The sequence below is a fragment of the Lepus europaeus genome, chromosome 11 (assembly GCF_033115175.1).
Source record: "Lepus europaeus isolate LE1 chromosome 11, mLepTim1.pri, whole genome shotgun sequence".
Taxonomy (NCBI): Eukaryota; Metazoa; Chordata; class Mammalia; order Lagomorpha; family Leporidae; genus Lepus; species Lepus europaeus.
This window is the reverse complement of record NC_084837.1, coordinates 74,756,700-74,828,788: the sequence shown is the minus strand read 5'-3', so window position 1 is coordinate 74,828,788 and position 72,089 is coordinate 74,756,700.

Sequence of the window (72,089 nt, the reverse complement as noted above, 5' to 3'; positions counted from 1 at the left end):
ATACATATATGTGTATGTATCTCTATATATACGTGTGTATGTGTGTGTGTGTAGCCATAAGCCATTTCTTTGTCTTCAGCTCTAACTACACGGTTTAGTACTACATTGAGAATAAAGAATATGCAGATTTACTTTCATTTTTATATAATTTATTTAATGATGGAAAGTTCCCACAATAGCCAGGGCTGAGCCAGGCCAAGGCCAGGAACCAAGAATTTAACCCCAATTTTCTATGTGGGTGACAGAGCCTCAAGTACTTGGCCCAATATGTGCTGTCTCCCAGAATGCACATTAGTAGGAATCTAGAAACGGAAGTAGAGACAAGATTTCAACCCAGGCACTCTGATACATCATTTGACAAACACCTTCTCTCCTGATGTTCTTATTGTGCCTTTATTCTCATGAATGTTTTTCAGATGCCCCATCTCAACTAAAACTACCCATATTCCTTTCTGCAAGTTCCACAACATTTAGCCAACTCTTTAGGTATTTTTCCATAGTCTTACTTATGATAACCATTTGTCTAGGTTCCTTTTGTGGTGACTGAGAGCCCAACGAGGGAAGCAAGCCTTTTCTTTGTCATCCTTGAGTCTTCAGGATTTAGTATTATATTTAAAATGAGGAATATGCAATAAATATTAGATGAATAATAAGAACCAAATCCTGTCATTTCCAGCAAAATGGGTAGAACTGGAAAGACATCATGTTGAGTGAAATGAGTCATACACAAAGACAAATAGTACCTGTCCTCCCTTGTACATGGGGGCTAACATTTTTAAAGAACTGTTGTGAAGAAACAACCAGGCTGAGTCATCGGTCAGAGGTACTCTATGCAATTTCTTAGTGAAAGAGAGATGACAAAAACACAGGAATTTACCTTGCCCATTTGTCCTTCTGTTCCAATCTACCATTTTATGAAAATACAGTTAAGGGTTGGGAGGAAACAGACTGGCAAACAACAGCTCCTGGCCCCCATCTCACTAGCTGCTTCTCTTCTGCCTGAAAGGAGCTTTTGGTCAAACTGGGCAATTCCTACTGTATCTTAGGCAAGTTACCTAACCACATAACAGCTCTCTTTTCTCATAATGGTACCTATTATATACCTCACTTTTGGGTACACCATATGTCTCTAACTGATTTTTTTTTACCCCCTCTGGCAGCTGCATATAAAAAGGCCGACTCCATAATTGGTACAGAAAAAGTACAACTCATCTGTATAACACTTTCTGGGTAACATAAAGACCCATTGAAGTCGCAGTTTATTGAGGCACAAACATGCTGTAGGCACTCAGAGCCACAAGGGGAACTGTTTGAGGAACTTATGGGAGAAGAAGCCTAATTTGTGGCTCCATTCCTAACTGTCTTATGCTTTGACAGTCAGTGCAGCATAGTAGAAAGTGGGTATATATTTTTTTAAGTCAGATGTCCTATCACTCAGCTCTTGACTCTACTGTTGGATGTGAACAAATTTACACTCTTGGCCAGTGCTGTGGCTCAATAGGCTAATCCTCTGCCTGCGGTGCCAGAACCCCGGGTTCTAGTCCCGGTCGGGGCACCAGATTCTGTCCCACTCGCTCCTCTTCCAGTCCAGCTCTCTGCTGTGGCCCAGGAAGGCAGTGAAAGATGGCCCAAGTCCTTGGGTCCTGCACCCACATGGGAGACCAGGAGAAGCACCTGGCTCCTGGCTTCAGATCAGCGCAGTGCACCTGCTGCAGCGTGCCGGCCGCAGCGGCCATTGGGGGGTGAACCAACGGAAAAAAGGAAGACCCTTCTCTCTGTCTCTCTCTCTCACTGTCCACTCTGCCTGTCAAAAAAAAAAAACAAAACAAAAACAAAAACAGATTTACACTCTTGAGCCTAATATTCAAATTACCTTTAAAGATTCCTTGAAACATAAATAATAGATTCAAGTCTTTCACATATAGATATTCCAAAACTTTAAGCTCTGTTTTTCCCTCAATTTTCTATAACTCCTTACTCTTTTATAAAATGAACCGGGACTCAAAAGAAAGGAGTAACACTACTCTGGCTTGCATAGTAAAATAGTTTTTATAAAGAATCTCAGCTATTTAAACAGCATTCAATAACATCAAAGTTATTCTAACATTCCAACAATTGGCCTTTGCTGATTAATTAAATGCAAATATTTATTTTATGATTTAATCTTTAATAAGAAATTAACAGGGACAATAATCTGAAGTTATGTTATCTGGGGATTATATAAATACAGAAGCAAAGCCCATAGTGTCCTGTGCTACTTGGAAGGTTGAAAACTACCAGCTAAGGCTTTGAGGAATGGGAAACAAGAACCAAAATCCCAGAGAGAAGGAGTTCTTATGTCTACCCAGAGTTGTCAACAACTCTTGTTTCCAGACAAGAGAGCTTGGGGAAGAAAGACAGAAGACCTAAGGCCTGTGAGGGGGAGTTTACAGCCTTTGGTGGGGCAACCTCATTATTGTCTTGCTGAGAAGTTCTGCCCACCTTACTTCCTTTCAAATCATGGCTGCTAGGCTCCTCTGTCTTCAGGACCTTGGACAAGTTCCCCCACCGAAGCACCAGCTCAACTGTTAGTCACTCATGGGGTTAGAAAATCTTTGTGCTTCGTGAGACCCAAGAAAAGGCTATTTAATAAGATATGAGAAACAGAGCTTGGCACTCAACACATCGTGCTTTGTTCTGACATCACTTTTCCTGTAGCAGCTCTTTCCAAAAAGCTATGTTCCTCCTCTGTAATTTGCTATCATTCTATTTTCATTAGGTGGCATTCTTGGAGGGAACTCATTTTTTAAACATCCTTGGCAAGGTGGTCTGTAAGTTCTCTTGGGTGCTCAAAATTTTATCACATAGGTCTTATTAAACCCATGTTACAGATGGAAAAACTGAGGCTCAAATAGAGTAAGTACTCAGATGGGTAGTGAGGCACAAGTAGTAACTGACCGCACTCCATACTCTACACTACACCAGGTAGTATACCCCACTCAGAATTATCATACCTTGTTCTCCCTGAAGGACCACCAAGATCTGAGGGGACAGACAGGCCTGTTGAGCAATGACAAAGCAGCTCTGATAGCAGACTGCCCTAATCCTAGGAATTTTTTTTTTTTGGCATCCTCTTTTCAGCCCCTCTTCTGATATTTTGTTACTCTTGCCTTTTAAAAGTTTCATTATTATGCATAATGTATCCATTGAAGGGCAGTATTTCCTGTAATTTATGTCTCTTCATTTTACTACTCAGCAATTTCTCAGTATTTAGCCTCATAAATTTCCAGTTATCGTCCTATATTTACACATTGCCTCTGCCGGTGAGGTCTGCAATTTAATACTGTGTGGAATCCAAAGGGACACTAGCAAGTCTGCTGCTTGTGCCTCTCCTAGCAAAGTCAGATTGGTCATGATCAAAAGCAAATAATCTTACCTTCCCCCACCTCCTGGTATTTATCTGATGAAATAACAGTAGGGCTCGATTCCCTTGACTATCCAAAATCATCCCCAGCCCGTTCCCGGAGCCTGAGCGGCTGGCCTCAAAGTCCCTTTGTGACAGCGATGCATTTTGTATGCTGCACCTCTCCTTCAGCCTGCCCGGCTGCCTGTTCCTCCCCCGCTGAAAAGCCAAACAGTACTAAAACCTCGCCTCATCTGGTTCTCAGCTCCCTTTGTCTCCTTTCTACCCTGCTATTGCCCTAAGGCCAAAAGATCATCCGGGCAGTGGCCCTGTTTGGTGTTTGGCACAATTTCATTTACTGAACATCTCTATGTACATTTATGATGCCATATAACTAATAATAAAAACAGGACAGCCTAGGGCATCATTTTTTATTGTCAGTGCTGTGGCAACTGTGGGGGATGGGGAAGCAAAGGATTGAGCTCGCAGGGATTGGTCCCGGACTCACTGTCAGAGGCCAGCTCTGGCCAAGGCCCTTCCACCTAACCATGTCCTTTTCCAGTTGACCCAGACTCTCTCACAGAACCATTCCCAGCTTTCTGAGCATTTTGCAATAGTGGGAGAGACCAGATTGGGGAGGGTTCTTTTGTATGGTTTGGGGGATCTGCCTGGGCTGCATACCCCACTGACATGAAAGTGACAGGATAGCCCACCCTCTAGAATAGTGAAAAATGGATGAGGACTGAGCTTCTGCTGTTCATCACTGCCTGTTGCTAGATGAATGTGTCTCTTTGGATGCCATCAGCTGCACCCTAATCCATGCTGATGCTGGGCTTCTGAGCATCTGTCTGTATGCTCAGCCCGCCTCTGTGGCTGTCTGTTCTTTGCAGACGTGGCTCCATCTTTTGAGAACTCAGTGTCAGAAAGGCTACTGGGGATTTTTAGAGGCAAGACATTGGCTTTGGGATGGCGATTTTGGAAGGCAGCATAGAATAAAGAAAGGAGCACTGACTCTGAAAATAAGAGCCCTGACTGTCAGGTCTGCCCTTTACTTAGCTGTGTGATTCTTGGATAAGTCTGACAACCTCTCTGAGGCTTTGTCTCTCAAATAGAGAAGGGAATTACCCTATCTCACAGGGAGTTTTTTTTTCCCCTCCACTATCTCATACCGATTGAAGTCCTGGCTGCTCCACTTTCGATGCAGCTCCTTGCTAATGTACCTGGGAAGGCAGCAGACGATGCACCAAAATCTGCCACCCACATGGGAGACTCAGCTGGAATTCCTGGCTCCTGGCTTCAGTTTGGCCCAGCCCTACTGTTGGTGGCCATTTGGAGGGTGAACCTATGAATGGAAGATAACACGTACTCTTGGTCTCTCACTCTCTAATAGATCTTAGAAAGAGTTGCATGTAATCTCTTAGCAGGTTAAGGTATATCTAGTTGATTTGCTGCAAATGCTACTTAGGAGATCATGAAATAATCTCTGTGCTCCAGAGTTGACTATAGAAGCATTGCAAGGCAATGGCAGATGTTGCAACTACACTCAAGAGTGAAGGCAGAATGAACTGCCCATTTCCATTCTTGATGATCCCTGTTATTTCGGATGCTGTAGCTAGCTGATTCAGAGCACTCGGCACAGTTCTGTCACAAGCACAATTACTGGCATCATCCACTCCAGAGAGAGCACGTGAACCTTCTCTAAGCGTAAGACAGAAATCAATACTGATCTTTACATGTATTCAGAGTGTGTGGCATGTAAACAGTTAAGGAGCCTGTTCTATGGGGATCCGCAGATTAAAGGCCAGAGAGCATGTGGGTGGGATGTACTGGAAAAACGGATTTTGTCCACCTGACTGCCATCGACCGTGAAAACACACGGCGACCTGGAAGCAAGCCTTGAAACTTGCCAGAGCCAGAAAGACTGACTCTAGTTTACAAAATGTGTGTCAGTACAAAACAGGTTCATTTGGAGTGGGGTACTTAGTTAAAGCGCCACAAAGGAATGTGAATTGACTGCTTGGGATGAGAACTGGCATGCATCCTCTCCTGCAACGCCTTTAATAATCTCAGCTATTTCCCCTCCACATGCTGCTTGTGAAGGGACCAATTTCTATCTTTTAGAACGGTCTCTTCCGAGCTGTATGTAAACCCTTGTCCGTATAGGGTGCCTAGTATTGGGGGGCTTATTACCTGTGAGTTAATGGTTATCTCTGAGCTACACATGCTAAATGTTGCTCTGCTTGCTGTGGAACAAGAGACCAATTCTCCCCATATGTTAGGGGGACCCAAAGGCATTCTGGAGGGCAAAAGTTTAATAAAAATGAAGCAGGTTTGGTTTGAGAAATGTTTGCTTTTTCGATGAGAACATGCCCTGTAGTACATTATTGTACTTCCCAGTATCCTAATTTTAGTAGCAGAGTTGAATAAGGGTTTTAGCTGTCTACCTTTCATAGCTAAGAGGTCTTGTTCTGTAACAGTGGTAAGGCTATAAGGAAGAGTGAACTTGAGACAAAAGCAAACATGATACTGCTTTGGATTTGCTTTTGCCTCTTCTTTGTTGATTTTGACCTTCAGTTGTTGTGTATTTGAAGGTGTCTACCCTTAGACCCCCAGATTCTGTCTTTCAGATTTCTTCAGTCCTTAGCAAGAAGGAAGGAAGGAAGGGGAATCAGGGCTGACACTCAAAACTATTTATCTTCAAGGGCTGCAGTCTTTGTAAAGGAAATAGGCCAATGGATAGGGCAATGAGGGAGGTGGACAAGTAGTTGGGAGGGATATGTCATAAGGTGAGGGGTGAGGTCTACCCAGGGCCAGAACCCTGGCACACTGGGGCACAGCTCATCAGCATCCCCAGGAGGAAAACTAGAGGCTGGTGGGGGTGTGGGTGTGGGTGGTGGTGTTAGCTCTTTGAGAAACACAACAGGTAGTTATGGCAACAATTTTTTTTTCCCTGGCATCTGTAGAATAAACGCATATATCGGTTTAGCTTCCAGAGTTGTTCATCTCTGATCAGTCATACACTTACCATCCAGTAGGGGGAAAATCCTGGACCAGCAGGGTCAGGTGGCCTGGAGTTTAAATCCAGGCTTCAACCAATCACCTTGGTCAAATTGTACAGTAACTAGGTGTCTCTGAACTTTAGTTTCCTCATCCATACACTGGAAAGATACTAGTGTGTGCCTTTCAGGGAATGATGACACAATTTATGGTAAAGTATGTTAAGGAATATGGATAGCAAAGGGCACAAAATGTCAGTTCTTGTTAGTACTTGAAGACAACTGTGAGGCTAAAAGTTTGGGGAGAGGAGTGAGGCAGCTCCTTGCAATCTCAGAAAGCCCTTTGCGGCTGTCCTGTCACATCAGCAAACATGTAATTTCTTTGAGGTAGGACAGTTTCCTTACTTGGAATCTTCCCTAGTCATGCAAGCATAAAGGGAGGGTGATTATGAGTTAGATGAAAAGAACATGGTAGTAAGTGGACATACTACACATCACCATTACAAATCTCTAATGTTTTAATCAGAATTTTGAAATTATTTGAAAGGTCCCATCCATTGGTTCACTCCTCAAATGACAACAATGGCCAAAGCTACACTAAGCCAAATCCAGGAGCCAGGAATTCAATCCAGGCACCTCATGTGAGTGACAGGAAACCAGTTATTTTGAGTCATCACCTACTTCCTCCCAGGGTCTACATTTGCAGGGAGCTGGAGTCAGGAGCTATAATCAGATATTGAACCCAGGTTCTCTCACGAGGGATGCTGAGAATGTCAACTGTTAGGCTAATCACAGAACTTTTTTAAAGATTGATTTTTATTTATTTGAAAGGCAGAGTTAGAGAGGTAGAAGGACAGAGGTCTTCCATTCACTCGTTCACTCTCCAAATGGCTGCAACAGCCAGTGTTGGACAGATCTGAAGCCAGGAGCTTCTTCCAGGTCTTCCACATGGGTACAGGGGCCCAAGGACCTGGGCCATCTTCTACTGCTTTCCTAAGTCATAGCAGAGAGCTGGATTGGAAGTGGAGCAGCTGGGAGGCAAACCAGCACCCATATGGGAAAACAGCACTGCGAGTGGTGGCTTTACCTGCTACGCCATGGCGCTGGCCTCTAATCAGAGAATTTTTGATTGGAACAGAATCCTAGGGCACATACAGCCTTGTTAATTCATTTTGTGGAAGTCCTTGAAAAGAGTTAAGTGACTTTCCCAGGATCATATCTTGGGTTACTGGTTTGAGCCATATTTTTCATTCTACCTAGGTGATTTTTCAGAACTCTTTCTGCATTTTAACCTTTGGCCATGATGTAACCCCACGATTCCCTAGGTTTTTCCACAATGATCCTGTCATTCCACTCAATGAAAATACTGTAGAGTTCAAGCTGGGGTGTCAGACTCTGCCACATATCCCAGGCTGCCTGTGTACAACAGTCCTAAGGCTTAGTTAGCCCTACAAAGTGTGGTTGAGACTAAGGATTATATTTTACTACCCTTGTGCAGCAAAGCATTCATGAGCCACTGAAAGGAAAGACTCCACAGCAGCCACCTCCAGAGAAAACATGCTCACCCTATTCCTGGTATTGATAAAATTGCAAGCTGACCCCTTGCACCTCCATACTTACTGCCTCTGACAGGGTATGGGTTCTTTTGGTGGTCTTAGCCCAAGATTCTTCCGATAACCCAGTCATAAGAGGAAGAATTATGCTTGTTTCTTTTATTTGTAAACACATCCTGTATCTATTTTCAGCATAATGACTTTTTATCTTTCACAGTTTAATAAGCACATGCTTCAAAATGTATGGTACCACTTCCAAAGTGGTAGGGAGGCCTAACAGTGTACTATAAAAATGGACTATGAGTTTGGAGGAAAGGAAGGCAAGGGCTCGAGTCAGTTCTGCCATTTAGCAGGACTGTATCCCTGGCAAATGAATTAATATCGCCAAGATTTAGCTCCTTCACCTGTAAATCATACTTCCTTTATAGAATTGGGCAAGTGTTAGAGAGAGACCTGAGGATACTAAGCCTGAATTTGGATGCTGACTAAATACTGATGATAATTCAAGTCAGGGGTTTCTATTCTGAAAAAATTTTTAAAATATGTTTCTGGGCTGGCGCCGTGGCTCACTAGGCTAATCCTCCACCTGCAGCGCCGGCACCCCAGGTTCTAGTCCCGGTCGGGGTGCCAGATTCTGTCCCGGTTGCTCCTCTTCCAGTCCAGCTCTCTGCTGTGGCCTGGGAGTGCAGTGGAGGATGGCCCAGGTCCTTGGGCCCTGTACCTGCATGGGAGACCAGGAGAAGCACCTGGCTCCTGGCTTTGGATCAGCGCACTGCGCTGGCAGCAGCGCGCCGGCCGCAGCGGTCATTGGCGGGGTGAACCAATGGAAAGGAAGACCTTTCTCTCTGTTTTTCTCTCTCTCACTGTCCACTCTGCTTGTCAAATCATAATAATAATAATAAAATAAAATAAAATATGTTTCTGAGGCAAAGATAGAGAAGGGGGAGAGAGAGAGAGAGAGCTTCCATCTGCTGGTTGACTCCCCAAAAGGCCACAAAAGCCAGGGCTGGGCCAGGCCGAAGCCAGGAGCTATTTCTGGGTCTCCCATATAGGTGCAGGGGCCCAAACACTTGGGTCATTTTTCTCTGCTTTTTCAGGCGTGTTAGCAGGGAGCTGCATCAGAAGTGGAGCATCCAGGACTTGAATAGGCATCCGTATGGTGATGTAGGCACTGCAAACAGAGGATTAACCTTTTATGCCATAGTGCTGGCCCCTACTGCAATAACATTTTAATAAAAAATCAATCCTTGACATTTTTAAATATGACACCTGTCAGCATGGAAATACTGTCAATGAGCCGTTGTATACTTAGGCTAGGAGGTACAGACTCCAAATATCTCGTTGATGTATTGACTGTTGTTAAAGAAGAAATGTTACCAACTAATATTGTTAACCCTCAGTAAGGAAGATTCTATTCAGGACATGGTGATAGGTATAGGGACCACTGTAATGACATTAGAGGTTGGGCTCATTTCTGAAAGCAGCAGGGCAAGTTGGAAGTTACAGCAAAGGAGATGGTTAGAACCAGGGGTGTAAAATTCCTAAGGGGAAACTTCAGAAGTAGGTGGATTTTGTTAGACCTCTGATCACCATAATTCTTGCTGAAGACAGGCCAGAGTGATCAGATATGACCCAAGGGATGGAAGACAGTGAGGAATCCCATCAGAGGTTGAGGGTAACACGATACCTAGAATGGGAGGTTCCTGTTAAACTGACTTACCATGGTTAATGATAAATCTAGGTTTTATAAGGAAGTACACAGAGGGGCCTGAGAAGTTTTAGGCATCTGACTGAAGTTTGGTTAAGCAAAGAATCTTTGTCACTGGCTAAGGATACAAAAAGGGGATCTTGCTAAAAGCCAGATTTTCCAACATAAAACACCAGATTTTGCCATCTTCCTTGGATTCAAACAACCTGTCAGATTTTTTTTAATGAGTATTACTTGGGGATAAACCATTGTCTGTGATTGTTGCGGACTTGAGTTTGCACATTGAGCTTCTCCCTATGATTTCATATATATCTGGATCGCAATCATAGCATCATGGACACAAACATGAGTAGCTTCCAACCTCAGAAAAGTGGCACCCATTCCTGCGAAGCTGCTTTCCTCCCCCACCAGCACCAGGACCACAGATCCTGACTGCTGAAGAGATGCTGAATTGACTCCACACGCTGGGTCTTGGCTGCAGGATCCTTTTGCAGATGAAGATGTCAAAAGGCAATCTTCAGTGAGAATGACAGTGTGATTAACCAGAATGAGGCCTAAGTCAGAAGTAGCACGGACCACTGGGAAATTAAGGCACCAATTTTCACCGTCAAGATCAGCTGTGATAGGGCAGTATATCCTAGCAACAGCAGAAGTCTTAACCTTGCCATCACAGCAAAAACTAATTTTGTGGTGTTATCTGTTCTAATATCTTTTAATCCAAAAAGTCTTTAAACAGAAAGTAAATACTCACACATTGCTTTTCCTACATCAGTCTTTTGCCTCTAATTGAGAAATACTTAATTGAGCGAATTAAAAGGTTATTGAGACTTCACACAAATTTCATTTGCTCTGTTTTTTGATGCAACAATGGGAAACTTCACTGGAGAGAGAGGGATTGTAATAGTTAACAGGGTTCATGGCAGAACTCTTGCGTACCTGAAACCAAACACCATATTTTATCATGCAGCTGCACAGGGCTATTGCCTGCCCTTGTTATTGTGTTGATTCAGATTTACATTAGGGCAATGGGGCAATGTCCAATCTTAAAACTTCATGTAAAGGCCGGCGCCACGGCTCACTAGGCTAATCCTCCGCCTTGCGGCGCCGGCACACCGGGTTCTAGTCCCGGTTGGGGCACCGATCCTGTCCCGGTTGCCCCTCTTCCAGGCCAGCTCTCTGCTGTGGCCAGGGAGTGCAGTGGAGGATGGCCCAAGTGCTTGGGCCCTGCACCCCATGGGAGACCAGGAGAAGCACCTGGCTCCTGCCATCGGATCGGTGCGGTGCGCCGGCCGCAGCGCGCCTACCGCGGCAGCCATTGGAGGGTGAACCAACGGCAAAAGGAAGACCTTTCTCTCTGTCTCTCTCTCTCACTGTCCACTCTGCCTGTCAATAAATAAATAAATAAATAAATAACTTCATGTAAAGAGGTTGCCAATGGGGATGGAGAGTTCCTCTGTCCCTTGACAACTGTTTGCCAAAATGGCTTGCCTATGATATACTGACATTTAGAAAAATAAGCGACATAGAACTTCAGCTGTCAGATCTGTTCTTAAGACAATATAAATCAGTGATTTCATACACAGTATTAGTATATCAAAATGTCAGAAGATGCAATATCTCTTTGAGAAATAAGCAAAAAAATTGTTCTTCATTGAGCCTGATTGTCAAACACAGTTAAAACTTACCAGAGGTCCAAATTAGTATTCATGCCCCTATATTTCCAGCTAGGAGGCCCTTCCTGAATTGTCTGAGATGGCTTGGATTCCCAGAAACATTCCTGAAGCAGCCCACTTTGCTTAGCTCTTAATGGTGGGTGCCAGTACTCAACTGAGAACTGGGTCTTATGCATGGGACCTGGTCATGGCAAAGGGACAAAGTAGATAGTGCAGCCACGAACAGACAAAGGAAGAGAAAAGAATGCACCAAAGGAATCAAGAAAACCAAGGGAGATGACAGTTTTAAGAGCTGACAGGGAACCATCTTGAATATAGACCAGATATCACAAAGCAAAGCATAGAGACCAAGAGGAGTTAGGTTCACAGGTGACTTCAGAGGGTCTTTGTGGCCAGATAGGAGCAAAGGACAGGAAGTAAGGAATGAGAATGAGAAAGACTGTGGTGAGTGAAAGGAAGGGCACCATATAGAATAGGGTACCTCTGTGTATGATTGTAGGATGTCAGAATGCTGACCATAGGCCTACCCCATGGGCCATCAATGTTGATGAGTAAGGATCCCTCCCTTATCCTGAGATTTGTTCTTGGCATAGGATATTAGTCAACAACCCCAATCCCATGCCACTTTCCTATTGGGTGATTAGGCGGTGAGGCAGATGGGGACATCCCAGAATAGGCAGCCAGATGAGACATCCATTTGTAGGCTTCTCAACTTCAGAAAAAGCAGGATTGAATATAGAAGGAGGCTGGTCTCCCATGTGGTGCTTGGGAGTAGACCTTTCACCAACAGGAGTCGTTTAATATTTTCCCCACCAATGGCTTTTTAAGCTCCCTGGCCTCTGCAAAACCCATCTGCCTTAGTGAGTGAAGGGCCTGGCTTGGAGATCTCCAGAGGTCTGAGGACTTTATGTGGGAATGCTAGTGCAAAACTGCTGGCCTCTCCAGCTATGCAATGCTGCCATGTCACTGCTGTTGTTCCATGTGTGAGAAACTGCACCTTGAAAATCTGAACCTGGCCCAGAAGTCCTCCTGCTTACAGACACTTGGGATCTTAGTCTGTGACTCCACCAGCAGCTTGCATGTCTTGTCTCCAAGGACCAAAATCTGCATTTCTCAAGCTGTGTGCACTGCTGAGCTGCTCTTGCTAAAGATAAGGCTAAACCTTTTCACTGCGGTGCTTGCCAAATTGGGCTGGCAGCTGCACCAGCCTCCCTTTCCCGGTAGCTTTTTGCCAACTCTGAGATGTATATCACAGTGCTTGCTGCATGGGACACATTTTCTCCCCTATCCCCACAGACTCTGGCCTGTCAATCACTCACTTTGCTTTCCCTTGCTCTCTTTCTGCCTCTTAAATGCAGCATGGTGAATGCTACTTGCAAGCATTTTGGCACAGACTTCCTGGATTGAATCCTAGCTCCAACACCTACAAGCTCCATAGCCTTAAACAAGTGAATTCAGCTCTCTAGGGCTTTTCTAGGACGTCAAATCAACAGTATCATATAAGAGATGCACTGGTTCATTTTATGGGTCAATTTGACTAGAGTAAAAGATGCTCAAATATGTGGTGACACATCATTTCTGGGATATCTGAAAATGTAGGGAGAGCATTTGAGTCAGGAGACTGAAGAAAGAAGCTCTGTCCCCTTAAGTGTGAGCAGGCATCATCTGAAGCACTGAGGGTCTAGATGGAACACAAAGGCCCAGGAAGGGCAAATTTGCTCTCTGAGCTGGGACTTCTCCTGCCACTAGACAGGCTTTTAGAGCTTGAGACTTTGAGCAGCATTGCCCCAGCCCCAGTTTTCAAACATCAAGTCTGGGTCTCCGACTTGGACTGAATAAAACCAACAGCTCTCCTGTTCTATAGCTTGCAAATAGCATATTGTGGAATTTCTTGGCCACCACAGTCCTATGAGTCAATGACAAATACACACATATACATATAACAAACCTATTGGTTTGGTTTCTCTGGAGGACCCTGATAAATGCAGTACCTTGTTGAAACTGGCTTCTTTAACTTTAGGAAGATTTATGGTTCATCTATGCTGTATAAGGTCTAACTCACTTTTACTACTGAATACCACCATTTGCTCACTTACTGAAAGACAATTTGGGTGTTTTCAGTTTGGAGAAGTTATGGGTAAATTTGAAAATAATTATATAGGATTGTATGTGGATACAAGCTTCAAGTTAGTTAGCAAACATAGGAACACATTGTTGGGTCATAGCATATTGTTGGGTCATAGAGTAAGTCTATGTTGAACCTCTTAAGAGGCTGCATAACTTTATTCCAAAGTGGCTTTGAGCCATTTTTCATAACGACCAATAACTAGAGTTCCTAGGGTTCTAGATACTCAGTTGTTTTTGTCATTTTTGTCTTTGCACACCCCTAGGTGTACAGCAGTATGTGTTACTGTTGTAATTCCCATTTACCCAATGACAAATGATGTTTAGCATACTTTATTTTGCTTATTTGCCATCTATGTGTTTTCCTTGATGAGAGATGATTATTCACATCTTTGTCCCTGTTTGTTTCATTGAGTTTTAAGAATTCTTTATAGTTTTCCTGAATGTGTTCATTATAAGATAAGTAATTTGTAGAATTCTGTTGTGGTATGTGGTTTTTTTCTCCCTGAAAATACTTTTGAAGGAGCAAAAGTTCTTACTTCTCATGAAATGTTGTTTATTAATTTGTTCTCTTATGGATTGTATATTTGGTGTCCTATCTAAGGAATTTTTGCCTAATCCAAGGTCACAAAAATTTTTCTTCTGTTTTAGTGTTTAGGTTTTACACTTAGTGGTACAATCCATTTAAATCACTTTTTATATGTGGTATGAAACATTTATTAAAGTGTGTGTTTGTTTTTTGCATGAGTATCCAATTGCTCCAGCACCATGGTTAAAAAGTATCCTTCACCAAAATGCCTTTGTATCTTTGTCAATTATCACTTGCCAGTGTGCTCATAGGTCTATTTCTGGATTCTGGGGGAAAATACACTGATGCTTGCAACTTAAGGTGTAGTGCATCAAAAAATAAAGATGAATGGATGAATGGAAAGACAGGGTGGATATGATCAACTAAATGTAGTAAAATGTTAATACAAAGATCTAGGTGGTGAGTATATAGAGTTTAGTGCCAAACTCTACTATCTTTGTTCCGATATTTTTCATCAAAGTGTTTTGGAAAAAAAAAAAAACAAAAACTCTTAAGAATTTTGGTGGCATACCACCCTGCCATCTACCTGTGGTTCATTATTTAAAAACAAGCTCCACAACTACTTCAATGAAACTTTTCGTGCATGAATTGTACAAAATGAGATGCTAAGAAGTATCCTCTATTGAATAGTTTTTCTTCAAGAAACTTCGATCTTTTTTGGCTTTCCTAGCCATAATGGCTATCACCACTGGTTTTTTTGTTTGTTTTATTTTGTTTAGCGTGTTTCTGATGAGTTTCTTCAGTTTATTGTAGAGTTTTATTATCGTTACTATAAATTGGCAGTATATACAAATACCTTGCATTGACATAGATGTTTGTAGTTCAGCAAGGGTGTTTTCAGAGTGTTTCAGTAGACACCTGTGCCACCATATCAAAGGGCCAGTAGAGTCCCAGCTACTTCTCTTCCAATCCGGCTTCCAAGAGAGTTGGTCACTTAACCCTGTCCCATATTGGGCTTCACATCTCAGGTTGGAAGGCAATAAATGATAGTCCAAATGCTTAGGCTCCTGCCACCCACATGAGAGACCAGATGGAGTTCTGCTCTCCTAGCTTCAGCCTGATCCAGCCCTGGCTGGCGAAGCTATTTAGGGAGTGGCCTCTGCCCTTCCCTCTCTGTCACTGTGCCTTTCAAATTAATTAATGTCTTTAAAAAAAATCACAATAGGTATTACTGGCACTTTTACAATGGTATGCAGTTCAGAGGGAATCCCCTTTTGCCCACAATAAATGCCTAGGAAGTGGCAGGTAGCATTCCACCTTATAAAATGTACCATCACAATAAACAATGTGAATGTCACTCCCACTTGTAGCTTGAAGTGTATGTGTCCCTTACTAATTCTTTGAATGGTTTCCCATATTTGGTTGGATTGTGATTCATGTCTTGGAAAGGCTCCAACAAGGATGGCAAATGTCAGTCTGTGTCACAGAATGAAGGGTTTGATGCAAAGTGATGTGTGAGCGCCAAAAGGAGACTGTTAATTGATTCATCAGTGCTCCTATGTGTGAACAGGTGTGACGAAGTGTAAAGAAGCATGTGACACGGATGTGGCAGAGTTATCACATGGGACTATCACAGATGACTCCTCAACTATCCTGTGTATCTGTCACAATACCTGTCCCAAACCACCCCTCCTGGCAACCTCAAGAACAAGTGCTAAAGAGGCTGGTGCCATTTTGAATAGGATGGATATATATGGACTACACTGGAATTTGGAAGTGAGATTTTCATAGATGAAAGGGATCACTTCTGGCTTATATTTAAGGACAACAATCATTCCTAGACAAGAAGATTTTTTTTAACTGAGAAATTACATCCTCACCAAAAAAAAAAAAAAAAACCCTTATTTTAAAATTAAAAATCCTGCACCTAGAGAACCCTTCAGTGACTTAGAAAATAGCCTCACCAAAATACTGCCACAGTGAAGAACCCAAGTAAGAGTAGGAAAAAAAAAAAAAAAGAACGTAAATAAGCAGCTGAGGCCAGAGGGTGACAAGAATATGTCTGCAAAGGGAAGCGGAGATATTTATATAAAGGTTTTTGCAAGCGGTGTGTTGCCTGTCACTCCTTGCATTCTTCTAGGTGTCTCTGGTAACTTGCAATCTGTTTTCTCCTTTCTCATAACTAGTGAGAGGTTAGTCAGGCAGGCCTTGTGTATCAGTGACTTTTAAAGCTGAATCATTTTGGGGAGTGAAAATGCCAGATCCTGCACTAATTCTTTCCCATATGCTATGCCTCTTTCTGCCTAGCACTGGGGCTCTTCTGTATTCCTCTGGGGCATTAAAGACTTATGGTAAGTTTGTGGGGAGCAGGGGTAGGTGAGGCCCTGGAAGGGAAAGGTTAGAAAAGGATGTGCAAGGTACTTTGACCCAGGTTCAGTACCAATAAAAGGAGGGGAAAAAAAAAAAAAACAAAAACAAAAAAAAACACAGGACTAGGGCCTGACTGTCTTGCTTGCTCCTATCTCTGGTCTACCTGTCATGTTTAAGAAAAAAGCATGGCCTAAGCTTGAATTTAAATCCTAATTGAAAGCTCATGACTGTGCGCAAGTCAAATTGTAAAGCCTCAGTTTTCTATTTGGTGAGGTTTTTGTAAAAACTGCAAATGTTTAATCACCCCAATCTTTGTGTATAGATACATATGTATAAGCTTATATAATCCACATAAATAGGTACTTGAAAGTATGAGCCAACATTATTTTGAGGGAAAATCTCTCACCCTAGAAAATGACAGGGTGAACTCCCTCAGGCAACCCCCACTCCAGGAAGCTTCCTGCTACCTGAGACCTGCCCTGTAACACCCCTGTTAAAGGCGCCTCTTACCTTAACCTATTCATGGGACCGGCTCCATGTCTCTGCAACTTGGTGAAAGCGAGAACGTTGCTTTCACACCAAGAACGTTGAAATACACAGTGGCAGACAAAAGGCAGTGGCTTTTATTTGGGGGCTGCTTGCCCTAGTGAAAATCTGAATAAAAGAAGGAATCGAAGGCCTCAACAGCCTGTGTTCAGCAAGGCCCCTGCAGTTCCAACTGTGGGCGAGGAAAGGCTAATGCTGACGGAGCTTGAAAAAGTGCAGTGGAAGGCAAACAAATAAATGATTTAAGGTTTTGGAAGAAAGACTTGTGAAGAAAGCTTGACCTTAACCTCTGGAGCTTAGAGCAAAGCTCTACTGAGAGAAGGTGGGTTGCAATAGTAAATTGGTCTGGACAAAACACATAGAGAGTCATTATGAGAGGAGGAAACCCTCTTCACCTTGTTGGGGCAATGACTGCTGATAAGACACATCTGTAAAGGGTAGCCTGCTGGGAGGAACTGGGCTAAATTCAAGGACAATAGCAATCCTCATTAGGGCAAAAGCTGGGGACTATGATACAGGGGTCAGCTTACCAGGCTATTTTATGAGCTGCTTGCCTATGGCTGGTTGGTTCAATTGACAGAATTGGGAGTTAATGAGGCCGAGGGCAGGAGGCTGAATTTCGGAGGTGGCTATCTGGCTTTATACATCTCCACTGCCATGCCTTCCAGTGCTATGCCTGACCATGCTGCCTACACACACACATGCTTACTTGTTAGCCTGTGTCTCCTTATGCTTAGGTGTCAGGATTTCAAAGACCGCCTAGCAAATGTGCAGACCTGGTATTCTACTGGAGACTCAACCACTACTCTAGCCTAGAAGTAAGACACTTACTCAATCAGAACTTTAATGTTCCCTCTGTTAGCCAACAAGCATTTGAGTACCTCTTTCATTAAGGAACTGCGTTAGGTGCCATGGATATAGTGATAAACAAGAAGTAAAAACAAGTGGTAAAAATGAAGACACAAAACCAAAGAAACAATTCACCACGGGAAAGGAGCAAAGCAAAGAGCCAGGTTGAATGATAATAGTTCAAAAGTAACAACTAACAGTTACCCGTTGATTTGGGGAGGAGGGATAACTGATAAGAGGACACACGTCTGGAGAAGGTGTTTTCAAGAAAGAAAAATACATTTGGGGATGACCAATGAGTTTGAAGGCTGAGAAGGAAGATTTTTAGTTCTGTTGTAGTGGTTTTTTTTTTTTTTAAGATTTTATTTATTTATTTGAGAGGTAGAGTTACAGACAGCGAGAGAGAGAGAAAGGTCTTCCGACTGTTGGTCACTCCCCAATTGGCTGCAACGGCCGGAGCTGCACCAATCCAAAGCCAGGAGCCAAGTGCTTCTTCCTGGTCTCCCACATGGGTGCAGGGGCCCATGCAGTTGGGTCATCCTCTACTGCTTTCCCAGGCCATAGCAGAGAGCTGGATCAGAAGAGGAGCAGCTGGGACTAGAACCGGCGCCTATGTGGGATGCCAGCACTACAGGCATAGGACTAACCTATTGAGCCACAGCGCTGGCCCTCTGTTGTAGTTTAAGGTAAGTGGTCATACAGAAAAAGGAAAAGAGATAAAACAATAAATTGTATAATTATACAATCATATATAATTATAAAATGAGCTTGTGGTATAAATAACAGGGTTGACAGAGGTTGCAAAAGGGAAGTTGAAATTGGTAGTTTAGCATAAAGAGACAACTGGTGGCTCTTTTTCATTATAAACCTACTAGTGCTTTTATTATTTTCTTTACCTTTTATTACCTACAAAATATTAATTCTTTTCAATGCTATGGGTATGAAAACAAAAGTATACAAGAATTTAAAATCTCTACAGATGTCTATAGATGTTTATTGCTGCACCTCACACAATAGCTAACATAGGGAATAAACCGAGGTGCCCATAAATAGATGAATGGGTAAAGAAAGTGTGGTTTATATACACCATGGAATACCACTCAGCCATCAAAAATTGAAATCTTGACAGTGCAGCAAAACAAATGGAACTGGAAGTCTATTGTAGCTTTTAAAGCACTTTGACTACACAAAAACAAGCCTGGAGCTAGGGCCGGAAGGATAAACGAAAGGATAAAATTCATGAAAGACTTGGTACAAGAAACCAAGGACCACTGATTAGAAGAAAATCTTCATTTCTAACTTGTTTGCCCAACTGTGATGTAAATTGCCTGTTTTCTAAACATTGAGTAAAGTCCATTACATATAAATAAAACCTGTGGCTCCATGGACCGAGCAGATAAACAGAACAGCTAACTTCCACAAACGAGAGGGAAAAAACATGATATAATCACGGTCCATCGAAACAATCCGTGGAACTGCAAATCGGTTTACATCACCTGAACCCTTAAAGAGGGGGGCAGCTCATTCTTAAACTGGGTTGGATGATGACAAAACCGTTAAGATTCCTGGAATATGCAGAGCACAGGAATCACCCTTTGAAGGTGTGAAACAGAGCAGAGAAGGCTGGGAAAATGCATGGAAGGGGCACAAGAAAAACCAGCACTTGGGAGCACTCTTAACTCGAGAGAGGTAGAGAAATGCCATTCGCTCATAACTCCCCAAAGGAGAAACTGCAGTGTTTGTTGACTCGCAAAGGTGACAACCACAACACTGAGAGGTTTTGTCTAAGATGGTTTAAAAAGCAGTGCAGAAACATAGGCTCTTGGGTGGTTTAGGAGACTGCTACTATAAAATCCCCCTTAGCCGAGTCCACTACACTTTGGAGTATACTCCTTATCTCTCAAAGGTGCCCGCTGAGATAGGATTCTCAACCTCTCCTGGCCCTGTGCCCCATTTGCTATTTGGATTTGCCCAGAGACTTTTCCAGAACAAAAATAAAGAGCATGAGGAGAAGGTTTCAGATGAGTACACTTCTGTACTCTTGCTGCCCCAGGGAGAGGGTAGGAGTGGAGGAGAGCCGGGTTGCAATTCGTCCCCATTTCAGAGATGAGCTCCAGCCCATGGTCAGGGCCTTCAAATGGGGCCATATTGCTGCAGACAGGGATCTGCAGGGCTGGGTCTCTGTTGGAAATTTGCCCAGGGTATTCGCCACCCCAGTATTCTGGGCTCCCACTTGCTTGGCACAAGTGAATCCTAGATCTGCTGGTAGTATTCATATGACTTTGGGTGATTTTCTTTTTCCTGTGACTCAATTCAGGGTAAACTGAAATGCGGATGACAATAGTAACTACTTCACAGGGTGATGCATAGTCCTCTCTCAGAGGTGTTATCCACTACTACTACGGTTACTATCCTACTGCACAAAGAGTTCCAGCCCTACTCCAGATTTCTAAATGGAATTATTCCAATTTCTCAAAGTATCCATCCTCAGGAAAAGTATAGAGACACAAAGTTCCCTGTCTTTGCCTTATAGAAGACAGATCCTGCCAGGACACATCAGCTGTTCCATAGCAGAAGTTCTATGACATAGGCGAGGAGCCCAGGCCTTTGATCCATGTTCTGTGAGTGTGTGAGCCCTGGTAAGCTAATGAACCTCTCCAACTCTCATTACCTCCTCTACAGACCAGGGACAATGTATGCCAAGAGCAGTTGTGAGGGTGACAGACAACATCTAAACAACCTTGTAGGATGTATGTCACGGTAGGCTCTCAAATATTATAGCTAGTGTTTTGATTCTAATGCTTCCATCTGATCAATGGCTAATCCTGTGACTCCTGAGAGGTACACGCGTGCACACATAACACACATTTACATGTTCCTCTTCTATTTCTGGGGTGGCCATGGCTGTGGATGTATCCTGCTTCTCATAGGAATCAATTCAGCTGTTTATTCTGAGAGCAATGAGGGGCACATGAGGGAACTACATGGAAAGATAAAATAGAAGAAAAACCATAACGTCCAGTGATCTTATTCACATTACAGTCTACAAACAGCTCTGAGGTTTACAAGACATTTCCACTAAGTGTGCCCCACGGCTTGTTTAAATGATGAAATAAATTTAAACAAGACTGTTCCTGAGCCAGAATCCCTCACTGTAGACTACAAGCAGTTTCTAGGATGTTCTTGCCTTGCTCCTTGACAATTTTTTTTTTGCATCCCTAGATTGTTGGGCAAGTATTATAGTTCACGTCATTAGATTTCCATTGCAAGTGTCAGTAGTTCCTAAACTAAACCAGTCTCAAAGATCCCTAAGTTAGTAGAGAGCAACAACTTTGTCCACCATGAATCAGTGTTGTACCTTTTTTTTAAAATCTTGTTGTAAAGCTAATTTCAGATGCCAAATTCATGAGACACTAAACAGTAAAACCAGTAAAAATTGATTCCTAATCATTATACTTTTTCCTGGACTATTGCCTTCCTCTTGAAGTGAATTCAGATTAAGACTAATTTATATCGATTTTTTAAATCTAAATTGCACATTTCTCTAACTACATTCAAAACAGACCCAAGTTTTATATTGTTGAAGCCACTTGGAAAGCTTAAGTGAACAGCATTTATGGGTGACCCCAGTCTAAGCTAAGAAAGATGTTATTGCTTTTAGTGTTTTACCTCATTTTATGTGCCCTAAGCACTAGACAACCCACTTTTCACGTGTATTTTTTAAGAACCTTACCTTTCCTCATCACCCACACTACACCAAAACAAGAGGGGGGGGGGGTTGAAGGAGACAAATGTGCATTTAGGTAAGATAAAGGGTGAAGAAGTATTCATAGGCAAGTTCTGATTATTGTCTTGATGCCAAAATAGGATGTGGCCCACAATAAATACTAATGAATACCGTTCATGCAATCCACTAATGGGAGAAGTTGATGAGTATTTGGTGTTGCCACAATAAATGTTTCTCCCCTCAATTTGAAGTCAGATTTTCTAGCTTTCATCCTTCAGGTGACCTGAGGAAAGATTACCCATCACCCCCACTCCCAACACATATTTCTGGAGGTGGTTTCTTACTAATCTATGTTAGAAGTTGGCAAACTCTCTTAAAGGACAAGACAGTCCTACAAGGAAGGAAGAATTGCAGAAGAACAGAAGCAAAACTTTAGTGGTACATGCTGCATTACTGCTGCTATTTATGTAAACAAATTGCATATTGTTTAAACTAGTTTATCTCAACTCAACTGTTACTTGAATTCTAATACTAAGTATAAATCAAGAATGAATAATAAATATTAATACTGAAAATGTTCTAGCTAACAAACTTCTACTTATGAAGTAACTGTACTTCCTAAACCTTGAGTGTCTCCCACTGATTGTTGAAAGGATCTAGGAGTGGCCCCCTGTGCTGAAAGCACATGGGAACGTACTTGTCTGCACCAGCCTGGAAGTCCTCATGTGTAGTGATCCTGCTGCTACTGGATGCAGCTGTCAGCCAGTGACTTCTATGATGATGCCATCCAACTCAAATGCCAGCCCCAGTATTCTACCTACCCTAACTTCCTCTTCATCTTGCAGCACAGTCAAGCTGTGTTCTGAACAGAAATGCGGGAATTGTTCCTTTGCCTGTCTTAGAGTAAGCTAAGCTTCTGCAACAAAGAGAAGCCAACATTCAGAGGCTTAAAAGAATAGAGAAGCTTAGTTTTCACACACATTGGAGTCCAATGTGAGTGTTAAGTTTAGGAGTTCTTGATTCTTAATTTTTCCAAGGGTGCTGGCTAATGATAATTGTACCATATAATTAGGTAGCTTCTCTGGTCCAGAGAGAAGATAAGGCATGTAAGAGCCAAATGTAAGAGGGACAAGCCTGAGAGTGACACACAACTCCCCACTCATAATCCGCTGGAGAGAATGTGCTAACAAGGTCACACCTGGCAAGAGAGCATGGGAAATGGAGTGTGCAGCCATATGCCAAATTATGATCACAAGCTATAGAAGGGAAGAATATAATTGGTGTGGGTATCCAGAAATTTTTTCCACATTCTCCCATGTTCTGTCGCGCAGATCTTCAAGATCTTTGGTATACCAAAGATTTCAAAGTGCCTAATAACAGTCCCATCAGCTTCTACTCTAACTTCAGGTATGGTCTTTGGCACATTACTCCAGAAGCTTATATATAATTACTATTCCATTTGATTCTTGAACTTGAATATTGGGCAAATGTCATGGAGTTTATCTGACAGTAAAACATGATTTTGAGTGGTGAAGAGACTTGAGTTATGATTTTGGCAGAACTGAGACCTGACAAAGCCTCTCCAGAACCAAACCTTTGAGAGGCTCTACCCTTGAGCATGCCATAAACTGTACAGTTTCAGCAGGAATCCTGCTAAGTTGATTCAGTCAAAATTTCTTACCCTTGGTATCTGACCAAATTCCTTATCCCCACAACCACCCCCAGAAGTTCAATTACCCTGGTTTGCTTCAGCAAGGATTCTATTAAGCTACTAAACAGAATCCTCTCACATCTGATATTTCTTCTTTTCTCACCCATTCTCTCACACTACCCCTACCAAGTCTCATTTTTCCTTCTATTCAGACTTGAGCCCTATCTCTCTCCCTCAAGGCCAGATCCCACTACAGTAATCCATGTACTTGTTGCAGTAGTTTCTAATAAAGCTTGCCGTTGCATTTGAAGTATTAATATTTTGAACAGAATGAATCCAGGTATCTTTATTCAAATCGGGTACTTCTTTATTATGCCACACAAGTAGGCAGATAGCCACATAGATTTATCCTTGCTCACTCATTCTAATCTGTAAAAATCTGATAAGAAATCAAAGGGACTAGAAGAATAGTCAGCTGGGATGCTTCAGATCAAACTCAAGAGGAAAGGGGTAACCATCCTCTGCTCCTCTCCACACTTGGATCCATTCTCTGCCCTTTGCTCTGTGCCAGGGAGACACTTCTGAGGCTCCCCTGCTGGCTGGCTTCCAACTAGATTTAGTCACTGGGAGGTGTCATAAGATCAGAGGCCAGGAGGAACAGGTGATGGGGTGTGTGTTCCCTGCTGCTTTCCTGATTCTTGGAAAGTGTCACCAGCTAAGACCCCAAGAAACTCGAAGGTCTTTATTTCAAGACCCTTAAAGCTCTCAAAGTACCTGATGATTTGTAAAATTGTTTCAGGGTTATCACTTATGATCCAGGAAGCAATAAAACCTCCAATCATCCTGAACTGGGCCAGACCCCACTGGAAGGGCAAGGCCTATCAAGATGGGTAAAAAGGTGTCCACAGGTCACTGTTTGCTTTATTTTAAATGCTAAGATCTTAATTACAGGAGGAGCTTGAGCCTTATTACTACAAAGCATAGTGGATGTCAAAGCATGTTTCTGAACTACACTTGTATGAGCTTGTGCTCAGTCCTACATGAGATGACAATAACTTTTCCTCTTGCATTTTCACTTCCTCCTTGCTTGGATGGTCAAAGCTTTGGAAATGATTGCCCAAGGTCTCATTTGTAGCAAATGAATTCCTTTGTGTGACAATTCCTTCTTGTGGACATTTTGACTTCTACTCACCAAATAGTGAGCCCATTCTTGTTTGGTGACAGAGGCAGCTGCATCCCTCCATGATGACCCCTTGCCAAGCAACACTCCGTCCTCTTTGATTTCCGCTCTCTCGGGCATCCAAGCACTTCCTTTGTCCCCTTGTCTCTTCAGTATTGACAATCAGTTTCTTGTCTTTCTCTACAGCCCTTTGTGGTTCTTTCAACTTTGCCTTAACATTGCCTCCATCTTATATTGTTTATTAATTTGAGCTCAGACAAAGTCTTCCCTTTTAGATCTTTACCTGCATGCAGGGAGTCAGATTTCCAGCTATAGCAAGTATGGCTGAGACTCATCCTGAACTCTGCAGCAAGCAAGCCTCAGTCCTGACAAACCTATTGCAGTAACCTTTACTCTCCCCAAAATTCAGGCTTTAGGCATCACCAGGGAAACCTGGGAAAGCCTGCAATTGTAGAAGTGAGGTTTTTATTTCTTTTGTAGAGTCAGATTTTGTGCAGTGCTGTGTGGTTTGTGGTTCACCTGCTGGAGATGGCATCAGCATCAGTAGAAAAGTCAATCAATCTTTCTCCAAGCATGTAGAACACCAGGGTGCTGTTTTATGTAGAGTGTCTTGCCAGAACTACAAATGTCCAAACAAATTTGCATCAATGTGCATGAGATAGTACTACCCATAAATAAGACTAATAATGACCACAGGCTCTTGCACTGCCTAAAAGGTTCTGGTTATATAAACAAACTAGTATCTAATGTGACTTCACATGTTATTTACTCATCTAATCCTCATGAAGGAGGGAGGGTATACACCATGGGAAAAAGAGATAAATCTCTGTCCTGACTTTAGAATTGGAGAACATTGGAGTAGAAGAGAATTCACAGGTCACTGAATTTGTCCTTATAGCTGTATAGACACGGAGAGTGACATGAAGTGGTTTTTCCACACTCCTATGGCTAATTGATAAGATGCTGCCCAAGATGGCACTATGTTCTCCTTCAAACTCACTGAATTACTGTTCAATGCAAAGCCATAAGTTACCACCTTAGCAAATCACTGAGTCAATTAGACTGACACAAGGAAAGGTAGAAAAATCTCAGTAAAAGGTATCCACGGCACTAGCTTTTTGCACATTGGCTGCATTAGTGGTTATAGAGCAAGATGTGATGGGTGAGTCCTGCATTTCAGGAGGCTCATAGGCACTTCTGACACCAGGTGATTGGCTATAACCAAGGTGAATAACACCAATCCTGGAACAAACTGAGATGCTGAAGATGAACCAATGACCATCCCCATTCCGGTTTCACAGAAGGATCAAAACAACTCTGTAGACAAAAGCTCAGCAAATGCTTTTGCTTAACATCTCAGATAATAAATACTTGGGGCTTTGTTGATAAACTTTGTTGCAAGTTTAATGTTGCTTCAAGCTCAGTCTGTGATGTTTTTGTTTAACTGAACATCTACCAGTCACAGACTGTTTTAGGTGTTGAAAGGGAAGGGTAAATTAAACAGTCTTTGAGTATCTGATTTCTGTTTCTGGCAATATTGCAACCTAAGTTCAGAACATCTCCAGATATAATGCAATTTAAAAATACTGGATAAAATGTCTAATAAATAAATAAATAAAGCAAGCAAGCAAGCATGGCCTGTACAGATAGAAGAGCCAGGTAATTTCTTGGTAGTCAGAAAGAAAATGTAAAAAGTAGTAATCCACAGGAAAGAGTGTTGGAATCAGCATTTGCCCTAGAGAAATGTCAATTCTGAATGTCTATAATCAAAACTTTAATAGACGTCTACAGGAAAGCAGGTAACATAGCCTATGGCGTTAGAAAAGTAAGAAGTTGGATTGAAGACCCACCCACAGCCAGGATCTGCAAGTGTTAGATCCTAAATAGTGAAAGTAGAAAAAGTCATCACTCAACCAAGGAAGATGATAAAGATACCTGCTTGTTTCAGTCTTAGCTCTGGATAATTGAAAAAAGGGTATTTCCCTCTAAGCTTCATTCAGCCAGGTCTGGGATGAAACACATACTAAATATGTTAACCAAAAGAAACATAAAATTTCAGTATAATTAGTCTAGGTTGGTCATATCACAAAACTTAGAGAAGGAAGAGATTTTTTTTTTAATTTTATTTTATTTTTGACAGGCAGAGTGGATAGTGAGAGAGAGAGACAGAGAGAAAGGTCTTCCTTTTTGCCGTTGGTTCACTCTCCAATGGCCGCTGCGGCCGGCGCATCACGCTGATCTGAAGCCAGGAGCCAGGTGCTTCTCCTGGTCTCCCATGCGGGTGCAGGGCCCAAGGACTTGGGCCATCCTCCACTGCCTTCCCGGGCCATAGCAGAGAGCTGGCCTGGAAGAGGGGCAACCGGGATAGAATCCAGCGCCCCAACCAGGACTAGAACCCGGTGTGCCGGCGCCGCAGGGCGGAGGATTAGCCTGTTAAGCCAGGGCGCCGGCCGGAAGAGATTTTTATCAGGGAAGCATACTTGAAAATTTGAAGGCCTCAAATAATTTCCATATATGAACTCTTTGGGAGGCTAAATAAAGGCCCTTCAAGAGGTTCATGTACTTATCTTCCAAACCTGTAGATGTTACCTTTAGCAAATTTTGCAAAGGTGATTTTCTTAAAGTTCTTGATGTAGGGAGAATATCCTGGATTATCTGAGGGGACTCTAAGTGAAATCACAATTGTCCTAACAAAGAGAATGGAAATTGGACACAGAAGTGAAGTGGATTGAAGTCAGTGCAGAGAGAGGTTTCAAGATGCTATTATTTTAGCCTAGAGTATAGAAGGGAACACGAGTGGAGAAATACAAGGACTTCAGCTCTAAAATCTGAGAAACATCAGAGAATTTAATATGTTCTAGAACTTAGATAGAGAGGTGTCAGTCAAAAGAAACTTCTTTTGGACTTGGAACTTCTAAAGCTGTGGGAGAATAAATTTGTCATTTCAAGCCATCAAATTTGCTGATAATGAACTGCAGCAGCAGTTGGAACTCCAAGCAATACAAGGTCCAAGCAATATGAAGTTAAAATATTCTTAAGAATTACATAACATGCAAGGGAATAAACTATCATTATACAAATCCGCAGAAACAACACATTGCAGAATTGTAGCTGCAAATATGGAAGATACTAGACTTTACTGGAAGCCAAATACAAAATTAGATTATATATTATGAAATGAGGATTAATAGTACTACAAAAGAATAAGATCATAAAATACATCAAAAAGAATAAGACTGAATTTCTGTATTTGAAAAGCAAATAAGTAGATATTTAACATATGTTAAAGCTAAAGGAAAACAAGTGGCCCAGAATGTGGAGATACAGAAATGACCTAGATGGAATACAGCACAGTGTAGCAAAGATGAAAAATGTGAGAAGGAAGGTAGAAGACAAGGGACATGGAGATAACACAACACCTGTCTAATCACAGACCTAGAATGAAAGAACAGAAGGGGGGTAGTTTTTTCCAATGATAGAAAAATACATTTTTGTACCATGTTGTTGAGGTGAGAGAATGATGGAACAAAGGAATAATAGTAATTGAGGTAAAGACACCGGGTTAAAATGCAATCCCAGAAGTTTGGGGAGGGTCAACAGGTCAGTTTTCCTAAAGCATGGATGGATAACTTTGCTGTGCCATAGATGTCATGGGTAGTTTGGTGATGCCTGGGATCCACCTCTCCAAAACTGTTTTAATGCATACAGTAAAACAAAAATTACAATGAAACCAGATATAGTAAGAGTTACTGAAATATTACTTGTTATAGTAAAATATAAAGTTGATCTAATTACAAGCATGCAAAGGCACGATGAGCTATAAACAAATTTCAGGAAACTTCCAAAAGTATGTCAGCAATTTCTATTCGTGACCAAAATCACAGGTACACATAGTACTACAGTGCTTGATTTCCTGTATTCTCAATCAAAGAAAATGCTAAGCTTCAATTAAAATTAGTGAAAGCAAAGATAAAGTTTTCTCAAAATTTGGTCTATAAATCATGTCACAGGAAATACAACCTAACCCTGATTGTAAAGTACAGTCAGTATTAGACTCAAATTTTAGTCTTCTTATTTTTTCGTCAGTAGACAATAGGAGTCATATAGACTTTGACCCAATATTTAAAACGTGGTGTTTATCTTGGGGCTTTTTTCACTCAAACATTATAAACTATTGAATGAGATCGACTTCCTCCTTTGCTCCCTTTTTTTGAAAAATACCTTGTAAAAATACATATTACTCAGAGTATCATAAAACTGACAAATTTTATTTTAGCAGGGAGTAGACAATGTAGGAACCAACCCTCACAGAAATATTGTTCATGAATAAGTGAGAATCTGAGCATAACAGTCTTTGCACGAGCTCTGAAATGGAAAATGCCTCCGTGATCACCAGTGTAGGCTATGGATGCTGACGGGTTATAATTTCTCAAATTTCACATTCCACTCTGCATCTACTAGCTCATGTTTGCCTAGCAAGTGTGTTTTAGTTGCCTGCAGTGCACAGGCCTCATTTTGGTAATCTACTTCAGTCTATTTCTGTGCACTGAAAGACAGTCCAATTCAGTATTCCACACTTCAATATTAATTTGTCTTTTCAGCTGTTTCAACAGAGGATGTGCGTCCTCTGCTACAACTTGGCTCAAATCCATCTGTCATTTTATTGACCTACTGGAAAAATGTCCAATGTATCCTAGCTCACAGATTGCTTTAGCCACATGTGAAACCAGGACACTGGTAAGTATCTTCCTTATAAAAGAGAACATGCAAAAACAGTTTTCCACATGAGAATGAATATGCGTCATCCAAACTAACATATAGAACAATGAATTGGGAGCTTTCGAAATTCCAAAGATAACAACAGATGACTTGAAATTCAAGGATAAATGGATGATACATGCATCTACTAGTGACCCAGGAGCATTCTTCTATAATTCCTCTAAATGCTGATTTATAAAAGACCCTTTTCTCAACAGTTCCAGGACAAGTGCTGAGTAACACATGTAAGTCATCTTAAAATAAACTGCTTGCCAGAAATAGAGAAAAGGCTATTTTATGGAGTGAGCAGGAAATTATTTCCAATTCAAAAATATTCCTTCAGTAAACACATTTGTAAGGCCAAGAGATGAAAAGTCCAGTGCCATTTTAACCTTCCCGTGTGCCATGCATTGCGTTAGAACAAAGTCTCAGTGACTTCTTTGCTGTTTATATACCCCTCACTAGAAAACAAACAGTCATCCCACAAATGTGAAGTGGGCAAGACGAGTGGGATTTTCCTCAGTCCCTAACCTGCAAATTTGAATTGCTAGAGAAATGCAGTGCCTTATGTGTCAGCAGAGGAGGGAGTCCACAAGACAACAGCAAACCAAACCCCCATTGGAGTTAGACTTTGTTCTTCATACTCTCTTCAAATGCCTCTTTTCTCTAGAAAGAAGTCAATTGTTCAGTCTGATTTCCCCCAAATTGCTCTGCTTACAAAACATGTATTTTCTACCTAGAGTTGTTGTTTAAAATGGCATACTTGCTAGGGATTGAAAGAGAGGAAATACTTCTCAAAATAAATCTTTCAAGGACTTCTAAGAATGAAGGATTTTCTCCCTCTTCCCACAAATATTAAATATTTTGGAATACAGTAACTTCAAAAATATATACTTCAATGACCATAGAGATTTCTGATTGCATCTCAGTTTCCAATCAATTCATGTTTTCCAGAAACATTAGAAATATTTAATTTGAAGGGGTATGTATGTGTGAAATAACAGATTTAAAACATTACCTGAAAAAAAATTAGGTAACTGTGACGAAGATGTGTATGATTTAGGAGAAATACAAGACAACTTTTTGGCAACAATTACCCTAAGAGAAATGGTTATATTGTTGAACTCCAGTTAGTAGCTACAATATACTTTCTATAAAGTTAAGCCTTGATTTGCAAATTAACCAGCAAATGTTGTTCTACCATCCATATAACTAATCCAGATTCAAGTCCTAGCTCTTCGACTTTCTAGCTGCCTGACCTTGTAAATCTCAATCACTCAGAAACAATAAAATGAGAATAAAATTAGCTCCTTCTTAGATTTTGAGGATTAAATCAGATAATGAATGAGAACATGCTTTGTAAGCTATAAAGTGTTATTGAAAGATTAAGTATCACTGGTTCTTTTTAAGATACAAACTGAGATATCATTACTCATATTTGATAGATTATAAAATGTCTCTCTCAACCCTTTTGTCTCCCTGAACCTCTCTCCCTTCTCTGAATTGGCATGGAAAGTTATTCTTCCTGCCAAATGAGTCTGGATGTGAACACTCATTTATTTGAGGACAAATGTCAACATTAACTTGGAAAGAAATAGGTGCCAGCACATACCATTATAAAAATCACTGGGCATTGTTATCTCAGTTGCTGCAAGGGAGACAAGTTTAGAACTAAGAAGTACAAGTCATCCTCTGACAATTTTGGTTAAAGTATATAGGTTTTCTGGCAAAGATGGCATTATGGTTTTCTATTTTTTTAAAGATTGATTTATTTATTTGGAAGGCAGAATTACAGAAGGCAGAGGCAGAGAGAGATAAAGAGAGAGAGGTCTTCCCTCTGCTGGTTCTCTCTCAAAGATGGCTGCAACAGCCAGAGCTGTGCCAATCCAGAGCCAGCAACTTCTTCCGGATCTCCCACATGGGTGCAGGGGGCCAAGGACTTGAGCCATCTTCTGCTTTCCCAAGCCATAGCAGAGAACTGGATCAGAAGTGGAGCAGCTGGGACTTGAACTGGCACCCATGTGAGATGCTGGCACTGCAGGCGGCAGCTTTACCTGCTACACCACAGCACTGGCCCTGGCATTACGGTTTTCTGAATACTAACCCAGTTTATAGTTCTCATAAAGGGAAGGTCAACACTAGCCAATAAGGAGATAATGATTGTTGTCAAGCTACAGAGAAAATAGGGGTAGAAACATATTTGGTTTTTTTTCCCCAACTGAATATATATGGTTATACAGCAAGATATCTCATATGTGTTTCCCTATCATGGTAGCTTATTTCCAAGATGGCCATCACCAGTTCCTTACTTCACTCCCTGTGCCATTCTCTTACTGAGAGGCAGAATCTCTTCCAGATAAAAAGTTACCCACCTAGGCCAGTCTAAGTGACTTGCTTATCCAAGTAATGGGATGAAAGTGACATGACAAAACTAATGGGACTAGGTTATAAGAAGCCTTGCAGTTTCTCCCTGGGCCTCCTGGAAGAATCTCTGTAGGAAAACAAGTTTCCATTGAAGCAGTCCTGTGACTCTGAGAATGCTGCAAGAAACCCAAGCCACGTGGAAAGGTCATGGCGAGAGGCAGAGGCACACTGAGGAATTAGATGTGACAGTGGAAGCCATTTTGGAAGTGGGTCTTCGTTTCCCACAGCTGTTCCAACTGACCAGTGGATCAGAGATGAACCACACAGTTAAATCCGTTTCAAATCTCTCACCCAGAAAATGGGGACCAAATAAAGCAACTGTTTCCAGCTACTAAGCTAGGGTGGTTTCTTCACCCAGCAATAGGACACCAGAGCAGATAAGTTGTGAAGTAGCTATGAAGACAACAGAAACATTGGTGTAAGTGGAAAATATATTTCTGAAAGCAAACTTAAAAAATTATGATTAATCAGGTAGTATCTACTTCTCAGGAAGTTTTGTTAGATAGTTGCATAAATGTTTGGGGGTCTCGGGGCTTTCAATGAACAACTAGTAACTAACCGAAGACACTCCTATACGTCACTACTAGGAAGAGAGACCTTAACAAGTACAACAGAGGCAGACACGAAATATGACATGGTAATAATCTAAGGGTATTTTAAAAATATTTGTATTAAAATTTTCTGGATGCATTTAGTTAGTCTCACTGTCAACCATTCTAGGTAACTCCAGTTAATAAGAATTAGAAAAGGCAATATATTTTGCTTAAATAATTAGCTTTAAAACACTGCCTTCCTTGGACAGGGAAGAATTACTTGAAAGAAATATTACCTTTGAAAAAATGTGTCCAATGTACTAATAGATATGAGGTCATTCAGAGAAATAAGAGACATATTCTCCATCCAAAGGAGGAATCATGTTCTACCAATATGTCTAACAATAATAACCTGCAGAGAGCCACTAGAGATTATATGCAATAATAAATATGTATTTAAAGTTATTTCATGCTTTTGTTAAAAAAAAAGAAATATTACCTTTGAATTCCTTCTCTTGAGATATTTCCAAAGTGCAAATAAAAGAACCAAAAAGAATACTGAACAATATAAAGACAATACAGTATTCAATGTCCAGCTAATAGTGAATCCTATGATTCAATTTAACAGAGAAGGCTCCACTAAGTCTGTAATGAAAAAGTAATGAGGTTTTATAACAAAACTGAAAAGCCCTCTCTCAAATGCAGATAGGAATCTTTCAGTATGACACATGGAATTTGAAGTCAACAATGAAAATGTACACAAGTATGAAAACCATGATAAAGTTTATGCAATAAATCTTAAGTTAAATGCAGTAATGAAGATACAGCCTAGCATAGTAAATGTATTTCATCACCTTTACCTCGCTGCAACTGCATTGTCAAAAAATTAGAGCAGAGGACAGCGCTGTAGCATAGCTGGTAAAGCCAACACCTGTAGTACCAGCATCCCATATGGGCGCCGGTTCTAGTCCCGGCTGCTCCACTTCTGATCCAGCTCTCTGCTATGGCCTGGGAAAGCAGAAGATGGCTCAAGTCCTTGGGCCCCTGCAGCCACGTGGGAGACCCAGAAGAAGCTCTTGGCTCTTGGCTCCTGGGTTCAGATCGGCGCAGCTCCGGCCATTGCAGCCATCTGGGGAGTGAACCAGCAATGGAAGACCTCTCTCTCTGCCTCTCCTTTTCTCTCTGTGTAACTCTGACTTTCAAATAAATAATAAATAAATCTTCAAAAAAAGTGAGAGCAGGAAAGGTGTTTGACCTAGCAATCAAGATGCCTGCATTCCACATCAGAATACCTAGGGTCAATTCCCAGCTCCAGCTTCTGACTCCATCTTGCTCCTAATGCAGACCTTGAGAAATGGCAGGTGATGGTTCAAGTAATTGGCTCCTGCCTTCTACATGGGAAAACAAATTCCCAGCTTCTAGCTTCCACCCACCCCAGTCTCAGGCATTGGGAATGTGGGCATTTGGGAAATGAACAAGTGGATAGGGCTCCCCTGTTTCTCTCTCCTCTCCCTCTCCTCTCCCTCTCCTCTCTCTCTCCTCTCCCCCCCCCCTCTCTCCCTCCCTCCTCCCAAGTATTTTAATGATAGCAGAGACATGAAAAGAAAACACAGTCCAGTGCCAGCATGCACACTTCCAAACTTGTATCAGAAGGATTAACATCCTAAAGCTGGAAAGAATATTTAAATACCAAAGTGTACCTTCTGCATTTATAGTTGAGGAAGCAAGACCTTCAATCAGAGTTCATTTGTTTAAGGACACATAGCAAGTTTATACCAAACACACACAAAAAATTTGATATTCTGACACCAGACTAAAAAACAAGTTGCTTCCCCTATGGTTATATAAATTCCCAAAATTAATCATTTTATTAATGTTTGTGATAGCATGTATTCAAAGTATAATTGACTTTAAATAAATTAGTCAAAACATAATTGACTTGCTATTAACAGAATGACAAAGCCAGGAATATCAAAGGCAGGCAGATTTTAATATAAAATCCCAGGCACTTTGCTCTTTTATTCTTTTAATATTCACCCTAGAAACAAATCAAATTTTAAGGCATTTCTTCTATGTCATGCCCCGTGCTAGGTGTTAAAGGGATATATTTTACTCATGTTTACATAAATTCCTACCCTCTGGAGCACAAGGTCTAGGGGGTAAATGGAAAGTTAAATTTTTTTTAAAGTTACTTTTGCGATAAAGAAGTACTCTGACTTGATCAACTACCTCATTTGACTTTCAAAAGTAAAAACACTGGGCTGAAAAATAATGGCACTAACACCTTAATTGTGAAGCCATGGATGGACCTTGTTACCAGGAACCTATAGAGCTATGGTTTAATGCACCTGGAATCAAATTAAAATCCATCTTAGTGAAACTGACTCTTGTACAACATGGAATTATTTTTCATAGTAGAACACTGCACCACCCAAAAGCCATCTTTCTTCCCATATGAGTGCAGCCTGTCATCCCAATGTGGATGAGTTTTAGGTTACAAAGTCCTTTGGATTTAAAGGTCAATTAGTTTGGTCCCTCTTTAATTAGAAGCTATCATAATAGTGCTGTGTGAGTAATTTATAGAGGCATAAATATTGACACCAATTTTTGTCAGATATTCTGATATCATAAACATCATGTAAATCTAGGCACCAGCAATCAATTTGCACATAATAGACTAATTTTATTAGAATAGTATGACTGTACTCCTTGGTTTTTGGAGTCCTTCTCCTCTTGCTACATTAAATCATCATTTTAAATCATGTCATAACATTGCTCACAGCAAGCAGTCAAAAACAGAAAATTTAAGTCTATTGGATCTTTGCCTAATTTAATGATTTTTCTCTGGAATTATGATCTTAGAACCCTACAAGGAAGCTTTGGCCCTGTGCCTAGAAACATCTCCACGTTGCTTCAAAACTGGATGAGGCACAAACAAAAGGGATGATGAGGGAAACTCCTCCATGCTTCCAGAATCTGGTGAAATTTCTATGAAAGCAGCTTCTGTTCAGTTAGACTTCTGGGGAGGGAAGCTTTCTGCTTGTTGCTCTCATGAACAGCATGGTAGGGAGTCACTGAGATTAAAAAACTCCGGGGCTCTTACAGTCAGATGCTTTTTTAAATGCGATCCACAGATAAACTTGCAGGGAGTCATGGCAAATTCTAAATGAAAATGTTTTGAAATTCGTTTTATCCAAGATCCATTTCCTTACTTACCATCTCTGGTTTAAAGTTTATTCTTACCTGGGGCCGGGTCTGTGGCTCACTTGGTTAATCTTCCACCTGCAGCGCCGGCATCCCATATGGGCACAGGGTCCTAGTCGTGGTTGCTCCTCTTCCAGTCCAGCTCTCTGCTGTGGCCCAAGAGGGCAGTGGAGGATGGCCCAAGCACTTGCACCCACATGGGAGACCGGGAGGAAGCACCTGGCTCCTGGCTTCAGATCGGCGTAGCTCCAGCCGTAGCAGCCATTTGGGGAGTGAACCAACAGAAGGAAGACCTGTCTCTCTGTCTCTCTCTCTCACTGTCTGTAACTGTCAAATAAATAAAAAATTAAAATTAAAATTAAAAAGAGTTTATTCTTTCCTGTTGGAGTATAAGCTCCATGAGGGCAAATGGTTTTTGTCTGTTATACTCCTTATATATCTCAAGTGTGCCTACAACAGAGCTAGCATAAGCAAGTGCTTCTCAGCTGGACAGGCTATTTAAGATAAGCAAATTTTAAGCCAGCTTGATGCCTATCATTTATCAGAACAATCTGGGTATTTCATACCAGTATTTGGGCTTATTTTAGAATCACATTATGCCAAGTAGTCAATACATAAAAGTAATGTTTCACAAACTGGAGTTCCTGGGCCCTTGGGCTCTATGGAAATGTTCAGAGAGGTCCATAAGTTGTCAAGATGGAGAAACACTGGTCAAGTTCAATGTCCTCACTTGACAGAATGGGAAACAGAGGCCCATAGGGGAAATGTGGTTTTCTCAAGATAGCTGATTCACTGGTAGTGCCTCAGTTAGCATCCACATCTCTCTTCCCTCATCCTGAGTTTTTTCTTGCTTTGCAGTGTGCAATTTTATGATATTTTAAATATGATTAGGGCTTGAAGGGGTTTGTGCTGGTGCTGTGGCATAGTGGGTAAAGCCACCGCCTGCAGTGCCAGCATCCTTTATGGGGGCCAGTTCAAGTCCTGGCTGATCCACTTCTGATCCAGCTCTCTGCTGTGGCCTGGGAAGCAGTAGAAGACAGCCCAAATCCTGGAAGAAGCTCCTGGCTCCTGGCTCCTGGCTTTGGATTGGCACAGCTCCAGCCGTTGGGGTCATATGGGGAGTGCACCAGTGGATGGAAGACCTCTCTTCCTCTGCTTCTCTGTAACTCTGCCTTTCAAATAAATTAATAAAACATACTGCAAGGTTTTTCTTTAAGATTTATTTATCTGTTTTTTTAGTCTATATTACATAGAATATGAATGATAAAAGGGCCTGAATCGTGTTTTGTATCATATTACTTATGAATACTACCTTGAATTGCAGTTCACTTAGAACCAGGAAACAAAAAGAAAAAAGAATGTGTAAGAAAGAGTTTCTCCATAGCAAGAATGTCCAACAGGAACTGGCATTGTTCCATAATAGGTTAAGGCATTGCTGTAATGGCAGCATCCTGATTCAGAGTGCTCACTCAAGTCCTGGATGCTCCACTTCTGATCCGGCTCCCTGCTTATGTGCATGGGAAGACAGTAGATGATGGCTCAAGTACTTGGGCCCCTGCTACTCATGTGGGAAACCTGGATGGAGTTCCTAGCTCCTGTCCTCAGGCTGGCCTAGCCCCAGCCATTGCACACATTTATGGAGTGAATCAGCAGATAGGAGAAATGTCTGGTCATTTAGGGAAGAGATAGCTCTCTGTCTCTGTATCTCAATCTCTTCCCCCACCTCTGTCACTCTGGCTTTCAAATAAATTAAACACATCTTCTAGAAAGGACCTTTTTTCTCTCCCCAAATTGGGAAGGTAAGAGCTTCCAGAAGCTGAGGGTTACCCCTTCCTATTGCACCTTTCTCTAAATAACTGATTTTTATGCCCTTCTTTCTTCCACACCTGCCCAGTTCTGGATGTGCCATATTTGTCACAACAGCTTCTTACAGGAAAACGTAGCCTAGCCTAGTAAAACTAAATCAAACAAAAGTATTTTCTCAGGATATTAGGGGGTGTCTTCTTAATAACTTTATTCCTGTTAGCTAATTAAACTAATATATATATCATTCAAAATTGAAAAAAAGATGAAATTGGTATGGTCTATTTCAAAATTTTGTAAGTTATTCAGCAAGGAACAGTGCTTCACTAGGGAATCTGTAGGCTGCAGAGTTGGAGCTGGAAAACATGATCACCTGGCCCAATTCATACAAAGAGAACAACCCTAGCAAAGGGAATATTTACACAACGACTCCTAGGTAGTCAGTGAGAGACAAGGATCCAACAAATATTCCCAAGCTCTCATTTCAATATTCATATTCAATTGACAATACAATAAGCAGTTTATGTCCAACAAATCTAATATAATTTCTGATACAGAACCTAACATTTCTGGAGCAGTTAATAATTTGGCCAAGTTTATCAAAGTTCCCCTGTAGTGCACATACAGCTGTCACCCAACTTCTGACATTAAATCAATCAGTGTTCTTTCTGAATGTATGAACCATCTGTTGTGCTTAAAATTGCCTAATTTTAGGTCTCTGTTACTAATAATTTGAGAGAAATTTTGAGTTTGTTTAAAAATATTGTTCATAAGCTTAAGAATTCTGTTACTTTTCCCATCTCTTTGTTATATTTCCAGTTATTGCTTTAATCTGGGCATCACTGACCCTGTCTGTTTCCACAGTCACAGCTTTCAAGTCATAACCTTTGATCATTACAGTGGAGGTAGTAGCAGGGTGGTGTCTTATTTATGATAAAGAAGTTGACAAAACTACAGTGATAGTAATTTATAAAATAATGAGATTAACAAAAGAGTATGACAAAGATCATGCTGTCTTGGGCCTTAGGTAGGCATGTGTACAGATTCTTATAAAAGGGAGAAGGGTCTACTCACGCAAAGAATTTCAGAAGACTGGCAGTGGATGGGTGGGATTAGCGAGGGACAGACTGGGAACCACGCATAGTCTGGAAGCCAAAGAGACATTTAGATGCCATCTCAAAGTAAGCTGACTTGAGTAGCTATGAAGTCTTTCTGCTTCCACCAAGACAGCAGCTGAATAGTTTTGTTATATAAGCATCACGCCTACAGAATGATTAACACTAGTGATTCTCAATGCACGGAGAACTTTTAATTTCCTTAAATGTCATGTGGCCATGTTTAACATCCTGCCAAGTGTCCCCAGTGCCTGTTAAATGAACTCAAAGTTTCTGAACATGATATTCAAAAACTTTCCCTTCAATTCCTTCCTCTTTCTTAAATACACCCAAGCCTAACTATTGTTTCCTTATGTCATTCTAGTTCATTTACCCATACCTTTGTAAATGTCACTCCCTAGGCTTAGAATTTATTTCCTTTATGTCCACCTAGAGAATAGCAAATGATCCTTAAAGGCACTTCTGAATTGTCACCACATACATGAAGCCAGTTGTCACACAGATCTATTCTTTTTTCTAATTTATTTACTTGTGGGGCTGGCACCATGGCATAGTAGGTTAATCCTCTGCCTGTGATGCTGGCATTCCATATGGGCACCGGTTTGAGTCCCGGCTGCTCCTCTTCCAATCCAATTCTCTGCTGTGACCTGAGAAAGCAGTAGAAGATGGACCAAGTGCTTGGGACCCTGCACTCACATGGGAGACCAGGAAGAAGCACCTGGCTCCTGGCTTTAGATTGGCATTACTCTAGCTGTTGCAGCCATTTAAGGGGTGAACCAATTGAAGGAAGACCTTTCTCTCTGATTCTTTCTCTCACTGTCTGTAACTCTACCTCTCAAATAAATAAATTTTTAAAAACAAATTATTTACTTGAAAGGCAGAATTACATGGACAAATCTTCCATGTGCTGGTTCACTCTGCAAACACCTTCTGTGAACCAGGCTAACCCTTCTTTTACACTGTGAGCAAAGCCAGGAGCCTAGCACTTCATCCAAGTCTCCCATGTAGGTGGCAGAAGTCCAAGTACTAGGGCCATCTTCTGCTTTCCCAGGTGCATTAGCAGGGAGCTGGGTTGAAACTGGAGCAGCTAGGACTCCAGTTCACATTCTTTTGGGATGCTGGCATCCCAAGCAGTGGCTTAACATACTATGCCACAATGCCAGTCCTGTTGTTCTGTTCTCAGTGACCATTAATTGTATGTGCATTTATATGTAGAGTCTCTTTTTTTTTTTCATCATAATCTGCATGTATGACTGTGACTCGTTGAGTGTAGGGACTTTTTTATTATATTTGCTTTCCATAGCACTCATCATTGTGCAGAATATATAAAAAAATCAAGCATTTATTACATTAGGATGCCTTTACTGCAGATCTTACTTTTAAAAGAAAATGATGTTTGCTGAGCTACAACCTGTTGGACAGTACGCAAAACTCAAAGATGCTGGTGTACGTGAAATCAAATCATTTATATGAAGATGATCAGTAGTAGCCTTAGGCAAAGTAGAACACTTTAAAATGAGTGATTGATCTTGATTACAGAAGGGCAAGCCAAAGTCCCTTTGACAGACCCTAGAGAGCAGGGACCCTATTTTCTTGATTTTTCTTATCACACACAGCACCATGCAAATTTCAGGACACATAGCAAATCCTCAGTAAATGCTTGTGGAGAAAATACACACTCAAACATTAAATGAAACTATACACTCTATACTTCCTGAGTAGTATAATTCTCTCATCTCAGACCATGACTTAAGCTAGCTAATATAAAAATAATCAGCAATGATAATTAAGGTCAACACTAGTCACCATGATGTCCTATGGAGAAACGTCTCATTATCTTTGTATCTTACACCTTCTATACTTAAAAACTATTTTAAATTCCTGGATTCATTTTAACCTGTTTATTCTCCATACAGATTTGGATTCCAGCCAGTTGAGGGATCACTTTGCCATGAAGGATATCAGGATGAACACCTTAGTGAATGTATATACAATACTAGGTGCACAGTCAAGTCTTAACATATGTTTCCAGAATTGAAATAGCAAAAAAGTAGACCTACATTATTGACATAGAATTGAGCTATAGTACTCACATACAGATACACACAAATTCACGGTACTCTGAAAAAAAGTTGATCCAAAATAAGAATCACTTAAGCACAAATAAGAAGGTGTGATTTCCCTCTCCTCACCCCCCCACCAAGGCTTGGGCGCAGAGTAGAATAGGGGGATGCAGCCAGGCCAGGGCTCAATTTCTAGCCCTGTAAGTTTCCTGCTGAATGACCTTGGTTAAAGGTTTGTGCTCTGGTTTCCTCCTTTGGCAAAACAGACTAGGGTTAAAATTAAACATACCAAAAACATCTTAGTTCTGTGCTTGGAACAGATGAGTCACTCCATGAGGGTTTGCTGTGCTTGCTCTTAGCTGGGATAGCAGCCCAAAGATTTCTTCAGTTAGAATGGTTATTCCTATTAATGATCTGCTGCTATTGAACCAAGACTCCTTCAAGCCCTGTTTCCACAAACCTCCACATGCGATAGAATTCCAAGGAGACCTTGTTAAAAAAAAAACAGATTGCTGTGCTCCAGTGCCAGAGTTTCTGATTCACTAGGTCTGGAGTGAGACTGAGAACTGCCTTTCTAACAAGTCCCAGATGATGATGGCAGTGCTGGTCCACACTTACAGAACCGCTGCGTTTGGGTAATGATGTCTGCTATCCTGAGGATTGTGGTAGGAAGCAAACATCATTTATGGGTTCTTTGAAGGTAGATACCTCCGAGAGCTTCTAGAGCTTATATATACAGAAATGAAGAACTCTCACCTGCCATCTCCACCCAGGAAAAGACCATAGTCATCTTGGGTTTGTCACTGATTGTCAATGGAGAAATCCAGAGCAACCATCCGAAGGAGTGAAAGATAACGACAGGGCAGAAGGCAAAAAAGCAAGAAGTGCCAAGACCCCAGCCACCTTTCTGCCAGGAGCTTCAGGAGCTCTCGTTTATTTTTAATGGACCATTTTGAAAATAAGATGTACTGAATCTGTACCAATTTCTAAAGCGACCAATAGGCTGTGGTAGAAATCAAAGACAACTATATCCAGTTTCTACCCTGGAAGAGTTCCAAATTAGGGAGATTGATGCATATTGTAGCAAAAATGAAGCCCAGTATTAGGACAATGATAGCAAAAAGTGAAAGAGGATTTGGAAACAGAACAGAAATACTAATGATAAAGATCAAAGCCTTTTTGGTGCTTATTCGAAGTGTGGCACTCCTCTGATAACTCATTTAATCCTTAAAAACAACTCTACAACTTGATTTCTCATTTCACATATAAGGAGATTGAAACACAAAAAGGTTAAAAATGCTGGTCTTTGCCACAGCTAACATGAGCAGAGTCAGGATTTGAACCCAAGCAATCTTGCACATCTTTGCTCTGAACCAATATGCTACCTGGAGCATTAAATAAGTGGACAAAACCAAGATGGAGGAAAAAGATGACTAATGATGATGGTTCATATTATCAGTTAGAAACCTACCTCCCTTCCTTCTATTCATCCCTGTTTAAATTGGTCCTCGATTCTCTCTGCTCCAGAAGAGAATTATGACTGCATGGCCATTTCTTAAATTAGGATAATCCAAAGAACCTTGCCAATTATGTGCATTGACTTATATTGTACAATTTCCCTAAATATCCTGTAGCAGAGACTCATAATAAATTATGTCTCAATCTTTTTGCATTAGTGCTGGCCACTCTCCCACAAACAATGTCAAAATTGTAAGCAATTGGCACAGAGTCAGCGACAATATGTAAATTACTTGTAAAGTGAACTTGCTCTTATGTAATAAATGCTACTTGAATCTTAATTTGCTAACAATATTTTAATGTGGTAATTGAGGTCATGGAAGATGTGGGCTAAAGATGAAAGCATCTATAACTGTCGGTATTAAGCAGGGCTGCATTATAGAGGTTTATAAAATACTCCAAGGAATTAAAAGTTAAGTGCAATGCTTTATATTTGCTGTGAATAGACATTGAAAAAAATAATAATATACTGAGGGGCCATAAGAAGAAGCTGGAAGATAATACAAAAAGTCCTAAAGTTACTTGGATCTAGAGTCAACATTGTCTGACCTACCTAAGTCTTTCCTTAAGACATTTCACAAAATTTCATGGCTCCAGTTTCCTTCCTAAACATCTGGGGCCCCTCTTCATCTCTCTGCTTTCCTAATAAATTGTGAAACCTCCAGTATCTTGTCAAAGCCTTTCATCAATTGCATACCCGGTTTCTTTTCTTTTTAGTCCAAACCATAGATAAAAATAGGGTTCAGCATATGTGAAATTGACCCTCTGGTGTGAAATCATATTTTTTATGATGAAGTGTCAACAGTGTTGTGCAAGTATAAGGTACTAACGGAGCACTATCATTATCATCCAGCTTCTGCTCAGCGATGGGCTTTGCACTCCGCTGCTTACAGCTGTTGTTCTGGAGCATTTAAAGCCTCTATTTTCTGAAACCTGAAAACCCGGTGTCCCTCTTTCTGCTTTCTGTGAACCAGACTAACCCTTCTTTTACACTGTGAGCAAAGAGCTGGACTGGGCTCTGACTTAACATCTTCAGACAAGACTTTTAACCTCCATCAGCCTCCGCTTGTCATCTGTAAAATGGCCATAGTACTTGTTTGTTTGTTTTTTAAAAATTTATTTATTTATTCAAAAGCATTACAGAGAGGCAGAGGCAGAGAGACAGGTCTTCCATCTGCTGGTTCACTCCCCAGATGGCCGCAACAGCCAGAGCTGCACCGATCAAAGGCCAGGTGCTCCTTCTGGGTCTCCCACATAGGTGCAGAGGCCCAAGGACTTGAGCCATCTTCTACTGCTTTCCCAGGTCATAACAGAGAGCTGGATTGGGAGTGGAGCAGCCAGAACTCAAACTGGCACCCATATGGGATGCTGGCACTACAGGCAGTGGCTTTACCCACTACACCACAGCACTGACTCTAGCCATAGTACTTGTAACATTCAGTGTGTATATAATAATCTTTTAATACACAGGACTGGGGGCAGGGTGAAACAAGAGGCACTTACCTCAGGCACAAAATTTAAAGAGCCAAAAAATCCCAGTAATCAAGGTAAATAATATTTAATGTATTTTTAAAAATCACAATTACCAAAGATTTACATTATGACCTAAATATCAAAAATAATTGCAGGTTTCATTTTTAAAGAAGGTAATTGTTTCTCCACCTTTGAGAAATTACTCACACATTTATTATAAAATGACCGGTGGTGGAACAAGAAACACAGGGGGAGGGCGGATCATTATTTGCAGTTTTCTAAGAGCTCTTACACTCACTTGATCTTTGTTCTCCGAAGCAACAATAGATGGTGAGTGGTAGCTGCTCAGCTGGCAGGTGACCGCGCTTGGAGAGCCATGGAAGCCCGTTTCCAGCTGATTGGCTATTTTCACTAGTGGTGAGTTGCTCTGTCTTAATCACAGCTGACTGATCTCAGCTGGCTGGGGAAATGCTGCAGTCTTTGGCCTTCTACCTCTTCTCTCTTGAAGCTGATGCTAATAGCAAAGGTGTCACTTTCCCTGTCACTGCTGAAGCTTCCCTCTGCCTTAGGAAAAGCCAGGCCAACAAAAGAGCTTGCTCATAAACAGAGCACTTCTGACACATAGTAAATAATAAATTGAAACTCTCACTCAGCTGGTGAAAGGAATGGGGGGGGGGGGTTGGGAGCTAGAGATGGTTTTAGCACCTTATAAACACTGAACATCTTCCAGCTCTACATACTTGGCCTGGCCTGATAAGTAATGAGCTGGATGTGATTTCTTGCTCTGGAAGCACCTCATGATGAGATTTACCGAGGAGGATAGATGTACTGTATATAATAGTCTACATACCCTCTGTTTTTACTGTTGTGAATATTGACTTCCAAATGGATTTAATCAAAATCAATAACAAAATGTACAGTAATGAAGTACTATAAAATGCAGTAACATACAGGGCAAGAGGTTGAATATGGAATATATTAACAGAAATACAGCTTTACAAGAATAATTCATCTCTTCTAGAATCTCCCTTCACATAATAATATAAGACAATAAGAAGGAGAAGCAAAACTCTAGAGATAGGCTATGAAATGTGTCCCTCTCAGGATTTAAAAAAATGACCTTAGCAAATTGAATGAGATAGGATTGAACACAGTTGTAAAGACAAACAAGTTTACAAGACCAGAAGGCTGAACCAAAGGCAGATGGTACTAACTTTGTTCTTTCAGATTGACTTAAAAAGGGAAATAACTGATGTTGAACAATGTTTTAATGACTTACCTAAAAGTTAAATGAATCTAAAATGCTTTATATATTATTTTGGAACACATGTATAAATTCTAAAGTGAAATGGCAAAGGGCACAATTGGTAAAATCTGTCTACTTATTAAATTTATAACCTAAGAGGTAAAAAGAGGGAAATGTATTTTCCAGAATTGGCCAGAAAGGCCCAGGGTGGTTTTTGAATAATCAATATTTTCCAATATACACTACAGCTTTAAAACAGAAAATAACTGATACTGGCATTCACTAGAAATCTGGTTTTTTTTTTAAAGGAAGCTTAATGATTTTCTAGTAAAGACTGACTATAATACAAAGATTTCAAAGAGTATTTTGCCAAGAAGGAATAGCTTTCTCATTGTATAGAAAGCTGAAGTCTCAGGATATTAAGAGTTACACCATAAATCACTGAATGAACTCTTTCACTCATTTATCATTTCTATTTCTTTCTTTTACAACTTCAATTTAATTTTTCCTTCTCATATTTGGCTGTTACTCCTCTCAATTAACCTTTGTGTTATCCTCTGCATTCCCTCATTCCCTCCCTCCGTTCCCCTTTCTTGTTCATATGACCATCCTTCCACTCTCTAGGGAAGCTTTGAAAGAGGAAAGCATGAAGGCAACAAAGAGGAAAGACTTTTAGCAGCCATGGGTGAGACAGACTTAAGGCAAAGCTTAGTATCTTTTGAATTATCTCCTCTTGGAAAAGAGAGGAAGGAAAGGTGAAGAGGAAGGGAAATGAATAAATGAATCATCAGTGTTTGCTAGCACAGTCCTTTACTAATGAATGGGAACTTCCACATGCCATTTCTAGGGGATACCTGATCATTACTGGAGACAAGCCTTGACATACACAAATGTTATTAGAATCTGAGCAGCAGCAGACCTATAAGGTTGGAATGAATGCTCAGAATTCAGAAGTCGGGCACAGAGTATCTCAGGTGAAGGGGCATTTCCCACTCATCCTCTGAGGCTCTACATGGCTGGATTAACAGAAGTCAAGACTTCAATCAGGCTCTTTTTAGTTACTTTGCACACAGAATACAAGCTACCATTGTTGGTGACAAATGAGAACTATCATAGCTTAGAATTGACAGTGTGTTTTTTTTTTAAAGCTATCTGACTGCTCAATATAAGGTTAGAAGTAGGTCATGTACCAGGGTTTTTACCAAATTAATGCTATCAGGGGAATTACACTTAAATGGAATTCTTTGTATCTAAACAATTCCATCTGGTTCATCACTGCTTTTTCACTCCATCCCTCCCTATATAAAATAATTCAGAGGGGTGGACATCTGGAATAATACATAATGAATCAAGTTATCAAATAAGCCTAGATTTACCACCAGCCCTGTGCCCTCAATCTAAGCAATCCAGAAAACAAAAGTCTTGAACAACCAGTAACTTTTTTTAAACAGGTTTCAAATACCATTTTAAAATCTGCTTCTTAGTGTACAATCATAATTCAAATGATGCACTCCACCCAAAAAGGAAAGAAACATGAAAAATTAAAGAAACACTTCCTTTGGGTAAGCATTCCCTTCATCTACATCGCATTTCAACAGCATATTGCTATGCTGAAAAGAAGATTGCCTAAATCAAAATGCAATCATCAAGCTTACAGTTCTTCACATAAGGGTGAGAATCCTAGGCTCAAGCCTGTACTAGTCCAGCAAAAGAAAACTTCATTATACCTATTTCTATCCACACAGTTAAATAACTGAAGATTTTTTTTTTACAGTTGATCTAGTCAGCAATAACTGTAAGTACTTATGTGCTGCATGCTTGGTGGGTAAAAGAATATAAAACTGAACTTGAAAGTGACTCTAGTAAACATAGCGAAATACGACACTTGTTTGATAGAAGTGATGCTGAGTTGAGAGCTCAGAATTCTAAACTATATGGTATTTTACTTTGTTGATTTTATTGAGTGATTATGGATTCTTAAACTGAGAAGTGATAAAATAAAAGCTATGTTCCAGGAAAGTTTGTATGTTGTGCATGCTTGGTGATGGGGGAAGGGAGAATGGCTAAGAGAACAGGAATTGGATGGGAGAAAGAATGAAGGCCACGGAGACATTTAACATGCTGTATTAAATTAAATCCCAGTAAGGCCAAAAGGGCCTGAATCACACAGTGGAGAGAAGGGGATAAAGAAAGATGGACCCGAGGGGAGTGTGATTGGCAAAGATAAGGAAACAATCAGAAATGATGAATCTTAAAATCTGATACCAGAAGACCAAGAAATAAACAACAGGAAAATAGTCACCAAAAAGCCTAGATTTGGAAGTCCAAAAGTGGGGAGGAAAGCAGAGAAATTAAGAGACCAGATAGTTGGTCTAATAGTTGTTAAATTCGAGAGGATAGAGTTAAATCCATCCAGAGTGACTTAACTAGCAAGTGAAAAGATGGTGTCTGAATTAAACATAAAAACTGAAAGGGACATTTTAGGCAATCCATGTGCAAATGATATGGAGGTCTTAGGAATGAGTAAATTGTACCATGGAGGAAAATGTAGAGACAGAATGCCAACAGCTTGACCTTGGAGAAAATTGATTTTTAAATATGGGACATGAATCAAAGCAAGAAAATCCTGTGAGGAGAAAGCAGAAAAGGTCCTAGGTGTGTAGGAATAATCACAGGAGGCTTATCAGTAAGAAGAGGCATGGGTCCTACTCTCTGTTCCGTCACTTTCTAATGGTTGCATGATTCAGTGGCATGATTGTGCTGTGCTGCTGGAAATAAAGGATAGAGATGAGTTGCATGTTAGGGTATAAAGATCTAGAAAGAGCATTTCTCACACCATAACAAAGAAATGCTGGATCGGCTACAAAATCATAACTTTCCTTGGACCCCTAGGAGGGCTAATAATGCAGAATAACCTAACAGTCTGAATTGCAAGGACGGGCGGGTCCCTCCAAGAAAAGGTAGGCTGTGTAGAAGTAATCGCCACCATACAAACAAGTAAGAAGAAATCGCCTAAAACTTCCACACGTGCTGAAAGGCCAAGCGTGGGCCAGTGTGGCAGGGCAGCACTCGTGAGGCCCTGAACACAAGGGTGTACTACGTGAGCTCATAAGATTCAGGGCGGGGTGAAGAACCAAAGAGAGCAGCTTCAGTATTTGCAAGTGGGCAGGAAGGAATAAGCTGCCACTTCAGGAACAAGCTGTCTTCTCTCACTCAGAACGTTTTCTCTTAGGGAGAAAAGCCTCTATGCATTAGGAGAGGGGCACAACCTCTGTCTTCTTCAGGGCGTGGTTAAAGTCTCATGAGGAGAGTAACAAAGAGAAAGTCCTACCCCAGGAGGAAGAGCAGGAAAGAATCCTGGGTCCAGACAACCTACAGATCTCATCAGAGGTCTACAGCTCTTCAACGTGAGGACCACTCCACCATAAATCCAAGGCAGAATTGGATCTCATACTGAGGAGAGACAGGAACAATAAGAGGGTTCTAGTCCCATTCGGGGCGCCGGATTCTGTCCCGGTTGCCCCTCTTCCAGGCCAGCTCTCTGCTATGGCCTGGAAAGGCAGTGGAGGATGGCCTAAGTGCTTGGGCCCTGCATCCCATGGGAGACCAGGAGAAGTACCTGGCTCCTGCCTTCGCATCAGCGCGGTGCGCTGGCCACAGCACGCCGGCCGCGGCGGCCATTGGAGGGTGAACCAATGGCAAAAGGAAGACCTTTCTCTCTGTCTCTCTCTCTCACTGTCCACTCTGCCTGTCAAAAAAAAAAAAAAAAAAAAAAAAAAAAGAAGAAGAAGGTTAACCCCTGAGATACAGGCTCTGATGAGGATGCTTCACCAAAGAGCAGCAGCAACCCTCCCATACCCCACCATCAATCTGGCAAGCACCAAGCGACCAGCAGAAGCCTGCCACTGTGGGAGGAGCCAAAGCATTGAAAGTAACCCCCTGTGCTTTCCAGTATGCAGGGATGTCCAAAAGCTGAAGATAAAGCACTAACACTGGCAAAAACCCACAGGCTTCACATCCTCTATTCTAGGCACAAGGCTGCAGTATGCTAATTGACAGCAGATTGAAGCCTTTGACACACTGAAGGTGCCCCTATCAACAACAAAAACAAACCCTGCAGACACAAATGTTCTGGCAGAAGAGGTGAACCCATTTCCAAACACTATCCTCCAGTCCTCTGCATGATGTACAGCAATTAATAAAAAAATGAGACACATGAAAACCAAACAAGTCATCTGGATATTTGATTAGAAAAGGAGTTTAAAATTATTAGGATAGATATCTTAAAGAATCCATTTGATGAGGTAGACAATCTGCATGAATATGTGGAGAATATCAATAAGAAAAATACAATTGTAAGAGTGAAATGGAAATTCTGAAAATAAAAAACATCAGAAATAAAATGTGTGTTACCATGTTAGATGTTACAATTAAATACAACCATGTAATACATAATGTTTTATAATTTCACAGGCTTACAGTACACTGGACACAGAGGGGGAAAACTTTACAAGCTTAAAGACAGGTCAATAGAAATCAGCCAAACTGAAACAATAAGAGAGAAAACTAGAGCATCAGAGTACAGTAAATAATATTAAACAGTCTAGCAAACCTGTAATTAGAGCCCCAAAAGAAAAAGAACAAGATGGAAGAAATATGTGAAGAGAACTTTTGGGTGAGAATTTTCTTAGAGCAGAGCTATTAAAATTTCAAGAAGCCCAGGGAATCCAAAGAAAGATCTTAAAGAATCAAATTTAAATACTGAAAGTCAAAGAACGTTCTAAAGGCAGTCAGAACAGAATCATATACACAGAGGAGCAAATATTACAGCAGAGTTAACATCAAACTATATATGCAAAAAGCCATTAAAAAGACACCTTTAATCTATTGAAAGGAAAATGCAAAAAAGAGCTCTCATCCCAGGGTGCCACACCGACCAGAAATACTTTTCTTTTTTTTTAACTTTTATTTAATAAATATAATTTTCCAAAGTACAGTTTATGGATTACAATGGCTTTCCCCCTCCATAACTTCCCTCCCATCCGCAACCCTCCCATCTCCTGCTCCCTCTCCCATTCCATTCACATCAAGATTCATTTTCAATTATCTTTATATATAGAAGATCAATTTAGTGTATATTAAGTACAGATTTCAACATTTGCACCCACACAGGAACACAAAGTGTAAAGTATGTTTGAGTACTAGTTATAGCATTAATTCACATTGTACAACACATTAAGGACAGATCCCACATGAGGATTAAGTGCACAGTGACTACTGTTGTTGATTAACAAATTGACACTCTTGTTTATGGTGTCAGTAATCTCCCTAGGCTCTCGTCATGAGTTGCCAAGGCTATGGAAGCCTCTTGAGTTCACTGACTTCCATCTTATTTAGACAAGGTCATAGTCAAAGTGGAAGTTCTCTCCTCCCTTCAGAGAAAGGCACCTCCTTCTTTGATGGCCCATTCTTTCCGCTGGGATCTCACTCGCAGAGATCTTTCTTTAGGTTTTTGTTTTGTTTTGTTTTGCCAGAGTGTCTTGGTTTTCCATGCCTAAAATACTCTCATGGGCTCTTCAGCCAGATCCGAGTGCCTTAAGGGCTGATTCTGAGGCCAGAGTGCTGTTTAGGACATCTGCCATTCTATGAGTCTGCTGTGTATCCGGCTTCCCATATTGGATTGTTCTCTCCTTTTTAATTCTATCAGTTAGTATTAGCAGACACTAGTCTTGTTTATGTGATCCCTTTGACTCTTAGACCTATCAGTTTGATCAACTGTGCACTGGAATTGATCACTTTGACTAGTGAGATGGCATTGGTACATGCCACCTGTTTCTTTTCTTTTCTTTTCTTTTTTTTTTTTTGACAGGCAGAGTGGACAGTGAGAGAGAGAGAGAGAGACAGAGAGAGAGAGAAAGGTTTTCCTTTTTCCATTGGTTCCTTGATGGGATTGAATTGGAATCCCCTGACACATTTCTAACTCTACCATTTGGGGCAAGTTAGCTTGATCATGTCCCAAATTGTACATCTCCTCCCACTCTTATTCCCACTCTTATATTTAACAGAGATCACTTTTCAGTTAAATTTAAATACCTAAGAATAATTGTGTGTTAATTGAGCATGTCCCAATTTGTGACCAGAAATATTTTTCAAAAACAGGGAAGTTATGGGGGGGAAGGCCATTGTAATCCATAAGCTGTACTTTGGAAATTTATATGCATTAAATCAAAGTTAAAAAAATAAAACAGGGCTTCATAAATAAAGACCTTTTTCTAGACAAACAAAATATGAGAATTCATTGAGGTTCACATGCACTATATGCAAATTTAAAGCAAGTTTCTCAGGCTGAAGGAATGATACTGCATGTCAACTTGAATCTATATAACGAAATGGTTCTATATGTGAAAAAAATGAAAAATGTAAAATTCTAGGTCAACCATTCTTAAAGTATTATACAGTAATTTGTTTATTCTGGGTTTTATAACAGAAAACTATGTAGTAGTGCAAAAACTGGGAGAAGAGTAGGAAATAGTATCACAGGGATTTTATACTATACAAGAATTGGTATAACATTAAAGGTAGAACTTGATAAATTAAATACATCAGTTTTACTTACATACCACAGGCAATAAATGTTTTCTAGGGGTAAGACTAATAAATGGTGGAGACAAAATGTCAGAAAATTAATTCAAGATCAAGCAAGGAAAAAGGAATGATGAAGAAACAGAAAATGACAAATACAAACATATGTAAAATTACATCACATTTAAATGCTCTAAACATGCGACTAAGAGATTGACAGACTGGTTAAGGAAGTACAAATCCTACTATAAATAAGGTGTCAGGGGCCAGTGCTGTGGTGCAGCCAGTAAAGCCACTGCCTGCAGGGCTGGCATCCCATATGGGAGCCAGTTCAAGTCCTGGCTGCTCCACTTTCAATCCAGCTCTCTGCCATGGCCTAGGAAAATCTTTGGGCCCCTGTGCCCATGTGGAAGACCCAAGCTAAGCTCCTGACTTCGAATTGGCATAGCTCCAGCCATTGTGGCCATCTGGGGAGTGAACCAGCTGAAGGAGGATCTCTGTCTCTCTCCCTCTATCTGTAACTCTGCTTTTCAAATAAGTCTTTAAAAAAGCATAGCAGTAAAATAAATGGTTTTATTATAAGAACCCCAATTCTTTTTTTTAAAGATGTATTTATTTGAAATTCAGAGTTACACAGAGAGAGGAGAGGCAGAGAAAGAGAGAAGTCTTCCATCCACTCCCCAATTGGCCGCAATGGCTGGAGCTGTGCCAATCCGAAGCCATGAGCCAGGAGCTTCTTCCACGTCTCCCAAATGGGTACAGGGGCCCAAGGACTTGAGCCATCTTCTACTGCTTTCCCAGGCCATAGCAGAGAGCTGGATTGGAAGTAGAGCCATTGGTCTGGAACCGATGCCCATATGGGATGCCAGCTCTGCAGGGGGTGGCTTTACCTGCTTCAGGCCAGGGTGTTAACCCGCTGTGCCACAGCGCTGGCCCCAGAACCCCACTTCTTCTAAATATCTCTGGACCATTAGTGGCCTGTGTTTTCTAGCTATTTTCCATAGTTTACAAAGTTATGTCATCTCTGGGGCAGAAGTCCAGCTATCATCTTTAGGACATGATTTTGAACTCTTTCCAAAATACCCAGGGTAAACCTATCTAATTTCATGAAGATAGTCTAACTCTACCTCCACCTCTTTATTAAAATTGCCATTCATATAATTTATTCAACAGGTTTTGGAGTGCCTACAATGGGCCAGTCACTGTTCCAGGAAGTAACTCGTGTTACTGGACTTTTCAGTGGGGCAGAACAAAACTGAATGGCTAAACGATGACAGTCATCTTGCTGACATTCTCTTAAGCCAGCTAAGCTGCTAAAGCACAGCTATTCAAGTCAATATTTTCTATTAAATACCCACAATATGCTGGGGTAACTATATGTAAAAGAGCCAACCTCTGTCTTTAACGAGCTCACACGCTTTTCACATCATGTCATGGACCACTAGAATATGTAGAGCTCTGGGAATGACATCTGAGAGGCAGAAGTAAGATCATGCAGGATTTTTTCAGGACTTTGGACTTTATAGCCATATGATAGACATTGGAGGGTAATATGAAACTATTAGAAAACCTGACTTTACTGGGAAGGTTAAACTTTAAAGGAGACGGAATTGCAGAAGTAGGAAGACCCTTCTGGAAGCTCTACAGCAGTTCAAGCAGAGCTGTGATATAACCTTGGGCTCACGCAGGAGTAGAAGTAGTCATGCAATGGATGTATGTGGACAGCATGTGCAGGTTGAATGGATGTTAGTAAGGAGGAATTCTCCACCTCCATGGGACTCATTGCCAGCCTGAATTGGAAGATATGACTCCAGCTAGATTTCAGAGCTCCAGAAGGTAGCAGTCTATGTAGTATGGGTAGGCACATAATGGGTGTAAATATTTTAAATCCTACAAGACATTGCAAATGTTTTCAAATGGCAGAATACCAACAGAAGTGCATTTTAACAGAGAACATATTTGCACCTTTCCATCCTTCAGAAAATGTTTTCCATGTTTCTACCCTAGCTGCTCTCCCTAGTGAGAGCCATTGGTGGAATCGTTTTGAAAGTGCTTGCCTTTCATCACAGGCCAAAATAAATCAAAAACTGTGGTCACAGCTTTTGCAAGGATTGGTTCAATTGTGAAAAAGAATATGTTTGATCTGGAGAGGCTCTCCAGGGGAAAATGTTTTGAGTGAAAGGGCGGCATTTTATTTTCTAAAAACAAATGCTTCATTGTCCTTCATCCATAAAGGCTCTATCTGCACATGGGGAGGCTCTGAAAGGAGGCAGAACCACAGCACTACTGAGATCAGAGCAGGATGATTCTTGCCTGAATTATTCAAATTAAATATCTGACTTGAGTGAGTATCCAAGATTATTGGGCTTTCACTTCACTTATGCTTACTTCTCTGGAAAATGACTAGCATTCTCCCTCACACTGTACTAAGATGGATTTTCCAAATATTCTACTTAAGTCTAAATGGAATAAAGTTTTATTATGTTGATGATTAAAGGAGAACTGCAATAAAAAGCAACTTTCTTCTAAATGTCAACCCACTCCTGTCCCCATGTGGAAAGATATTTTCCTTAATTAGATTTATAGCTCTTTTTGCATCCTTAATCAATGCAGTCTCAATCAAATAACTCTAATCAACTTTGCTTCCTGATTTGATGAATTATACTAATAAACTCCAATTTTCACCCAGAAAATATAGATTTGTAGTCAATTCCTTTTCATCTGAAAGAGATACTACCACCGTTTCTAAAATTATGTAATTTCATTTTCTATGGTCAGAGGATATGCCCAAGATGCTCAGCTTTTACTTCTCTATGAATGGGGTCAGATTTTTTTTCATTGCTTGCCATGAAAACTTCTCCAAGTCCCATCAATGGCTTATGGTGGAAGGACTACACACCATCTGGGGTCATCTTAAAGAACAAGGCCATTCTGGGCTTGGTCCTGTCAGTCTATTCATGTATTGCAGCATGCATCTGCAGCATGGACACATTTGGATACTCCACCTTGACTTTCTAATATCATATTTTGATTTATTATATTTGCTTTAACTATTCTTGAACAACTTTACCAAGAGTTGGATTTTTTTGTTTTGGGTGGATTTTCCTTATGGGAGGATGAGAGCAAACCACATGTTCACTAAATACTAAATATCCTCTTCGTTAAGTTGACTATCAAATTTTGAAGGATAGCAAAAGTCAGGGCTCTATATTTTCTATCACCTCTTGGGTTGCTTGTTGTGCCCCACACTGTTAGATTCCTATCTTCCAGGGGGAGGAACTTAACGTTGAGTTAACAATTGGTCATGAACAGATGATGCAGCCTCTGTGAAAATCCCTGAACTATGGGGTTGAAAGAGCTTCCAGGTTGGTGAACACATTGGTGGTATTGGGAGGGTGGTGCACCTAGAAAGGGCATGAATATTGCAACCTTTTTCCTCTATGCATCTCTCTGAGCAATTCTCCCCATGTGGCCTTTCCTGAAGTATATTCTTTATTTAAAAAATGTAGTCACTAAACTATTTTTGTGAATTTGAGTCATAATACAGTGCCATGGAACCTCTGATTTGTAGCCAAGAGAAACAAAAGTTGTAGATAAGCCAGGGACCCTCCACCAGTGACTGGCATTTAACATAGGGCAGTCTTGTGGATTTGATCCCTTTGCCTGTGGGTTCTGTGCTAGCACTATGCAGTTACTGTCATAACTGTTAATTTGTATGAAACCTAGCTGGTGACAGGCACACAACTGGTGTCCAGAAGTTCTGTATGACTAACAGGAAATGCGAATTTTTTCCATAAGCACTCCAAGAATGTAGACTCGTAAGAAAAGCACATTGCTCAGTGATGCCAATTTTTAAATTCTTATATTTAATGGGAAAAGAAGCAATTTAAAAGTCTAATACCAAGCATATAACTATAGATTTGGGCATTGTCTCGAAAGTCACTTAGTCTAGTTGTCCTTCATGACAGATGAGAGAACTAAGGCTTAGAAATGATAAAGTGGATGGTCGTGGGTCATCTTATTGGTGGCAGATCAACAACTAGAGCTTGAATCAATGAGTCTTATTTGCAACCACTCAGCCTGGCTTCCTCTCTGACTAATTGGATACAAAGAAACAGAACATGATCCATATTTAGGCTCTTGGAAGAAAATGGAAATAAGAAAGAAAAATTGGTAGAAGTCACCATTGTGATATTAGAATTGAACTCCCCCAAGGTGAAAGATGTGCATCTTGTGCTGAGATCAACTCACCTGCTGCTTACAACAGAAGACTGCTGATTTATTTCTACCAATCTGAGACCTAGACTTTCATTGTTTGGGAGAAGAAAAGCTGGGTGGAGTCTTTATGAATCTGGGGAGAAGACTACAGAACTCCAGTATATTGCACTGGGGAAAACACATACTGTTTTTGCAGCTACAGTGGTCAAAGCCCAGTTTTGTCACTTATTGTATTTGACTTGGATGAGTTACTTAACCCTGTGTGTTTCAGTTCCTCATCTATAAAACTGTAATTGTCTAACTTAGTGTTACAATGATTACAGAGTTAATATTTATACTGTGAATAGGTTTGCAGATCACATAAATATCTACGCAATTATTAGATACAGTGATGTAAATGCCCAGTCTAAGATAGAATACATGGAAACACTGGTTGTCTAGAAGCAATTTTTTGTGTATTTTTTACAGGATCCAAATTTCAGGTTTAGAAGGTTGTGCTAAATGTTTGCAGTGCAATTATTCTATACTGTTCATTAAGATGTCAACTTTGAGAGGAGTTGTTTGGATCTGGAATTAAGATGCCACTTAGGTTGCTTGCATCTCATATTGGAGTGCCTGGGTTCAAGTCCCAGCCATCTTGCTTCCAATTCATCTTCCTGCTAATGCATATCCTGGGAGGCAGCAGGCGATGGCTCAAGTACTAGGGGTTCCTACCAGCCATGTGGAAGGTTCATTCAGAATTCTAGGCTCCTGGCTTCAGACTGGTCCAGCCCTGGCAGTTGCAGACAATTAGGGAGTAAATCATTGGCTAGACGAGACCTCAATATCTCTTTCTCTCTGTGTGTGCGTGTGTGTGTGTGTGTACTTGCTGAATTTTTAAAAAGATGTCACATTTAACTGGAAGCAGTATCATATCACGCAGATGGAAGACATGAGTTCACAACCATTTTTTTTAAATTCACAATCGCATTATGTTGATATTTCCCACCTTGGGTTTTATGGAATATCCATCTCCTTAGAATCCAGATAAAAGTCAAAATATGCACTCAAAGTCTTCCATATTCAATAATACTTGGAATCCTGAGATAAATAGAATTTAATAAATTTCTTAACTGTGGAATCTTTAAGAATCTATATTCTAATGTGAGTTATTAATTTTTATAAGAGAAGAGGTATATAATTAAATTTAATAGAATAGAAGATAAACACAACTCCTTAGATTATTAGTAGCCTTTTGAAAGTTCCCTCTTGCAGGTATTATTTCTGATAGAGATTTCAAAGTGTAAACCTGTATGTTCATTGAAAGTGATGCATCTTTGGAAGGGATTTTGTATTTTGGTCTATAGTCATTGCTAGGTACACAAAACTGACAATCTCATACAGCTCTTCTACAAGATCAAAAAGAACAAACAGTAGTTTATTAAAAGGAGAACTCGTCTGAAGTTTTGATCGAATATCCAGCGAACAGATAAATATACCTGCTGTTTAAAGTGAGTGGAAGAGTTTGTGGATGTTTTTCTTTTTCCCCTTATATGGGTAAAACATACTTTGAGATCACCCAGTGTGTTTGGTTCCTGAAGAGTTCATTGCCAAGAGCATTTCGAAAAGATCAGAGTCCAGTCATTATAATAGGATTTAAGCTACCCTCTTACTAAGTCATCCTTCTACTACAGCACATTCTGTTTGAAAGGGCTCATAGAGTGAGTCATGGCCAAAAGGGTAACCAGGTTTACCCTGAAGAGAATACTACAATCTACAAAATGTGAGACAATTATATGAAAGAGCTGTGGGAAACAGGCTCCCTGTAGGCCAGTAGAGCTTCTGTCAGAACCTTTAGTATTAAACTATGAGCAGCTAAGCCTGTTGACCTGCCTGTCTTCATTCATTGATGATAACCGCCAGAACATCTTACAGCCATAGACTTGAAACAATAGGAGTGCTGTTTAATAGGACTGAAATGTCATAAATTCTTGAGTGTTGTCTTCTGAAGTTCATCTGATTTACTTTCTGGTAAATCTGACCTAGCCAGATGTTCTAATAGTTGTTTTTTTTTTAACCTCCTTGTAAATTGTATCAAACCAAACCTAGAGACCAAAACCACAGTCAAGAAATTGGTGTGTAACTTAAGACACAGAATTCATAGAAGGCTTGTTCTCACTACAAGTATAATTCTTAAACACTAGCACATAATCTATGTGTTTATCCCCATATGCTTTTATGACAACTGATAGTATTGAAATTAATTTGAAAAATGGGGAATTGGTGGGGCCGGTACTGTGGTGTAGTAGGTAAAGCCGCTGTTTGCGGTGCTGGCATCGCATATGGGCACTGATTCAAGTCCTGGCTGCTCCTCTTCCGATCCAGTCTCTCTTATGGCCTGGAAAAGCAGTAGAAGATGGCCCAAGTGCTTGGGACCCTGCACGCATGTGAGAGACCCAGAAAAGCTCCTGGCTTCAGAGGAGCGCAGCTCTGTCCGTTGTGGACATCTGGGAAGTGAACCAGCAGATGAAAGAGCTCTCTCACTCTTTCTCTCTCTCTTTGCCTCTCTTAACTCTGCCTTTCAAATAAATAAAATAAACCTTAAAGAGGGAATTGGGATGGAAATAGTGCAGGAAAAGTTTGGGATGTGCTTGGACCTGTTAGGGAGAAAATATCTAAGTGAGTGAGAAGACTAAGAGACTGACATCATGAATCCTTCCCTCTTCTGGTCTGCGCTGGCATAAGACTTTCTCAAGCAGTCGGAAAACACCCATTCGATGAGCACTCAACACTGCAACTGGAGTGTGTGAGTGGATGTATGAATTGGCTAACAGTGTTCTGTGATCAGGTATATGGAAGACCCACCAGCTGAAATAAGCTTGGAAGAATCCTCCTCTCCCTTAACTCTTGTCTGTACCAATTACCAAGTTGACTGTGCCACCCCAGTACCAGTAACCTCTCCTCCATACACAAGCCCTTTAGTCTGAAGAGATTCCCTCCATCCATAATCTCTGAAATTATATTACTTTTTTAAAAAGATTCTGTTTATTGATTTATTTGAAAGTCAGAGTTACACAGAAAGGAGAGGCAGAGAGAGAGAGAGAGAGAGAGAGAGAGATCTTCCATCCAATGATTCACTCCCCAATTGGCTCCAACGGCCAGAGCTGCACCAATCCGAAGCCGGGAGCCAGGAGTTTCTTCCAGTCTCCCACATGGGCACAGGGGCCCAAGGACTTGGGCCATCTTCTACTGCTTTCCCAAGCCATAGCAGAGAGCTGGATTGGAAGTAGAGCAGCGGGTCTCAAACCAGCACCCATAAGGAATGCCGGCGCTTCAGGCCAGGGTGTTAACCCGTTGCGCCGCAGCGTCAGCCTGAAATTATATTACTAATAAAATCAGTATAGTAACTAAATTCTTGTTACCATGAAAATGGTGCTTTCACCTAGTTAAACATACAAACATTGTCATTCCAGAATGATTCTCTTCCATTTAACAAGGGGTACTTGTGCTGGAACATCGTCAATGGGATTTTATTCAAAGGCATATTAAATTTTTGCACTATCTCAACTAGATATGTGGCATTGGTAGCAGAATTCCAGGCTGTGACAGAATTCTCCAAGGATTCTGGTGTCCTTTTAAAAATTAAATACAGTAATGAAAGATAAACTGTAAAATGCCATACTTCTCTTCCCCATCTCCTCTGTTTGTGTACTAAGCCAAGAGGTCTGGCTGTCAATCATCTCCCAGGAAAGAAATGGTGTGGAGAGCACGTTTGACTTCACTCAAGCGTCCATCCATTAGATCCCTTGTTTCTCTGATTCTATTTTGAGTTTAATGCTAATTTGCTGCACATACAGACATACACACAAAATACACACATTTTCTCAGATTACACGTGACACATTGGTAATTTAGAAAATACAGAACGGATTGAATCATAACATGAATTTCAATGAAAAACAGAGAAGAGCACATTGGATAAAATAGGTATGATCCATTTTCTGACTAAATCTGAAAGTAAGAAACATTTAGGTAGATAGATATTTTATTTTCATAACTAGTGCTGGGCATCTGGTGCAACAGTTCAGAGTCCACTTGGGACACATCCCATATCAGAATGTCTGGGTTCAACTAGAGGCTCTACTTCTCATCTCAGTTTCCTGATAATGTGCACCCTGGGATGTACAGATGATGGTTCAAGTACTTGTGTCCTTGCTGCCTCCTGTGGAAGGCCAGGTTTGAGTCTAGGCTCCTGACCTCAGGATGCCTCAGCCCTGGCTGTTGGAGACAATTGGGAAGGAAACAACTGGATGAAAGATTAGTCTCTGTCTCTGTTTTCCTCTCTGTTCATATTTTTAAAAAAAAATTTAAATTGAAAAAAATTAAATAGCTAAAAATCTTGATATGAATACTAAGTTTTCCTTCAAAATACTACTTTAAAAAAAAAGTACTAACTTGAAAGACAGAGTTACAGAGAAGGAGAAGTAGAGAGAGAGAGACACACACACACACCTTCCATCCCATTTCACTCCCCAAATGTCTGAGATGGCCAGGCTGAAGCCAGGAGATTCTTGCAGGTCTCCCACATGGGTGCAGGGGCTGAAAGACTTGGGCTATCTTCTGCTGCTTTCCCAGGTGCATTAGCAGAGAGTTGCATCAGAAGTAGGGCAGCCAGGACTCATACCAGTGCCCCTATGGAATACTTGAGCTAGACACAGTGGCTTTACCTGCTAAGCTGCATCGCTTGAAAACACTTTTTTTTTTTAAGATTTATTTATTTTACTTGAAAGTCAGAGTTAGAGAGAGAGAGAGAGAGAGAGAGAGTCTTCCATCCACTGGTTCACTCCCCAATTGGCCATAACAGCCAGAGCTGCGCCAATCCAAAGCCAGGAGCCAGGAGCTTCCTCCAAGTATCCCACGTGGGTGCAGGGGCCCAAGGACTTGGGCCATTTTCCACTGCTTTCCCAGGCCATAGCAGAGAGCTGGATTGAAAGTGGAGCAGCCAGGTCTTGAACTGGAGCCCATACGGAATGCTGGCACGGCAGGCGGTGGCTTTACCCGCTAACGCCACAGCACCAGCCCCTGAAAACACTTCTAATAAGCTCTCATTTCAGTGTTCCAATACAACTACAGAGAATTTTCAACTTTTCCCCTAAAGAACCAGAATTGAAATATCCTATACACAGTTTGAGAGAAACTTATGGCTGGATTTAAAACATCTGAATACAGAGCTTTAAAATCAAATCTCGCCGGCGCCACGGCTCACTAGGCTAATCCTCCGCCTAACGGCGCCGGCACACAGGGTTCTAGTCCCGGTCGGGGTGCCGGATTCTGTCCCGGTTGCTCCTCTTCCAGTCCAGCTCTCTGCTATGGCCCAGGAGTGCAGTGGAGGATGGCCCAAGTGCTTGGGCCCTGCACCCCATGGGAGACCAGGAGAAGTACCTGGCTCCTGCCTTTGGATCAGCACGGTGCGCTGGCCGCAGCGCGCCGGCTGCAGCGGCCATTGGAGGGTGAACCAACGGCAGAAGGAAGACCTTTCTCTCTGTCTCTCTCTCTCACTGTCCACTCTGCCTGTTAAAAAAAAAAAATCAAATCTCCACCAGGAAAAAAAATCTGTTGATACAATAACAGTATAATGACATTATTAGGATAATTAGAAGGGTATCAGATGCCCAGAAAAGAGAAATAGAATAACTATCCTTCCTCCAAAAATTATTTGAAGAAGAAAATATGGAATAATTCCTGATATGAGTGCTTGACATAGCAGTTACGTTACTTGGGATGGTCACATGCCATACTGGAGTGCCTGGGATTGAGTTCCAGCTCTACTCCTAATTCAAGCTTCCTCATAATGTGCACTTGGAGAAGCAGCAGGTGATGGCTCAAGTAGCTGGGTTCCTTTTACACACATGGGAGAGCTGGATTGAATTCCTGGCTCCCACTTTCAACCTGGCCCAGCCTCAACTGTTAAGGGCATTTGGGGAGTAAACTAGTAGATAGGAAATCAATCTCTCTTCCTCTCTCTGCCTTCCACACACAATTTTTAAAGAAATTAATTTTCTATACTAATAAAGAAAATGATTTGTCCTTTCACAACATGGCATCAAGTTCAAATATCCATTTTACATATCAGTCACAGCCATGCGTATGTGATCATGCCTCCTAATACATTTAAAATTAATATGAAACCTCTATTTTCTTGCAATTTTGTTCCCTTTGTTTATAAAGAGCAAAACACAATTGTGTGAATGCAGGAGGTGCTTCCCTCCACAAATCTGAGCAAGCACAAGGAAAACCTAGAATTGTATAATACACATCAACATTTTCAAACATAAAGGGGCTATCTCCTTAAAATAATAGGCCTAGCAATTTGTCCCTGAAAGTCTCCCTAACAGCTACCTGATAGGAAAATAAGGTTGACCTCCATGAAATGAACCTGCAGATATGTGCATCACAAATTTCTTTAAGAACCAGCTGCATGGCTCACTTCCATGGTTAAGCCCAAACATTTTGAAAGCTACTTATTTCTTTTTTTAAAAAAGATTGTATTTATTTATTTGAGAGGTAGAGTTACAGACAGTGAGAGAGAGAGAAAGGTCTCCCCTCTGCTGGATCACTCCCCAAATGGCTGTAACAGCCGGAGCTGTGTCAATCCAAAGCCAGGAGCCAGGTACTTCTTCCTGGTTTTCCATGTGGGTGCAGGGGCCCAAGGACTTGGGCCATCTTCTACTGATTTCCCAGGCCATAGCAGAGAGCTGGATTGGAAGAGGAGCAGCCGGGACTAGAACCAGTGCCCATATGGGATGCTGGTGCCACAGGCAGAGAATCAACCTACTACACCATGGCGCCATTCCCAAAAGCTACTTATTTCTTTCATTCATATACTATCCTTAAGGTCTATGGATTTACTACACACTGAAGAGAGTAGTACATCTTTACAGGTGCCCAACATGACTGCCAGAGGACTTCCACAGTCCCAGCACTGGAGCACTCAGTTCAAATGCTCCTTGACTTTATAAACAACAATAAACAATTCCTACAGAGACCGGGGCTGTGCTGTTCTTGTTTCTGTTTAGAGTTCCTACTCACCCAGTCTTATATTTCCCCAAAATTTTCTTTCAGGCAGTTTGCTCTCCAGCACACACATAAATACACACACACACGATACAAGTGAACACAAGGATGCTGTGAGAGGTTCCATCCCTTCAGAGAAGCAGAGGCCAAGGGAAAGATCTAGCATTCATTCATCATTTTCTATGTGCTAAGCAAACCATCAGGTGCTTTGTTTCCGCCTTTGTCAGTTAATCTTCACACAGTAGGTATTCTTATTCCTACTTAAACTTCACAAAACAAGGACTTGCCTAATCCCAGATAAAGCTGGAATTCAAACCTAGCCTAGTTAGATACCCCATTTCCCCAAAGGACCATGAATTTTGAATAGTAGGCAACTAGAGTCTCCTTTTCTGATCCCCCTTTTCACTCTGTCTTCCTCTTCTTCCCACGTGTCACCAGCTTACACAACCACTTTTTTGAAGAGTCTCAATTACTTGTTTTTTTAAAAGATTTTATTTATACAAATTTATTTTTGATGTACACATTTCAACCATGTGATATCCACCCCTCCCTCAATTCTTTGATAGTGATTCCTTTAATGGCATCATAGTTCAATACCATAATTATTCAGACCTTTCCAATTATGAAAATAGAGTTTAAAACACTTTAAACTTTGACCTTCATATCCAGTCCAAAGCTCTTTCCTATACTGACTAGAACTCTGACTCCAGAACAGAGGACAAAATAGGTTTGTTTTCAAGGCTCAGTCTCCTTCCCAGAGATTCTAGGCCTCTATAGGGAGAAGCATGGAAAGTAGGTTCACAGGGTCAGGACGAAGAGGCAAGGGAAGAACCAACGCTGCACTTGCCCAAACGTAGGAATGAGCCCTCCTTACATGTACCCAGGCAGCTCCCTTGTTCCAGCCGTGCTCAGGCTGTTTCCATTTGAGGCTGGAGGCCCCAGCTCTATGTTGGTCTCCATGGGGGTACACATGATTGTCCACGGGCAGTATTTGGCTTTACCAGAGCACTGTACTGAGGATCCCTAGAGGAGCAGTGGTTTCTCCTGGCTCCCTGTATTTCAATTACATCCCCTGGTTGGATGTTAAACTCTGTTGTTCCGACTCCATCCTCCTACATGTGGAGCAGCAGGAAACATTGGGGTCTCTTAAGTCTCCACGCAGGGCTGCCGAGAATGTTGCCCCCCATCTTCTTTATTGGCCACTTACAACCTGCTGGCACAGACTCCTCCTGTGGGGTTTCCACCAACTGCTCTGGGCTCCAAGTGAAAACAAGCAAACTTTAAGAGACATACTAGGTTCTCTCCAGAACTCTATTCCTACAGTGTTCTGGCAGAAGGTATTGATGTCAGCAAATGCTGTTGCCTAGGCCTCACTGGGTTCTCCAAGAGGATGTAGTTAAAGAAGCCTAGAAATCTGCTTTTATAAGCCTACAGCAAAGGTCAGAGCTTTAATGGCATTGTCATCCCTGAAGCTACCACTGAGCTTGCAAAGCCTTCCAGAGTCCACAGGCCTCCATGGTGCAGGAAGAAATGCTAGATGCTCACATCTTGACTTTGAGCTTTTTTGCCTGTCTGGGATATCTTTTTTTTTTTTTTCCCCACCACCTAGGAAACTCTAAGCTATTTCTGAATCTGGGTTTCTCTTTTGATTGCTTACCAGGCAATAATTACCCAGGTTCTCCATTTGCCCTAGAAACAGAATTGCAGCTCTCCAGAAGATCAAGAGGCACGAGGTACTTAACAAAGCCACAGAGGGCATCAGCACATTGGCATGGCTCTCAGCTGTGCATATCCACAACTATCCACTTCTCCCATAGGTGTTGTCTTGAGCCCTAAGGTTGTTGAGGGCCAGAAGCAGAGGCCTTAGGATATTCAGGTTCAGCCTCTTACTAGATCAAATTGATATGCGTGTTCAGGTGTTGGGACCAGTGGGCATGGTAGAATAGAGGACATGGCTGCACAGGAAGGCTCCCTGCAGAAAGCAAAGTGATTTGCACAGTGAGCTCCTCAAAGACTAAGGACAGGGAGGGTGGGGAAAGAGTTTCTTCTTGATACATTCCATAGATTTGATTTGGATGATAATTTAATATGGAGAAAGGGTTCTGAGGCTTTAATACTGAAAGTAGGTTAGGAATTTTGTATCAGAAAAATGTTTCATGTCCTAGCTATGTCCTTCATTGGTGTAGATTCAATTCCTCAATGAAAAATAGAGGGAAAGGGTAGCTTCCCACTTGTCCCTCAAATGGGAATTAGCATGAGATATAGGGAAATATGCATACTGTTTGGAATCCTGAAAGGCCCTTTGCTTTACAGTCTCTCTTAGTCTTCTTGAAACCCCTATAATGTAGGTTCCTTTGATGTCCACATGGCACAGAAGAAAATCTAGTGGGTTCAAAGAAGTTCAGTAAATTTCTTATAGTCACACAGTGCATGGTTCAAGATTTGAACTCAGTTCTGACTATTAAATCTCCTAGGAGCAGAAGACTCAGCAATGTTTCAGACTTGTCTGTTTGCTGTCTGTGATTAAAAGTAGTCATTAAGACTTCAGAAGATGTTGTTCAACCAGAGATAGGCCAGGACTATGAAAAAGAGCTCTGAGCAAGAAGTTGGTCTTAGACATTAAGATTCCAAGCAGAGCCATCACTTGGAAGTTAATACCACCATTGTCTTTCTCTGCTGCTGTCCACACCACGGACCCCTAACACTGTCTACAGAAAAGCTAATACCAATAATTGCCTCTGGGGGTGTGCAATAATTGCTTCTGGTGTGGCTGGTTAAGCAGCCAATTGTGACTCCTGAATTCCATATTGTAGCACTGGTTTGTTCAAGTCCTGGCTGTTCTACTTCAGATACAGCTCCCTGCTAATGTGCCTGGGTGGCTCTAGTATTTGGGTTCTTGCTACCATATAAGACCTGGATGGAGTTCAAGGATTTTAGCTTTGGCCTGGCCCAGCACCAGCCATTGTGGCCATTTGGGAAGTGAACCAGCAGATGAAAGATCTGTCTCTCCCTGTCACTCTTCAAATAAAAGAAATATGTTCACCTTACATAAATTTTTTAAAAATTTCCAATAATTGATGTAGATAGACTTATGAATATATTTCCCACTCTACCCTACCTCCCCACCATGCTCCCACCCTTCTTCCTTCTTCATCTCTTACTCCCTCTCAATTTTGATAATGACCTACTTCCAATTTACTTTATACTCATAAGATTAGCCCTGCCCTAAGTCAAGAGTTCAACAGATAGTAAGAAGAAAACAACACTGTTCCTCAACAGTAGAGACAAGGGCTGTAAACAATCAAATCTCAAAATGTCCATTTCTCTCCTAATACGTTACCTTTTTTGGTACTCTATTAGTTAGCAAAGATCAGGGAGAAAACATGGTATTTGTTGTTTGGGGACTGGCTTATTTTACTAAGTATAATGGTTTCCAGTTGCATCCACTTTGTTGCAAAAGGATTTCATTCTTTTTATAGTCAAGTAGTATTCCATTATATATATATATATATATATATATATATATATATATATATAATTTCTTAATCTAGTCATCGGTTGATGGACATCCAGGTTGATTTCATATCCTAAATATTGTGAATTGAGCTGCAATAAACATAGGGTGCAGATAACTTTCTCACATGCAGATTACATTTCCTTTGATAAAGTTCTCAGGTGTGGGATGGCTGGGTCATACGATAGATCTATTTTTAGCTTCATAAGGTGTCTCCATACTGTCTTCCATAATGTCTGCACTAGTTTACATTTCCACCAAAAGTGGATTAGGGTATATTTTCCCCCACGTCCTTGTCAGCGTTTATTGTTTTCTGTATGAGAGACATTCTAATGGGTGAGGTGAAACTTCATTGTGGTTTTGATTTGCATTTCCCTGATGGCAAGTGATCCTGAGCACTTCTTCATGTGTCTGTTGGCCATCTGAATTTCCTCTTTTGGAAAATGCCACTTTAAGTTATTTGCCCATTTCGTAACTGGATTGTTTGTTTTGTTGTTGATGAGTTTGAGCTCTTTATATATTCTGGACATTAATCCTTCATTAGTTTTGTAGTTTGCAAATATTTTCTCCCATGCTGTCAGTTGCCTCTTCACTTGGCTGAGTGCTTCTTTGGCAGTGCAGAAGCTTTTCAGCTTGATGTAATCCCATTTGTCCATTCTGGCTTTGATTGCCTATGCTTCTGGAGTCTTTCCAAGAAGTTTTAGCCTATGCCAATGTGTTGCAGAGTTTCCTCAATGTTATCTAGTAATTTGGTGGTTGTGGTGGTGGTGGTGGGGTTGTTGTTCATTGAGCCCAAGGCACTGTGCAAACTGCTTGATCTGTATTATCTCAATTAATCATCTCAGTTCAGTTAATCCATCCAATACCTCTGTCAGGTAGGAACTTCTGTTTCTGTTTTACAGAAGGAGAAACCTTCTCAAAAATAAGTTGGATAAATCTGCCCAGAGTCAGCTGGTTCATAACATTGTACACACCATTGTTGCCACAGCTAGCACATCTCCCTACTGCTACCATTAATTGAGCTATCATACCCTTGACTCCAGATAATGCCATCTCTGCTGATGCTTCTGCTGCAAAATTTTCAAAGCTTCAGTTCATTTTCTGACTCCCTAAATGGAAAATTTTCTCTTTGAAGGGTGGGCATTTGACTCAGTGTTAAAAAATGATACCTGGGATGCCCACATCCTATATTGGAGTATGTGGTTTGAGTACTGGCTCTGCTCCCAGTTCTAGTTTCCTGATAATGTGCATTGTTGGAAGCAGCAGCTGATGGCTCAAATAGTTGGATCCCTGCCATCTACATAGGAGATCCAGATTGAGCCCTGGGCTCCTGGCTGCAGACTTGCCAACCCCTGGCTATTGTGGGCTTTTGGGGAGTAAACCAGTTGGTGGGAGATTGTACTTTCTGTCTCTTTGTGTTTTGAGCAAATTAAATATTTTTTAATAAAATTACTCTTCTTAGTTTGTGTTACCCTCCTTCAAGGAATATGGGGCAAGTCCAACCAGATATTCATCAAGTATTCCTGCCAGCTCTTGAGCTTAAATCCAAATACATTGTTCTCTGGCTAACTTATCTATGTGGCTAAGTTTAAAAGGCAGAGAAGTGCCACCCCAGGGAGAGACCAGTCCATGATCTGAGATCACAGAGTAGACAACATGTACAAATTGCAGCTTGTTTACTTACAGCAAGAGGAGAGAAAATGTACATAAGATTGAGCCCCTGCAATATATCAATTCCCAATGGCCACTGAATCCCCTCTGCAGTCAATGGAGGCAGTATGGCTCCAAGCACCTCACTTAATGCTGCAGTAGAAGGACAGCAATTCTTCCTATGGGATCTGAAATACACAAATCTAGAGGAATGCCTTTGGGTTACTGAGTATAAAAAAAGAAAAAGAAAACCAGACAAGGCAATGTGCCCTGCACAAGCCATGTGGGCCCTTTACCTCTTGGTGAGAATGCATTGCAGGACCAAGGCCCATTCACAGGTGGCTCAGCAGGAATTGAAAGACTTTCTTCTTGAGACTGCCTTGTCCAACACCAAGGAGCTCTGCTCTGTCAGCCTGTGAATTGCCTTATCCATATTGGGAACTCGTCAGTGGTCAGCATGGCTTTGCTCCCCTTACTAATAGAATCATCATCATGAACATTTATTTAGCACTTTCTGTGTCTTAAGTACTATACAAGTATACAAATAGGTACCTTATTTATCTTTATAACAACTCTGAGGTAGTAACAATGGTTATTCTCTATGTACAGATGAGGACACTGGGGAATCAAGATGATGATAATATATCCAAGTTTACAGAATGAATTGGGACAGCTGAGCTTCAAAGCTAGGCTATTGGACACCATGCTAAACATTTTGAGCCATTAACTCTGCCTCCAAAGATCTGCCTATGGACCCTAAGAGTCCATTCTCTATTCTTTTCAGGAATACAATATGGAAGATATTGTATAAAATGTTGAAATGGACAGGAAAAAAATCACTTCAGCACATTTCTATCTTTTAATGTGGTTTTCTCTGTGATTTTCTTGCATTCATTCCTTTCTCCCATACAAAATATTTAAAGCATGTACATCCTCTTTGAGATCACAATATATTCACAAAACCACATAAGGAACAATGTTCTATAATTATTCTGGCAATAGGAATATTCATAAACCGATTTCCATTTTGTTCTTTGATCAATTAATCATCATATTCATTGAACCCTACATGAACCATCAGGATGTACACCATGAAAATGTTCGAGATGATTCAGAAGCAGGCCCCCACTCATAAAAGTCTTCAATTCTATGGGAGAATCCAGGTCCAAAGGACATGGGTTTTAAACCTTGTTGATCAAGACAGCCAGCTTTCCCTCTCAAAACATTGCAAACACCCCATTTCTTTGCTCGTCTGAAATGTCTTTGTGCAAAACCAAATGCATACTACATTAGGTAGAATCGGATACATAATGGTCAGGGTCCTGTGTGAAATAAAATGACTGAGCACTTTGTTGAAACATTACTAAAATTTTCAAAATGGGATAGCAGTTCACGCAAGTAAACAAGGGGCTTTCTACGTGCAGAGCCTTGTGCAGTTATATGGGTTCATGCACCATGGGATCAGACCATTGTTCTGTGCACTGTCCCAATGTTAGTCTGTTTCCTTGTTATGTTCCTTTGGTCACCCCTAAATCAACTCCTCTTCCTGACCAGCTGCTGGCTACAACAGACCCTTCAGGTCACACCTGCTCCTTTGGCAACCTACTGAGCCCCTGTCCCAGATCTTCCAATAAATACTTCCTGTATTTCTTTCTTCTTCTCTTCATAATGGATTGAATAGGAATCCTGGGCTGTCCATGAATTAGAGCTAATAGGAATCTAACTTTGGTCCATAGCACTCTGCCCACTGCAGGCCACTTGTCCTCTCTCCCCACCAGACAGAAACACTGGGTTGAGGGGAAGTCAGCAGAAACAGCTGCAGACATTTTACATCTTGCTTTTCAAACCACAGGAGACACAACTTTTGTTCTTTTGAACAGAGTACCAACTATTTTGCATCAAGTTCCCTCACATCTGAACAAGAAATTATATGTGGACACCACAGTTCAGTCAGACTGTTTTTCTCCATTTCCTTTGGAAGTTTACCACGCTCAATTGAAAGGACACATGTGCATTTTTCTAAGGAGTGTGGTTACGGTGGGCATCTCCATCTTCACGCTTCTCTAGAAGATGTATGGCAGTGCATCTTCTTCACTTAAATGGCCTGCTAATTATTGCAAGACCGTCAGTGTGAGTGGTCAAATGAACCATGCAATTGGTGGAGGCTTCGAGAGTTCATAGGAAGCCCGCACTCTAAGTTTAAGAATCTGAAAGCTGTTATGGAGTAAGTGGAAACTAAAATCTTAGCTTGACTGATTAGAATTCTGAACAATGGTTTTTCTATTTCTATTTTACTTGTGAATTCTTTATAGTCACAAGCTTAATGCTCCACTAAAGTAAATGCTATCACAAAAATTAAGGCAAGGAAGAAGGAGAGAAGTATCATTATATTCTTAGAATTTTATCTTTGAACTACATGACATTTGTTTTCTTTATTAATAAAAAATAAAAAATGAACAGGTCTGCTAATCAACATCATAGCAGAGAACCTACAAATCTCAAAGTTGAGTTTTGTATATGGAACTACATACTTTTCTTCATTGCCTTTTAAAACTGAGATTTTTATTTTGGTTTCTATTTTTCATGGCTTTTTCAAAATCATTTGAAATCACTCCCACGATGCCCAATGTTTAGACTTTTATGTTTGTTTTTTGAACTCACCACTGCTTTATTTTTTCTCCTTTAATTGGCTCCCTGGTTTCTTAACAGTTAATTAATTCATTGCAAAATAGCGGGTAGATGCTTTGATCACAGGATGGTTTAGCTAAAAATATGATCCCCTAGCTGGACATCTTCTGCCCAGGCACTGAAACCCTCTGTGACTTTGCCTACCTATGTTTTGGCAATTAGCACTTCTGCCCTCCTTCCCACCCCAGGTTACAGGGCTATCATTATTATCCCCACATCTCATGTCTCTTGCTAGCGCACAGATTCTCCAAGGAAAGATTCTGATTGGGTTCACCTATGTGCCCTACAAGTAGGAGTAAGTATTAAAGGCAGGTGATTTGGGGACTATTTGGCAGACTGGTTGGCTGACTGGAAGGAAAGATGGAAGAAGGAGGGAGGAAAGGAAGAAAAGAAAGGAGAGAAGGGGGAGAGGAGGAAAGGGGAGGCAAGGAGGGAAGGAAAGGTTGTCTGGTTCTCACGGGGCTCAGTTAAAAAATTGCTATATTCCCCTCATGACCTTCCCCTCTTCAAATTTCTTGACAGAAACAGATTCCAATAAAATAATAGCCAGAAAACATCACTGCTTCAATATTTGGGTGCTAGCTAGAAATACGACGATTGAATGATGTTGCTTTATGCATAAGAGTAACCAGATAAGCAACCTGTAATAATCCTCTATGTAAGGATGCTACAGTTGCTTTTAACAGAATAACGTGAGGCTTATTACATAATATACCCTCAAGTTAAAATCATTGTTGGGGCCGGTGCTGTGGCGCACTAGGTTAATCCTCCACCTGCGGCACTGGCATCCCATATGGGCACCAGGTTCTAGTCCCGGTTGCTGCTCTTCCAGTCCAGTCCTCTGCTGTGGCCCGGGATAGCAGTAGAAGATGGCCCAAGTGATTTGGTCCCTGCACCCACATGGGAGATGGGAAGAATCACTTGGCTCCTGGCTTCACATCGGCGCAGCTCCGGCTGGCCGTTGCAGCCATTTGGGGAGTAAACCAATGGAAGGAAGACCTTTCTCTCTTTCTCTCTCTCTCTTTCTCTCTCTCTCACTGTCTGTAACTCTGTCAAATAAATAAATAAAATCTTAAAAAAATCATTGTTATGAATCCCATATATGTGATAATATATCCATCCTTGGGGCTATCCATTATGTCTTAGTGGGTTAAGCCATTGCTTGCGACTCCAGCAGCCTGTATCATAGAGCAGGTCCAAGTCCTGGCTGCTCTGCTTCAGAAAGAGCTCCCAGTTCATGCACTTGGGAAGGCAGCAGAGGATGGCTCAAGATCTTGGACCTCTGCCACTCACGTGGGAGATGGGGACAGAGTTCCAGGCTTCTGGCTTCAGCCTGGTCCAGCTTTGCCTGTTACAGCCATTTGGGGAAGGAACCCAGCATCCAAAAGTTCTCTCCTTCTCTCTCTGTCACTTTGCCTTTAAAAAAAAATCCTTAAAAATATTCATCCACCCTTGCTTTCACAAAAGTATGTATATGTACATAAATGTATATACAGGTATATGATTACATATGAAGTAAATATGGCAAAAATATTAAGAATTATTAAATCTATATAATGGTCATAAAGTTTTTTATGTGTTTCTGTATTTGAAATATTTTAAAATAGACAAAATTAGCGTGAAGTTTTATGTTGCTCAGTGAAGTCAGTATTTTCTTATTCAAAAGTAAAATAATGAGCTTGTACCTCTGCAGCTGACAACACTGTAATACTGAACTAATTCTTTAAAGTGAAACACAAGTAATTTCAGAAAGCGATCTTCTACTCTGGCTAGGGCAAGCCGAAATAAATCTAGGCCCACATATGTTTCAGGTCCAATTCTTTTATTCGTGCTTACATATTTCCCATAGTGTTTCTTCGCAAAGTCTGTATAAAGAACTGAAGCAAAATATGTCTCCTCTCCTAGGGCTATCCCTTTAAATCACTGATTTATGTTGTAGGGCCCTGAAGACAACGTTTT